Source organism: Lutjanus erythropterus, chromosome 3 (genome assembly GCF_056507025.1).
Source record: "Lutjanus erythropterus isolate fLutEry1 chromosome 3, fLutEry1.hap2, whole genome shotgun sequence".
Lineage (NCBI taxonomy): Eukaryota > Metazoa > Chordata > Actinopteri > Lutjaniformes > Lutjanidae > Lutjanus > Lutjanus erythropterus.
In genome coordinates, this window is record NC_139319.1 from 47,642,162 (window position 1) to 47,703,109 (window position 60,948).

The 60,948-nt window shown below is 38.1% G+C and overlaps 2 protein-coding genes across 12 annotated transcripts; one reads left to right on the forward strand and one right to left on the reverse strand.

Annotated features, from left to right (window-relative positions):
* Positions 1 to 10,701: 10,701 nt before the first annotated feature.
* LOC146330942 (dynamin-2-like) lies at positions 10,702 to 47,887 on the forward strand. 11 transcript variants are annotated; one of them, XM_084711101.1, is made up of 21 exons: positions 10,702 to 11,140; positions 19,988 to 20,061; positions 21,414 to 21,563; positions 21,663 to 21,866; positions 22,934 to 23,032; positions 23,273 to 23,433; positions 23,554 to 23,696; positions 23,787 to 23,922; positions 25,437 to 25,504; positions 28,024 to 28,162; positions 30,838 to 30,924; positions 31,070 to 31,140; positions 32,478 to 32,532; positions 32,796 to 32,807; positions 35,787 to 35,897; positions 37,136 to 37,245; positions 37,431 to 37,542; positions 38,438 to 38,605; positions 38,715 to 38,941; positions 42,568 to 42,816; positions 43,038 to 43,965. In XM_084711101.1, the coding sequence occupies exons 1-21, from the start codon at positions 10,980 to 10,982 to the stop codon at positions 43,105 to 43,107; spliced, it is 2,607 nt and encodes an 868-aa protein (XP_084567227.1). In that variant the 5' UTR covers positions 10,702 to 10,979; the 3' UTR covers positions 43,108 to 43,965. The 11 variants fall into 11 exon arrangements, with proteins under 11 accessions (XP_084567227.1, XP_084567243.1, XP_084567204.1 ...); XM_084711117.1 differs by having other exon boundaries at positions 43,041 to 43,965; XM_084711078.1 differs by lacking the exon at positions 32,796 to 32,807 and adding an exon at positions 35,539 to 35,565.
* A 1,304-nt stretch (positions 47,888 to 49,191) lies between these two features.
* tmed1b (transmembrane p24 trafficking protein 1b) lies at positions 49,192 to 58,329 on the reverse strand. The gene is made up of 5 exons (XM_084711160.1): positions 58,047 to 58,329; positions 55,715 to 55,812; positions 55,406 to 55,595; positions 51,434 to 51,601; positions 49,192 to 51,279 (listed from the first exon to the last, which is right to left on the reverse strand). The coding sequence occupies exons 1-5, from the start codon at positions 58,296 to 58,298 to the stop codon at positions 51,229 to 51,231; spliced, it is 759 nt and encodes a 252-aa protein (XP_084567286.1). The 5' UTR covers positions 58,299 to 58,329; the 3' UTR covers positions 49,192 to 51,228.
* Positions 58,330 to 60,948: the final 2,619 nt, after the last annotated feature.

Here is a 60,948-nt window from a genome sequence, read left to right on the forward strand (position 1 = left end):
TTAAGAAATCTATTCACCTTAGTATGTTACTAGACTATTTCTATAATTGTTTGTCCTGTGCAATCACCTGTTGACTTTACACTTAATATAGCAGTGCCCGCTCAGTTTTCAAGATAATTTAATCTTTATTTAAAGCCTACAGGTAAATCTCATAATATACTTTATGACTGGCCACTTTGTCACTTGACATCTTACTGATTAAAAGTGAGACCATTCATGAGACCATTAATGAGTGATTTATGTCAGGTGTCACGTAATGTGTATGTGGGTGTTAGGAATGCTTATGTTATATCTTTACAAATGAAGTGTCACTGACTTGTTTTCATGAGGTAATGATATGTTGGAAAACTGTGAAGTGAAGAGGTACGTTAAGAGAAGTTACCTGGGGTCTCCAGTGCTGCTCAAAAACTATACCAGAGCTGGAATTCTGGTCACCAAAGGAGGTAAGTCCATCACACACTCAGCAGGACCAGGATGTCCCTGACTATCTGCATGTGCATATAGCTGTATGGTATAGGTCTGCAATTCAGTCATTCTGTTGTTTCAAATCCAGTGTAGACTATATAACAGTCTTGGATTCTCAAAACACAAAATGTAGAACTCTATATTACATTATCTGTCAAGTTTTACATTATCATTTAAAAAAAAAAAAAAAAAAAGACCCACCTGAAAATGTAATAAATCTCCAATAATGTAATAAGGTATTACATTATCAGTAAAAATGTTATTACAATATCAGTCAGAATATTTTATTACATTATTGGTCAAGTTATCGCATTATTGGGTTTTATTACATTTTTGATTGAGTTAAGTGCAAATTTTATTACATTTTCAGGCATTATTACATTTTCAGTAAATTATTACATTATTGGGTGCTACACTCCATTCATTCTCAATTAAGAGCTTCTTGAGAAGTGGGACAAAGACTGTATTTTTTTTTTTTTTAACTCCTCAATTATGCTGGGAAAATATATTTTAAAAGACCAGACTCTTGGCTATTAAACCTTACAATGGACCAACCTCTGAGTGATAACATTTTTAAATTAAATGTAGATGTTAGGTGGAAAACCTGTTGATAAAAAGTTGACAAAATGTTGTTGTTGTTTTCATTTCACAGAATAGTGAGCAGCCATTTTGTTTTTTAAAGTTGCTCAGAATTCTCTTGCTAATTAAAATACATATTTCAAACCATAGTTCTTATTTAGCTTTAGCATCTTATAGCAACATTATTGAATGAATTTGTCAAAAGAAAAGAAAAGAAAAGAAAAGAAAAGAAAAAAAAAGCTTACCAGTGTTTGAGCAGAGGTGAGACAGAGGTCCTTAGGGTATAGCTAAAACTTTTTATGCCTAATTGAAAATCTGTAAAAATCTGACCAAGTTGATGGAAATCTGAGACACAAATGGCCAACATTTTAAAAAAAAAGATTTAAAAACAAAGATGATTATAACAGCATATTTTACACTTTTGTTATCAGTCGTTATTGTTTTAGATTTTGAAGGTTAGCACAATTTTTAAATTGATTGAAGCTGTGAATTCTTGTCTGGGACAATGGTGGGTTTTTTTGCACAGAGCAAGTTTAGAAATTTAAAAAATTTAAAAGCAAAATTTAAGCAAACCAAAACATTTCAGAGTTTTCAGAGAAACACATTTTTTTCTACACCTGAGCAGCACTCCATGTGTGTGTTGTGACTGATGAATTACATGTATTTCGTATATATAAATTGCAATTAGTGTGTTGGTATTAATAATTTTTAATCTTTATTGGTTGAAAATGATTTGTTCCAATTCTCAACAAAGGATAGTTTTATTCTTCTTGTCTTGAATTCTCTTTTCATTGACAAAATGGTGGCTGGTCTATCAAAGAAATTCATGAGTCATAATATGTTTTCTTTCATAACAGATTGTTTACTTGCACATAGTATTAACTGGATGAAATTTGAATGCAGATTAAAAATATCTTGTTTCCATTTATTCAAATGTTCTCGTCCCCAGTGTGTTGTGCTGCAGAGGGATCATCAGAGCAGAGGGCTGAACACAATGCAGAGGTGTGTTTGTTTGTGATTTTCTGTGTTGATCTGTTTGCATATGAGAATGACAGCTGCATCAGTAACATCGGTCCCATCATTGCTCTGCAGGGAAACAATGGAGATTCCCATTATGAAGAGATCCAAGTGGGGAACAAGCAGGCTAGTGCTTTTCCATCCATTAGCGCCACCATCAACTCTCCCGCAGACCAGCTCCACTATGCCAGCGTCAATTTCCAGAAGGATTCTGTCGGTGTGTCAACAGATGGGAAGGCACCTCCTGACACAACTAAAAATGGCTCCTCGACCTGTGAGTACTCCTCCATTGGTAGTGCGCAGGTTGCCTCCCATCCTCCAGCAGCAGGGCAGCCTCTCTACTCTACACTCACAAAACCAGGGGGACCATGAGATAGACCACGGAATCCCAACCTGGGGATCACAACCCCCACTAGGAGTCGCCAGAGCTTCACAGAAGGCCTGCCCCACAAAACAAAAATGCATTAACTACATATTTAACTAACTATTATTTAGTTAAAACCAAAATCTGACTTGTTGACACGTGTTTTGCCATAGAACATTTCTATGAACTTTTTTATGAAGAAAACAGCATGGTAAATGTACAGCCAAATCCTGCTAAAGTTAGCGACAGATAGCCACAACTAGCCTTGACTAAAGGCCCCTGACTGTAACATAAAATAACAAATAAAGAGATAAATATATCAAATTAACATCTTAGAAATTGTTTGTCATCCCACATAAATAAGGCAGAAGCTAAATCCAGCCATGTTAGTCTTGCTAAAAAGCTAACTAGCCTGATGTCTGCTTAGCCAAGTAGCAGTAACTGCCAGACAAATTTTTTACTTTTGTAAATTTTGTGTAGTCACTCTATTAAGGTGTAAATTAATTCAAGTTAATGATTATTATCATTTTAAAAATAGAAGCTGAAAAGCTGAAAAAGCAAGTTTTGTTTGTTGATACTTTGGTCATATTTCCTTAGGTTTCCATTTTCATAAATTAATTGGGGATAAAGTAATAGTCTTTCTGTTACAACTTACCAGTCAGCTTGACAACCCTTTTTTCTCATCTTCGACTTTTCCGGAGTTACTGCTCTCTGCCTTTGTAGAGCAGTATATCTCAGCATTTCATTCATTTCTGTGCAGAAAACTATGTAAAATGGTTATTTTGAAAGTTAGATTATTATTTAAGGTATGAAGTTAAAAAAAATCTTACAGGATAGGGCACGATGAAGACCTGAACACAAGATATAGTCACAGAGTTCTCGCTCTTTGCTAAACAGCCTTGCATGAGGAAAGTATGTGTTTGAGACAACCAAAGGACTGATAGAACAACGGCTAAACGTCAGGACGACAAAACACTTAATTTGTGAAAAAAGGAGCCTAAACGTACCAATTAAAGACCCTTCGTTACATGCCTGTCAAGCTTTCCATTCTTGTATCGTACCGGGAGTACAGTGTGAAAGTGGGAGTAACAAGATGATAACTAGTAATGCAAAAGGAGGTCTTGTATTCCATACAGACATGAATAAAGCAAATGATGACTCTCATTTGCAGATTTCACAAGTATTGTTGGCTAATGTAAGCTAAAGCTAATACTTGGATTACCTGAGTCTGTCGAGGAGTTATTGTACAGTTTGTTGGTTGTTCTGTACTGCTACTGTTGTTTGGTTGAATGTGAAATGAAATATACATAAAATATGTCACTTAGTCAGGGGTGGTCAGTTTACTCAATAGAAAAAGGTTCCCTTAAGGAAAAACGTTGTGAACTAGTGAACAGACCTGTTGATGCTAGCTGTGCAGCCTGAGGGCAACATTGTGTAAAGGATTTGCATTTGTCCTGTTTACATACTGTTCATTCACCAAGAATACAGAAAAAGAAATTAACAACTTTTGTGAGTGATGGATACTTTGACACAATGAGTTTGCTAAGTAGCTAGATAGCATCTATTATAGCTGTGTCGCTAATAACGTGACATACAGATGTGAATAAAAAGAAAACAAAATCCAGGAAGTCGTGCAACCAACCATGGAAAAAACTAAAGCACTCCATCTTCTGATGAAATAATATTACAGATGTGTTCTTCGAGCACAGGCAAACAAACAGACCAGCACAAACCTTGTCTAAGTTTTCATCAGGGTCTGACAAACATCTCACCAATATGAATTAAATACCAGCTGTGGGTGGTTTACAAGTACATAGCCCACAGGGTGTTAGAATAATGTCTTGGGCCTCATAAAGATACATAACCCCTGCCAAAAATGTGACAATTATAACTGTGGTTAACATTTTATTGTAGACTTTTATGTACATATGTATAAAGCCTTGCCTATTTTTTCTCTACATTATTATTTCTTCATTAAAAGATTATTTAATTCATTAATGGTACATGCAGTTGATTTCATAAATTTTGGGGCATAGAGGTGTATTTGTGGAACATTAGTGTTTGTAAGTATTTGTCGGGTTTTTCTCATAATTTGATATATCCTTCAGTTCACCGTTATAGTTGTCATGGTTTGGGTGTTGTAAATGTATGTGTTTGGCTATGAATCAGTATGTCACCATGGCCATATTTGCCAACCTTGAGACCTCAAAAATAGCGAGGATTTGAAACCAAAAAGAGACGTTGTTTCTAGCATTTTGGTAACTTTTATAGAATGAAAATAACAAAATAAGAGCACTGCAACAGCAATTTTATAAATTGACCTGGCTGATTTTACAAAATGGATGCCCTTTTCCTTTAGAAACAGGAATTATTTTGCTTTGGTGTAACTGTATTATTGCCTGTGTAAAAACAGTTGACTTTTGGTGTTATAGGCCTTATACGGTGTACAGTGCCAGAAATAGGTTGTGATAATGAAATAGAAAAATAGGTGTGAAAAATTTCCCAAGAGTAGAAGAATTGTGATGCAGGGAGAAAATAGGGAGAGGGTTTAATTCTGGCATTTAATTCAGTCTAATAATGTGTTTGTCAAACCCTGATGAAGACTTGGACTCGATATGTGCAGGTCTGTTTGGTTTCCTGTGCTACAACAATAAATTTGTAGTATTATTTTCCATTTTTTTCCATGAGTGACTTAATATCAATTAAGATGTCCTGGATCTTGTTGTCTTATTGTACTTATCTCCTACCTCACTAAAGAGCGCCTGTCTGATCAGCCACCTGGCCATGCAGCAATGTCTTCTCCCATTATGAACTATACATGTATGAATATTGATGTAAATGTGCTCTGAAGATGATGATTAAAATCTTGTTTGAGAGTAATTTCGTCTTTCACTTGGATTTATTTTGGATTAGTCTCCTGAGCAAAGGACAACAATGAGAAAAAGGAACAACAAGGAAACCCGGGCAGAGGACAGGGTCTGTGCAGATACAGCCACCACCACTACCAGTTTTTGTCTAGTAAGCGTTGTTACATCTTATTAGTGTACTGTAAACTAAGGTGTGAATTCTTAACTCTTAGATGCAAAAGTGGGTCAAACTGACCTACTGGATTCATGCTGAAGTTCATCAGCGCCAACGTTACTGTTGATTAGTGCCAATTTGGCAGTAAGAAATATTTTGAAAATAATATAAAAGTGCTATTTTTAATGCCAATATTTATGTACATCAGAGACAATTTATTTTGCCTTGTATAGAAGTAACATAATAATAATAGTATAATAATAAATAGTCATGAGCCAAGCAGTTATTTGATACCTTATACTAACTGCTGGATTTGTCTGTAAACCTCCAGTTGCTCCATCAGAGCAAATGGGAAGATACTGAGGTTATCCTACATTTCATAGGCACACAACCACATTTTAAAAATTCAATTATTAGTTATAATCAAACTACTGTTTTAAGCCTTCCTGTGAATGTTTTTTTTTATAATGACAAAATATTCACCTCTTTCATGTTCTATTAGAGCTCATGAGTGATGAACAGTCCTGTATTCAGGATATTAAATGCAGCACATCTAGCATGAGAGACAACACTCCTTGATCTTGTTTTATTCTACAGCGCCCTCTTCTGGTTGAACTGGTGATCAGACAGTGATTGACTGTAACTGTAATGAACTCTCTAGCTCATAAACATATTCAACATCCACTGACCTTCTCTGATACAGTGAAGACCAGTGTTGTCTCTCATACTGTACTCTGTTTATGAGGCTAAAAAGGTTATGATTTTGGAAGCATCCGAATATAAAGACTGGATTCTGTCCCCTATAACTTACAATGAAAATGCATTTAGAAGGCATCATATGCACAGGAGGCTCACTGTTATGAGTAGTTTCATGTATGAACTACTTTCTTTCTGCAGTAAAATCTACTGGAACAATGTTTTTTCAACTAGAAAGAAAATGGATGGGATTGGGCACTTTGAGCACCACAAGTCAAATGCCATCTAGAGAAAGCAGACATCTCTACAACCATCCCAGAAGAGTCCAAACAGACACACTCAGTTTCTCAGGTAAGCTCTCAGGTTTGGTGACGTGTCTGGCTGTAAGTTAGTAAACTGATGGAGTGAGATAGTTTAAAGAGTACATTAACATTTGTGGCTCTGTCATGAAGCACGATCCTATTAGCTGAAAACTTCTACATTACAGGTTACAGTAGAGGACAGTGTCATGGTGAGATTTAAAGTTGGTTCACAGCAGACAGTTGCAGTAGTAGTAACACATCAGATTATTTTCAGTACAATTATGTAAATCTATAATTTGTAAATTCAATAAATTATTATTTTGTATTATTCAATCTGATAGAGTATCTGTTTCAGTCAATTTATGTGGTACAAATACTTACTGGATGCAGTGTGTAGGTCTGTGTGCACATAAATGGAAACAAAAGGCAATTTCCTTAAAATAAAGTTAGTTAAAGTTCTTATACTTGAGGAATCCCTTAGGGTTAGTTAAAGTAACTCACAAAAGATATTAGCAACCAAAGTGAGGAAAAAACTTTGCCTGATTTCACAGCAGCTTTTCTAAAAAATTACAATGCATGTTGCAGATATATTTTTTGCAATGAAATTGAGGGACCAAGTGAAAATAGCAAAAGAAAGATGGGATTTTCTTTTAGTAGAATTCATTAAAAATCAAAGGCAACTTGTTCTTGGGAGATCCAAATCACACTCTGTTCTGAGTGTTTAGTGACGGCCACAGGCCTTAGGTTTGCATATGCAAACACATATCTCCAGCCTAAGGCTTTCACAGCAGTCAGAATGCAACAAATTTCCACTTCAGTGACCATGGTTATGCTTCATACTAGACAGCAGTATTTCCAGTTGTTAGCTAGCTTGGCTAACACACTCAATTAGCCTGTGCTAGCTAGTGTCTTCAAAATGGACAACAAAGAGAAATGACAAAGAAAAAGACAGCTAAACTAGACAGAAGATGAGAATTTTCTCCTCTAAAGATATCAAAAGAATGATCATATAAATCATATAAAGAGTTTCCTTTACAACATCCCACATAAATCCTTTAATGCAGCTATTATTTCCCTAAGCATTATTAAGTGGAAATTTTAGGGAATCTTAGCCTAATTAATTTTATGCAACTGGCCACTGTTTTTTTGTTTTTTTTGTTTTGTTTGGACAATATTTTTATTGTCTTTTTAACATTTTTCACACATACAAACACACATATTTAAAGAAAAAGAAATCAGTGAATAACAACAAAACTGACAAAATAAAACAAAACATACTGGATTTAAATTAAAAAGAAAGGAAGAAAAGGGAAAAGGACAAAATGAAGAATAATAACAACATAAATACACTCCACACACAACTATTTCATAGTAATTATGTATCCCAATGTCTCAGAAATTCCAATAAAGGTTCCCATATTTTTTCGAAAATTCTCCTGCCCTTCCTCTGGTTATGTAAGTCAGTTTTTCTAATACAACATACAGTGCCATCTCCCTCACCCACCCCAAGGTATATCCATTTTTCTCCAGGATAGAGCGATCATTCTCCTGGCCTGCAGGAGTCCAAAGTCTGTTAAAGTTGTTCATTGTGAACTAGTAACAAAGTTCTTTGGATATATGCTGAGCTCACACAATTTTGCCTCTTAAGGTACCTTCATTCCAACAATCTCAGATATGGTCTTAACAACTGTTTTCCAGTATTCTTGAAATTTTGAACACTCCCATACACAGTGGAACAGAGTCCCCTTTCCTTCTGAACATTTCACACAAGTGTCTGGGATGTCAGGGGACCAATGGTTCAACTTAACCGGGGTAATGTAAGTTCTCATTAGCCAATTGTATTGCAGTAATTTCATTCTCGCATTGATCGATTTCTTTCTCCATTTAAAAAAAATATTGCAGAATGTAACTGAGCAGAACAGTAGTACAATTTTAAGTTTGGAAGTCGTAGCCCCGTTCATAAGGCAGGTAAAGCAACCGAAGTCTCAGTCTGGATTTTTTATTATTCCATATGAATTTACTAAAAATGCTATTAAGTTTATCAAAGTACAATTTGGGTAGTGGTACAGGGAGTGATTGAAAGAGATATAAAAATTTAGGTAATATGTTCATTTTGATCACATTTATACGGCCAGTCATTGATATGAGCATTGCCATCCATTGATCTAATGTATCCTTCACTTCCCCCACAAGTGGGTCATAATTTGTTGGAATGATAGTTTCAGTTTTGGGGGTAATTTTGACACCAAGGTAGGTGAATTTATGACTGGCTGCAGTCTGTCTTCTCTATTCAAAAATAATACTGATTTTGAATTATTGATGCTGTAACCTGAAAACTGACCAAACAATTCAACAAAAAAATAATATTGGTGACAGAGAGCATCCCTGGCGAGTAGATCGTTCCAAGATTATTGGTCTAGAGACCACACCATTTGTTAAGACAGTGGCTGTTGGGTTTGTATATAGAATCTTAATCCATTTAAGAAAGTTATTTCCTAATCCAAATCTAGGCAAAACATTAAATAAGTATGGCCATTCTATTCTGTCAAAGGCCTGCAAGGAATCCAGCAATAATATTGCTGTATCTTTAGTGTCAGATTTTTCATGAATTATGTTAAGGACTCTTCTCATATTATAAGCCTTGACGGTTTTGCAGAAAACCATTCTGATCGTTATGAACTAAATGTGGGATATAAGGATCTAATCTTTTTGCTACGAGTATTTTTATATCAGATCCAAGTAAACTTATGTTTTGTAAATGTTTTGTAAAATTCAATTGGCAGACCATCAGGCCCTGGCACTTTTCCACTTATTAATGTTTTAAAATAGCCTGTGAAATCTCTCCAATTGTTAAACATCTAATTCCTTTTTTGCATCTTCTGTCAGTGTTGGGAATTGAAACTGATCAAGAAATGTGTCTCGTTCTTCAGAGGATTGGTGGCATTCAGATCTATATAAACATTGATAAAATTCTCTAAAACTGTTATTAATTTCTAATGGGTCTATTGTTAAGTTTCCTGAAGGAGTTCTGATACTGTTAACTGCTCTGTCAGATTGTATTTTTTTAATTCGCCATGCCAAAAGCTTCCCAGCTTTCTCCCCTTGGTCGTAATATGAGTGTTTCAACCATATCAAGCTTCTTGCAGCTTTGTCAGCAGATCATTTATTATATTTGGCACTCAGAAGTAGTAGATCTCTTTGTTTTGTTGTGTCATCCCTTTCATTAATATCTGTCTCTAAAGATTTAATTTGTTTTTCCAGGTTCTCTATTTCTTTTTTTTTTGTGGTTGCTTGGTTTTGGAACTTGTATAACTGATGATTTATCCTCTAATGTATGCCTTAAATGCTTCCCACCTATTGCTGGCGCTAATTTGATCTGTGTTTAGCTCAAAATAGTTATCTATTTTAGCTCCCACAAACTCAACAAAATCTTGGTTCTGTAACCACCATACTTGAAACTGCCAATTAGGGATATTATGAGTTCATTTCTCTATGTGAATACTTAATGAAATAGCAGTATGGCCACTTATTACTATGCAGTCATACCAGCAATATTTAACCTTTGATAAGAGGTCCCTTGAAATAAGAAAATAATCAATTCGAGAAGGAGACCTACATGTACTTGAATGACAGGAGTATTCTACTTTGTCAGGGTTCTGTTCTCTCCATACTTCAACCAAATGTATATCCACCATGAACTGTTTCAATAAGTTTCTAGTTTGTACCTTATAGGTATCGCAACCTGTAGAACAATCTAGTATTGGATTTAAAGTGCAATTAAAGTCTCCTCCAATTATATAAAAACCGCATAAGGTGGACATTTTGAGAAAGAAATTTTCCAAAAAAATTAGGATTATCCTCATTTGGACCATATATACTGACTAGAAGGAAAGGAGTAAGAGTAAGAGAAAGGATATTACCCTGATTAACAACATACCTATCAGCTGGATCTCGGATTGTTTTCATGGTTTGAAAAGGTATTGGCAGCTGGCCACTGTTGGTGAAAGGTAAATATTGGACGCAGCTGAAACACGTCTCGTTTTTTGCAGGTATAAGATAAAATGAACAAAAATAAGTGCTTTTAAAGCTATTATTATGGATTAAAAAAACAGACTTTTATCCCCCCCCCACTCCAAAGTGCAATTCCAAAAAACTGTGCTGTGAAAATGATGACATGCCTGTTTACATTGACAGACGTCCCAGCTGGCCAATGACAGAGAAGAGTGCCACTTGAGGCGGAGTCCTAATCTCCGGCGGAGGCTGGGTGTCGCCTGACCGGATGATGACAGAAGTTTTCGGTTTAATGTGGCTACTTTTTATCATGCAATCAGCCAGTGAATGACCCCGCCAGCGCTCCGACCGCAGTGAGGACTCTCGATTTTAAACTGCTTCGTACTTTACTGAAATAAACTCCTAAAGACTGCGACAGACTGCGGTGCCATCTAGGAAGTTTTGCTTCGCTGGAAGAGGGACCCTCAGGCTCTTGTTTGACCGGGCAGGAGAGCAGGGTAGAACCCGCTGGTCGAGGTGCCGCGATGGGAAACCGGGGAATGGAAGACCTTATTCCCCTCATCAACAAGCTCCAGGACGCCTTCAGCTCCATCGGCCAGACCTGTAACTTGGACCTGCCGCAGATAGCGGTGGTCGGTGGCCAGAGCGCAGGGAAGAGCTCCGTGTTGGAGAATTTCGTCGGGAGGTTTGTACCGTTTATGTACTCTTGGATTCTTCTGACATTGTGAACATGACTCACACTTTGTCGGCTGTACTTAGCGACTGTTGCAGTTCTATTATGACAAACTACGCCGAGCTTTTGCGTAAAAGTCGCCAACTAAGCATTTGGTTACGCGCTGAGTGTGTCAGTGCCTCCCAGTTTCTAACGTTTTTTCCTCTAACGGATTCTTTCCATTTTGGAGCTCGGCTATTCACGATCCATAATTACGCAGATTACGCAAGTAAACAGCTGTGAACAGAGAAAAACTGAGGGGGGTTGGATTAAAAGTGACTTTAGTACAGAGCTCTTCCTAAATCTACACGGTTAACAACCTCAGCTGGATCATGAAGACTGATCCGTGCAGTCACTGCTTCGTATTCTGTCAAACATTTACAGAAGCTGTTTCTCCTTGAGACTGCTGGGATTGTAAATACATCTTTATAGGCCTCATATCACACAGGTCAGGTCAATGTTTTACTTGACAGGTTTAATTATCAGAGAGTTACACTGTATGGTTGTCATACCAGAATTTTGAACTTTGACACAATAGAAGTATAAAAATATGATATTTGATAGTTTCAATATGATGGCAAAGAGAGGAAAAAGTCCAAAGTACTCAACCAGCCAAATTTCAAGCATTATATATTGTAACTACAATATTGTCTATACTATAAAATGTTTGTATTACATTGTTTTAAACGTGCCATTGAAAAAGTACGGATGTATTGATTATTTTGCCTAGGGAACAGTATCCCCAAAAAATCAACCCTCAGTATGCACCTATATGAAAACTTTTTTAATAGAACATGTTTGTTAGTGTTACTGGTAGCATGCCATGTGTATTTGATCCTTTTTCTTGTCTTTCTTCTTCTTCTTCAAATTTAATATATACATATTTCACTCTAGTTGTGCTTTTTATTTGTTGTTATTTATAATGATTGATGATACCAGTGCTAACCGCTGGTATCATCAATCGTACCGTGTCGCCCACAGAGTAGGCAGTGGTTGTAGCGCAGTGGTTAGCACTGACGCTTCACAGCAAGAAGGCTGGGGAGTTTGTGGTGGGGGCAGTACCTTTCTGTGCAGAGTTTGCATGTTCTCCTCATATCCGCGTGGATTCTCTCCAGGTATTCTGGCTTCCTCCCACAATCAAAAGACACACAACATAATAGGTTGATAACTCTAAATTGCCCGTCAGAGTGAATGTGAATGTGAGTGGTTGTCTGTCTCTATGTGTCAGCCCTGCAATGAACTGTCGACTTGTCCAGGGTGAACCCCAACTCTTGGGCTCCAATCCACCCAAATTCTTTGTACTCCCCAATATTAATATTGGATAAAATCCAGTATTGGCCCTAGTTTTGTAGTTATCAATTCTTAATGACTAGTAATAATAACTTTAGTTACAGTAGTTTCAATGTAAAGGTTTGTTGCAGTGATGCAGTGCAGTATATTGAATCGTAATCCCCGTATCGTGATACGAATCATATCGCCAAATTCTTGCCAACACAGCCTTACTCATATCTGTAGAATCTGATCAGTCCCTCTTGGATTGGTGACTCGTAAAATACTTAGTTTCATGGCTGCAGGAAATGAAAATGAAAAGAAATTGCTAGAGCAAGGGAAAACTGTAAATAAAATGTGATTTATTTTTTATAATTCATTAAAATCTATCATTAAAATCCTAAGGCTACTTGTTGTGGGAGCTAAGTAACCTTCCCATTTCAAAAATTGTAAAAATCTTGGAGCTCAAACTAAAAAATACTGAAGTGCAAAGAGAACTGATGAATGTCGATAACAATGCCAAACCTTGTGTTCTTTTCTGTGCTCGGGAAAACACAATACAAAAAGTAAATGGTAAAACATGGAGTCAGTTCATTGAGACGTGTGATTGGTGGAGCTTGTGGGAAGCTATGATGATTGGCCAAATTTGTGGAAAAGTTGAAGTAAAAAAAAAATTGCAAGGTTGCGCAGAATTAATGGGGAGTGGTTGAATTTCCGTTAATTGTTGCGATTGCAACATCAGAACTTACTGCAGGGACTGAATGATTTGGAGGCCGAGGCGTCTCTGTACGGCTGCAGTGTTTCATTTATAATGGTGTGTTGTGACAAGCACTGTGTATAGTTTAAAATAATTATGATACTGGTACCATTACCAGTTCCCTTTAAGTGATACTGATTCCAATGGAGTACAACATTCGCAGGTTTTTGAAGGTACTTCCTTATGTAGAATACTTGTGGTGATTGGCTGTGAGCAAAACAAAAGGATTGAATGCAGGTATCATATGACTGGAGAAGTTTCAATACTACTTGCTACTGGGTTATTTCACTCAATTCAATACCCAGCCCTAGTTTTGACAAATTTTTAACTTTCTCAACAATAATTGCAGCTATTGTGGATGTTACAGCTGGTAGTACTGCGATTTTGATAATATTTGGATTGATTGTTCAGCCCTATTTTCAACAAGTAAAGAAGCCTTGAGCCTGTGCTGGCAGCGCATCTGTCTGCACTGCTGAATGTCTTTGTGAGGCTGATGAATGAGTTTGGAGGAATTTGAATGAGCAGTTGTGGACCCTTTTTGATGACAAATCGCCGCAGACCAACTGTTACATTAATGCCACATGTTAGAATGAGTGTGCTCATCTTATACCCGTGTAGGAAACAGTCATTTTGTTTTGCAGTGAAAAGACAAGCTTTGGGAGAAAATCTAATCATGAGGAAAGGGGAAAAAGACTCGGCTGTGCTGCTGCCGTGAAGGCCTGATCTTCTGAAATATCCGTAGCAACTTTGTGATTTTATCTCCACGCGAAGGTGGCCAGAGAAGGGAAGGCTTTACTCTTCTACATGTTGGAATGATTTCACTTGTTGTTCAAGAGATAGGGAATGTTGATTAGGCAGCCACGTCTCCTTTTTTTCCTGTTGCCTTTTGTCTCTGAGTCCCAAGCAGTGGCTGGGGGAGACAGTAGGGGCATTGATGTGTTTGTGCTGGGGTCATCAGTGATGTCACCAGCTGCACTGTCATGTGTATATGACACACTGGGTACCAGATACTCACAGAAGGCTACTTAGCTGTTTTCATGTTTCTTAATTAGCCCACTGACACGCAGAGGTGTACCGACAGCTTGTGAGATCAGGTTATTTATTTAGTTTTAGTTAGTTTAGAGCTTTAGTCAGTTAGACCAGCAACTAACATACATTTTAATCATTAGTCAATCTGCACTTAATCATCTAGACCAGTGGTTCTCAACCTAGGGGTAGGGACCCCTCCAATGGAGTTCAAGACTAATCTCAGGGGTCACAAGATGCTTAATGGGATAGAAAAGAAAAAAATGCAGCATTTTTCATCTTTGCAAATGTCAGTCTTTGGATATTTCTATAATCTTTTGTTGAAGTATTGCATGGATTTATTTATTTTGTTTTATTTATCCTTTATGTCACCAGAAATGTCCCATTGAGATACAGTGTCTATTTTGCCAGGGAGTTCTGGTCAAGATGGGGAGCAAAAATAAAATAGAAGTACAATGTTGACCACCATCAAATAGATTCAGAAATCAGGTCAGGTGCGAAAGAGAATCATCTTCAGTTTCTAACAATTATTTAAGAATAAAAATTTTTTAGGGGGAAATCACCCTTTTGTGTTCATATGTAAGCAAGGGCCAGAAGCCAGAAATATTGGAAATTGTGTCACAACTAATGGATGTTTCATTATCGATTAATCATTATTGTTTTTTTGTGCATTTATTAATTGATTAATCGTTTAGTATATGAAAAGTAAACGGAAAAATGACAACATGAAAAAAATGTCCTTCATTGAATCAGAAATCTGATGTGTACAGAACTTTTGTTCATATAAAATCATTTTTCTTTTCAACCTAAAGTGCTTCTGCTTTTCTTTTTTAATTAAATAAAATACAAGAAGCCAGCCATGACTTAAGCATGTGCAAAAAATTGTCATGAATTGTTGAATGAATGTTTGAATTATGTATGTACTAATGCAAAACAAAACAATGCAGTCGTCAATCGTGGCCATTTTATGAAATAATATGAAAATAATAATATAAAATAATTAACATGTAATATCTAGTCTGTCCATCTAGTAGTAGTTGTTGTAGCATGATTACTCGAGACTGAAATGGAACTTAAGTCTGGAAAGTTTGTGTAGTGGCATCCTGTTGTATTAATGTTAGTAACTGTTATTTTTGTCCTGGTTTATTGGTGAGTACATTTCTTCACTCTGGCTGTATCGTACCATAATAATTTCAAATGCATATACCATATATTACATGCTAATGCAGAGTAGAAGTGAAAAGTGCTATTTGACTCTCAGTTTGCACTGCTCGGGTCATGTTTACGTATAAAAAAACACATGGCGAGGTGGAATTTAGATCAGAATGCAGATTGGTGTTGTGAGTCCGATACATAATGAATGCCATGTTCATATCAGGCCTTGATACTGATACTGGTTTCTAGTTGGGGACCACTGATTTAGACTATATTGTGGAAAAGATAAGAAGAACAGCCCATCACAAGTTACCTTAAGTCTAAACTGAAATCCAACCAACAGCCCAAAGCCCAACAGTATTCACTCTACAATTATACACCAAAAAAGGGAGCAAACCCTCCCATTTGATGAGCTGTAACCAGCGAATGTTTGGTTGAGATAAATGTCTCAGTGATTTAATTGATTAACTGTCTTGCTGGTTGTTGTATTATTCATGTCGTGCTTTCATAAGTGACAGGAAGAGATGAGGAAAGAGGATGGGAATCACTGTTGTGCAACATCCTGACTGCTCAGTCAGCAGTGGACAACAGGCACAGGGTGTATGAGTATGCATGTGTTCAAGTGTGTGCTTTTCTGTTTCTGTGTGTGTGTCTATATGGCCTACTTACCTTATACTGAAACTCACTTCATGCTGCTGTTCTTACAGAGAGACAAATGGGCAGATAGACAGACTAACATACTCATAGCCTGGAGAGATGTGTAGCCAGTGACCTGGACATGATTACAATTCTATTGAACGGAGTTTCCGTCCAGATGAATGTGGACGTGATGAGACGGGGAAACAGAGTCATGTTTCTCTCTCTGTGCACTATTTATAATGAATAGGATTGTAAGTCAATCTTTGCCTTGTATCAATAATTCAAACATGTACATGTGCAGGCACTAGGGTTCAATTTAAGAGCTTGCATTCTTATTTTGGTAGAAGCTGACACTCATTCAGTATTTTGCCATCAGATTGTTTGAAGACAAAATGCTGATGTGCTTATTTTCTTCTGGATCATATTAGAGCCTCCCCGATAAATCAGTCTGATATGGGCCTATCACAGATGTATCGGTGTATATGTTAAACAATATGCACTGAAATGAAAACTTTTTTTTACAGAACATATAATCCAGAAAGAGATGGGGTGATTTAGATGTAGCACAAAAGGGAACACTGGACAAGAGGAGCTCCCAGCAGGTACTGAGAAGCTCTGCGTCTTTTGTAACAGATTGCCTGTACCTGACAGACAGTATTTTACAGTACTGTACTGTTTCACAGATACTGAACAGTACTAATGTGTGTTTAGCTGTTTGTTTTCATTAATTCATTAATTTTCTGTAACCGCTTATTCCGTAAGGGTCGCGGGCTGCTGGAGTCTATCCCAGCTGACATTGCGCGAGAGGCGGGGTTCACCCTGGACAAGTCGCCAGTTCATCGCAGGGCTGACACATAGACAGACAACCACTCACACTCACATTCACACCTACGGGCAATTTAGAATCACCAATTAACCTAGCATGCATGTCTTTGGACTGAGGACCTTCTTGCTGTGAGGCGGCAGTGCTAACCACTGCACCACCGTGCTGTTTGTTTTATTGGGTGTGAATGCTGAAAGCATTCAAACCCTTTGTTCTTCTACTACCAGAATTCTTAATTTTTATTATTTTTCCGCCGTGTTTTCGTCATCATGTAACTTCAGCATACTTCAACCGATTCAAACCATTCAAATTTAAATTTATTCAGATTTATTCTGACACAATTGGAAACCTCTTCAATTTTCCATAACATTCATATTTTCCGAAATATTCAACATTAAAATTCCGATCCCTATTAAATCCCATTCACCAAAAACTTTGTAATGTATCTACCACAAACTTCAACTGATTCAAACCATTTCAAGTCACAACGTTCATCTGAATTTTTTCCGGAGCCGTATGAGTTTTCTAAGCCTTAACATTCATATTTTCCGAGATATTCCAGGTTTTTTCCGAACAGTTTTCCCATTGAAAATGAATTACGGAATCTTCAAAAATCTCAGTTTCACCTTTTTTCAAACGGTAACTAGTGATTCATACTTTCAGCTAGAAACTCCAAACTGGAAAATATTCAACATTTTGCTGACTTTCTAAGTTTGTTTCAACTTTTTAATCCCATTCAAACTTTAAAAATTATTCACCGTTTTCTGAAACTTGGTTATAATGGAAGTCAATGAGAAAATCCTTCAAACTCACCCGACTTCACCCTGTTGCCATGAATTCATACATTCACGTACAAACTCCATTCCAACTCTCAAACGCTTACAATGCCGTGGACTTTCAGTCACTAATTCAGATTTTCAATATCTCTTTTAGTTTTTCCACACCAGCAGTTTAAAAAACATGAAATTTTCATCTCTTCTCAGACTTCATAATGGGTGTGTATTGCGTGCGGTCGTTAGAGCTAGAGCGGGTGAGTGGCTAGAGTGGAGAGCGGCTGCAAAATCATCCAGAAATTTTCTCTTCAACTCGCCGCTACAGCCACATTGTTCGCTCCACATACACAAATTTTACATGATTTTGTAGGAAAAGCTGTGCCGGTCGCAGAGGTGTGACCGCCGAAGCGAAACAGTTTGGGCTGAGTGGGGTCTAAAAGGGCAACAAGTGCAACTGGCCGCCCCATTCGCTCCCATGTTAAGCGAGAGCCAACATTTCTGGAAGAAAGCAGATGATTCCAGTTTTTTCCATCGTCTTACTGGCCTCATTTTTCACACCACAGAAATAAAATTTGCACCTTCACGTTCGGCATCTCGTCCTCTCGCTCACTGTATGCGGTTTTTAGCTCTAGCAATTATGGTTGTTTGTTAAACAGCTGGAGTTTGAGTGGTACTTTTGCCTTTGTTTGGAGTATTTAAAATTGAATGTGCCGTTGCTTGCAGACGATTGGCTGATTAACAACAGCAGTTAGGCTGAAATTGACCAATCGCCTGTGTGTTACAGAACATCCAAATTTGAATACGGACCTGAGTTCTTAAAACCTCATGCAGAGACAATTACACCTGAAGCAGTTCAAGGTTTGAAATAACTAATAGTTTTAAAAGACTGTCTATCAATCTCTGTCTGTTGCTCTGCATGCCTGCCTGTGTCTGTCTGTCTAGAATTTAATGTGCTGTTGCTCACAGGTGATTGGCTGATTTAACCAACAGCAGTTAGGGCCTCTCAGTATAACACCTGAAGCAGGTCAAGGTGTTTGAAATGAACTGTTTAAAAAGACTGTCTGTCTGTGTCTCTCTGTTGCTCTGCCTGTCTGTCTGTGTCTTTCTGTGTGCACCTTGGACATTTTAGACTGTAGTCTTTTTTTAACTGTTAATTAATTTAAAGTTTGAGTTGTTTCTTCAGATTTATTTCTTTCAGCTTTCTAACAAACATTCAAATTTTCTACATAATTCTAACATTATTGTATTTTCATATCAGCTATTCAGTGTGGCATCAGCTTTCTAACAAAAATTCAAATATTCTACCTAACTCAAATATCATTACATTAAAAAGGCAGCTATTCAGCGTGGCTTTGACTTTTTAACTAATATTTAAATATTCTACATAATTCAAATATTGATTTATTGTCAGCGCAGCTATTCAGAGTGGTTTCAGTGTTTCAATAAAAATTCAAATATTATACTAAATTCAAATATTAATTTATTTTCATGGCAGGTATTCAGTGTGCCATGAGCCTTTCCTCAAACATTCAAACATATCACATAATTCAAACCTTCTTATATCATTCAGGCAGCTATTCAGTGTGGCGTCAGCCTTTCTACATACATTCAAACATTCAAATCATTCAAAACTTTATTGTATTCAAGGCAGCATTGCAGTTTGGCTTCAGCTTGAGGCATTCACACCCGCAATTTCTTCAGAAATTGCTTTTCCAGTTAGTATTTATTCTTTATTTTCTCACTGTAAAAATACAGAATATAATATTCTTTAAAAGAATTATTTGTTTTTTAAAAACAGTTTCTCAGTTTCTCTTTGTCTTATTAGTGATAGATAATCAGTCAGTTGATTCTCTGCCATTTTAAGGTAATTGGCATCAGCAAAACGAAAAATCTCTGCAGACACATCTGCAATAGAGCCAGACTGATATATTGGTAAGCCAATATTATTAGCCTGATATTGGCCTGGCACAGCTATCTTGGTCTGTATATCAGTAGTGCCGTACGTGATGTCCGAAAGTTTTTTTTACATGATGCACATTGCCTTTGTATTTTTTGTTTAGACAGCAGTTTAGTTATTCTTGAATTCTCCTGAATTGTTTTACTCCCTTATATCAGTATCAGTTGTGCTCTAATCTGTAGGCAGCCTTGTCAATGTGGCTGCTGTGAAACGATGTTAGCGCTCCACCTTTGTGAGTTTTTGGGAAAGTGGTGGTGTTTTGACATCAGTCTTATATATTTGCCATCAACCCTGATCTCTAAATATTGCCAGCAGCATTGGCCATATAAATTGAACTGAATTGAATTTGATTTTACATATCATTGCCTTTGTCTCTCAGTGTGTGCATTAAACTTCATCTCTGTCTCTCTCTCTCTCTCAGGGACTTTTTGCCCAGAGGATCTGGCATCGTCACCCGTCGTCCTCTCATCCTCCAGCTGGTTAACAGTAAAGCAGGCAAGTAGTATAGATGAGAATGGGAAACAGTTTGTGCTCTTAAATTCAGGCTTTCCAAGATACAGAATCAGGTGTGTGTAGCCAAAACGAACAGTTCAATCTATGGCTGGGCAATACATCGATGTTATATTGATATCATTACATGAGACCATCTTAGATTTTGAAAGTCATTACATTGTTATATGGCATAAGTGTTGTCTTTTCCTAGTTTTAAAGGCTGTGTTGCAGTAATGTAATTTTCTTAATTTAACAGACTGTTCTAGCCATTCTCGTTTCTTTTTCCTCACTTAGTCATTATGTCCACAGTACTGATGATTTTTATCATTTTTTTATTCAGAAATCTCTGTGGTTAATATTTTGTAAAAGCACCAATCATGCCTGCAATCTAATCTCAATATCTATACTGAGGTATTTGGCAAAAAAAAATCACGTTGGATTTTTTTGTCCATGGTAAATGTTTGCACTATTAGATATATACAGTTATTGTATCATAAAAGTATTGATGCATTATTGATAAGCCTATTGCCCAAACCTCTGATCTGATCTTATACAAAGTTAATAGAAATTTGTCAAAAAAAAAAAAAAAAATGGATTTACTCCGTGTTCCAAAGGTAACAAAATATGAACTCATACACTTCCCAAAATGCACTTGAAATCCACATTATTGACAGCTTATTCAACATGTTTTATGCATATACATCCCTCAAAGTTCCTGCATACATCACACCAGCACATAGGGATACTTACAGGTACTCATGACCACGCCCCTTTGAACCTGAGCATTCACCATATCTTATTAAACTGAAGTTGATCAGTCAGCCACTATGCTCCATCATTCGTCCTCCTTCCAAGTGGATCAGCGAGCTGACAGTGGCCAGACACAGCTAATACTGAATTATTAAGTGTGTCTGTAAAAAACAAAACCTGTCAGTAGACAACTGTTGATCTAAACCACACTGAGATTTAGACGACAGTCTGATGCTGCTGTTATGACTGAACTCTCATACTGAAGCTAATTTTAGCTCGCCATCAGCAGTAACAACTCACTGCTCTCTGGAGGCTCACACTTCCTTTACTTTCCAGGAGGGATGGGTTTTGTACGTTTATTTACTTTACAACCTGCTACATAGCAGCTTTTCTGCATTTTCCTCTCTCTCCAGTTATATGAATCCATTAGTTTTCCCACCAGAAGGGGGTGTTGCCTTGCTGATTCAGGCTGGATGACATATTGCCAGTCTGATGTATTGCCCCTCTTTGTGCCATCTTCTCCCTTCTGTCTTCTATCATGCCGTAAGCGTCTCTAATATTCATTGTCCTCTCTCTTGTCCTATTCTCTAATTTTATCCATATAGAATATGCAGAGTTCCTGCACTGTAAAGGACGTAAGTTTGTGGACTTTGAAGAGGTCCGTCTGGAGATTGAAGCAGAGACTGACCGGCTCACCGGATCCAACAAGGGCATCTCCCCCATCCCCATCAACCTCCGTGTCTACTCCCCTAATGGTAACACATGCACGTACAACCTCTTCTTGTCTTCTAGCTAAAAGTTCTCAGCCTCTGTCTGACTTGCGTCTTCCTTCCCACTTTCCTCTCTTTCTTCAGTGCTGAACCTGACCCTGATCGATCTGCCCGGGATGACCAAAGTGGCTGTGGGAGACCAGCCCCATGATATCGAGCACCAGATCAAAGACATGCTGATGCAGTTCATCACCAAGGAGAGCTGTCTGATCCTGGCCGTCACCCCGGGCAACACTGACCTGGCCAACTCCGACGCCCTTAAGGTCGCCAAGGAGGTGGACCCTCAAGGTGAGCATGCTAATCTGTATGTTTTTTGCTACCTCTTCTCTGGATGTTTCTCTACATGTAAGCATTTCTTGGTCTAATTATGGACAAGGCTACGTACTCTTTGGTGTACCCTGCAGCCATTATCACTCTTCTTCTTTCTATTAATCTTAGCGCAGGAGTCTGCTCATCACAGTAATTAACAGTTACATTATTAATAGACTTCCTGGCAGCATAGCTGTACTGAATGAAATTAGTTATAAGATATAATTATCTCTACCTCCTTCATTCAATCCAGCAGATGTTATTAACCCTTTAATGGGTGTTTAGATAGTTCAGCAGTTTTACCAAATTATCACGTAACACTTTGCAAACAGAAAGTTCATTACGTTTGCTGTAAGTTAGTTTGTTTGTATTCATGATCTGACTTCTGATCTGAGTAGATTGCTGGAATGCACCTCTTGTTAGCCATGCTAGCAGCATTTGGTCCATCTCAGAGTGAATTTAGCATGCTTGCATGCTGATGTTAGCATTTATATTAGCATGAATGATATTAGTTATTTATATTAATGTGCCTCAGCACAGCCTCAGAGCTACTAGAAAGGTTGTACAAATACACTCTTTAACTGTGTGCTGCATGGAAGAAGACTGAGTTTATGTTTAGTGCTAATTAGCACTAATTAATTAATTAGCATGATAACAGACTAAAGTAAGATGCTAAATGGTGGTGAACATAGTAAACATTATATGTGCTAGGCATTAGCAATTAGCATCATCATTGTGAGCGTGTTTGCATGTTGATGTTAGCATTTATACTAGCATAAATGAAGTTAGCTATTTATGTTAACGTGCTGGTACAAGTACAGCCTTTACAGAACTGCTGGACACACACTTCTTTATATTTTTTTAAGCAGTGTGTGCTGTATTTAAGATTGTAACAGATGTTTTTAACAGACACTCAAGACACTATTGCATCGTGGGTTACTAAAATTTAACTGGCTAAATAATGTAATGAAATTATCTCTGTAAATGTGAAAACTCTTGTTCCACATGTAAATTGTAGAACATGATCATGACACATTTGTCTTCAGGCCTGCGGACCATTGGTGTGATCACAAAACTGGACCTGATGGATGAGGGGACAGATGCACGAGACATCCTGGAGAACAAACTGCTGCCGCTCCGCAGAGGTTAAACCACACACACACACGCACACTCACACAAATGTAGTGCAGTCAGAAAGCATTGGGACAGTTGGTTCTGTACTCCTTGGAATTAAAAAAAAAATCTCATGAATGTTACTGTAATGCATTATAAACTTCAGTGTTGGTTAGAGCAGTCAGCTTTTTTTGAAACACATTTGGATTTGGGTGCATAGTCAAAAGCGTTCTAAAAAATTCTTTGGCTGCTTTGTTTGTATTCTTCTTCAGGGTACATTGGGGTGGTGAACCGCAGTCAAAAGGACATCGATGGGAAGAAAGACATCCGTGCTGCTCTGGCTGCTGAGAGGAAGTTCTTCCTGTCCCACCCTGCATACAGACACATTGCAGAACGCTTGGGTACACCACACCTGCAGAAGGCACTCAATCAGGTGAGACACATACATGCACATCTGTTTTATGTAAATCTTAACTAATTTCCTGAGATCGAAATATTCTCTCTGGTATGTTTTCATACAAACTGTCTAACGTAACCCTTTACTTTACTCCAGCAACTTACCAACCACATCCGTGACACGTTGCCAGGGTTACGCAGTAAGCTACAAAGCCAGCTGTTGTCACTGGAGAAGGAGGTGGAGGAGTACAAGAATTTCCGGCCCGACGACCCTACACGCAAAACCAAGGCGCTGCTCCAGTCAGTGCATGCACACAGATGCAGACACACACAAATATTAATTGATTCAAGCAGTTAATCCCTGTCCTGTATATTATGTCCACTCTGCAGGATGGTGCAGCAGTTTGGCGTGGACTTTGAGAAGTGCATTGAAGGGTCTGGAGACCAGGTGGACACCTCCAACTTGTCTGGTGGAGCAAAGATCAACCGCATCTTTCATGAGCGCTTTCCCTTCGAGCTGGTGAAGGTGACTGATGTGTATTTTCATCATGATTATTGTCATGATATTTTTTTCTTGGAATTGCTCTATTATTTTCCTGATGACAGAAAAAGCTATTTGTGCCAAAGCGTTGGGCCTCACAGAGACCTGTACAGAAACTTTCAAACCCACACCCGCAAAGGTGAGAGCCAGAACCGACCAGTTACCCACAATTATCTGCACCTGCCTGAAATAGAAGCCCAGCAACCCAACCCCCACCCATGATTTAACACACTTATAGTTACTCGTCAATCACTTTTGATCTCAGCTGGTTTTCAGTGCCTGTGGTCCTGTAGCTGTCACTGCGTTTCCATAGTGACAATGAGCCCAGCTTGTGGCTATGAAAAGCTAATGCTGTTTGATAGTTACTCTTTGAATGCACCAAAATCCTCCCAAATGTCCGATTTCACCTTCAATTGTCCACAATTTGGTGGTATTAGCAAATAGAAAAGTTAAAAATACTGCGTAATCATTTTAATTTCTGACTTCTCCAAGGAAAAGAAAACATTGTTCTCATTAGCTGCCTGCCTTACCTTGTGAGGCAGCTGGATTGACGAGATGATGTGAGAATCTTGCCAGGCTTCAAGCTATCCATTTGTGTCTGCACCAAAAGTGGTGCAGTCAATCAGTGTCCTGGAAGAGACTACTTGTAGCTGTGGACGTAGTTTTAGGTGTGACGACAGTGAGAAATTTCCATGGAAGCTACGTGTCTTGAACAAACAATGGTGGCTCCTGAAGACGTTAGTGCAGATACTGTGATAGTGTTAGTTATATCAGAACTGGAAAGTATTTCCCCATTAACAGAGGAGCAATTGGCTTAACTTGTTTTAGATCTGATGGTTCATCCAGTCACCTTTCAAGTGATTTTTGAAAGTACCTGCCCTTTTCTAAAGGGTTTCCATGGACAACTTCCCAGATGTTTCTGTGCAACAAACCATCAGGTTACTCTCCGCCCGCATTAAGTTTATTTTTACCCTTTCCTGCACCTGCAGATTTATATGAATATATTCTCACGCAAAGTTTTTTGGGGTCAGCCACTGGTTACCGGCAGGTACCAACCCAGGGCAGGACTCTAGGGCCTCATCCAAGAACATTTTCGGATTTTTAAGTTTCTTTTGCTTTTTTTCGTACATGTGCTTGCACGAATGTGCCACATCAAATTCATCAAACACTCCTAACTTCAGATAATTGTGTAAATGACCCATGTAAACATGATGAATGCTACATGTGCATATTTCATGTTCAGGAGAATTGTAAATTAGCACTCCAGATTGAAGTCCTGTTTTGGGGGATTTTATAAAGGAACATCTATAATCTTAACACTGTCAGCAGTGGAATTAAAGGCTATGCCTCATAAGCTCTCATGAATCCAGTACTAAGAAATGGCACACAAATGCACAGGCTGTACATCTTTTCTGGCTTCATGTTTGTATGTGTTATAGTGTGAGCTTGAGCTTTCATTTTGCATAGAAGAAATCAAATCTCTCTGTGCTGTGTCTTAGATGGAGTTTGATGAGAAGGAGCTGAGGAAAGAGATCAGTTATGCCATCAAGAACATCCATGGAGTCAGGCAAGTTGAGAAGGCCTGCAAACACTACCTCACGTGTAGCAGCTTACCTGTCTGCCAGCCTTTTCCCTATTTGTTTGTGTCCATTCAGCTTTAGAAAGTCCTGCAGTCTTTTCTGTCTTCAGGTTTCGGTGTTTTACACGTCCCTGTTAAGATTGCTAGCTCTTCTGTTTGTCTTTGTTTTCTTTTATCTTGGACATCTGTGTTTTTGTTTAGTCTCCCTCCAGTCTGCCTTCCACTCTAGTTTTTCTTCCGAGTACTCCTCATTTGGTCTTCCTCTGTGTCTGTCTGTTCATGTCCTCCTTCATCTGTGTGCCTGTCTCACACTCTTCCCATGTTTCTGTCTGTCGACCCGCCCCTTTCCTGCTCCATGTCTCCATGTCTGTCTTGTCTGTATGTCCTTCAGGACAGGCCTGTTCACCCCAGACCTGGCGTTTGAGGCCATAGTGAAAAAGCAGATCATTAAGCTGAAAGAGCCCTGTCTGAAATGCATCGACCTGGTCATCCAGGAGCTCATCAACACAGTCAGACAGTGCACTAACAAGGTATCACTGCATGGTCTCCCGCCCGGCTGCCACACCTGTACATACACTCCACAGAGACCAGCCAACTTTAGAGCTGCCACGGGCCATTTTATAAAGCAGTCGTTCCAGTTTTTCTAATTTTTCCTCTAGTTGCCATGCGCTCTTTTGACATAATTTCATCATCTTGGATTGAAAAATAAAGTGGACAAATTCAAAGGAATGCTTCAGTTTTTACAATCCTGCTTTGAAGTTCATTTGTATGAACATCAGTGGATATATTTGAAGGTCCTGGCTGTGCTGCAGTGCACTGGAGTGGTGTCTCTGAGAGGCTGTGTGCTCAGAAACAGACGGGCTGCTACATGTTCCTGTACAGGTTCATTACAAAACAAGCTGCAGGCTTGGTTTTTATACTACAGCTGTAAACAACAGGGACTCCCTAAGAACTTGGAATTTAACCTGGATGGGTGTGGTTTTGCAGCACATAGCAGTTAGTGTTGTTACAATACAATACAATACAATATCCTGAAAAATATGGATAGTCTATACCATTTTTGATACCACACAGAAAAATTGACTCAACATTGAGGGCCTAAAATCTTAGAATGAAAAGACATGTATCAAAAGGCTTCAACGTGACAATGGATAAACTGTGAAAAAGAATATTGAAAGACTTTTAAATATTCATTAGTGATGGTTATTGATATTTCTATGTTTTGTACTGGTAGCAGTGCATGCTGTGGGGAACTTTGTGATTGCCTCTGCCTGCACACACATACAATATGAGATCAGTTTGTTTAATGCATGTCAGGTATAAAGTCATACAGAATATACTGTATGTACATGGAAATTGTTGCAAGATAGTAACTTACATTGATATCAGAATACAGACCATCTGAGTAGATTTTTGTTGTTGGATGCAGTTTAGTCCATCTAAATGTCAATTTGAAGGCAAAGATTAACAAATTACTTTTTAGGTTAAGTTTTTTGCTAGTTTATTTAAAAAGTAAGGCACTGCCAACGGGCAAGTTTTTAGGGAGTCCCATAAACAACATTAAGAATCTACAGCCATGCTAGATGCTCTGTGATGCTGCACTAAATCGCAGTGGAGCTTTGAGCTTAATGCTAACACCAGCATGCTAACATTCTCAAAATGAATACGCTAACATGCTGATGTTTAGCAGGTATGTTAACTTTGTTCACCACCTTAGTTTAGTGTGTTAGCATGCTAACATTTGCTAAATAGCAACTACTAAACACAAAGTATTAGATAAGTTGAAATTTTGACCAGCTGGTGACGCTAGAGGGAATATTTTGGTCTGGACCACTCTCATATATAGAGGTGGACAACATGACAGCTCTATAAAAGTGAAGCCAAAACATCTTTATCACCCTCTGGTGGCTGGCTGCAGTACAGGTCATGAATCCTGCCCCCTCCATCATAGGAAATAGGACATGGGCCAGTTCTGTTGGCAGGAACTCAAATGCAACTGTGGCTCCAACCCTGATCACTATCACGCAGACTCTGGCTCCAAATGACATCACCAAAACAAGATGGCAGCGCTCGTATCTATTTTGGCTTCATTCTAATACAGCGGGAAATAGAGACACATCAACCATCTTTATTTTTGTCAATGGTGTGGACCAAGGTGGTGGACAGACAGACTACAGCTTTTTGGCCATGCTAGCAGCAGGGCTTTATTAATAAATGTCAGACTCTTAACATGAACAGGAAGCTGAAATTGCAGTGAACTCTTAAGAACCTGCAGCTTGTTTCTGTTGTGTACATGAAGTAGAACTAACTAAATCAATGTTTTTTTTTCTTTCTCATATTCCTTGATCTTCATCATTCTTTTCCTTTCTGAAACTTTATTTTTTTCACCCAAACTATTCCATCCCAACCTGGGCTTCTCTCGTCCTCATCATGACCCATGCTACACTACCTCCTCCTCCTCTTTCACCTGGCATTAAACCTCCAACTCCCATGATGCCTCACCACAGGACAGGCCTGTTCACCCCAGACATGGCGTTTGAGGCCATAGTGAAAAAGCAGGTCATTAAGCTGAAAGACCCATGTCTGAAATGTGTCGACCTCGTTGTCACCGAGCTTGTCGCCCTGATCAGGAAGTGCACTGAAAAGGTAAACAGGACCAGTGGAGAGACGGATTAACAAACAGAGAGAGGACTGATAGGGGAGAAAGTGAAGGGTAAAAAGGCATATGCGAGCAAAGAGTGATAGAGAGCAGTCAAAGAAAGAAAATGACAAAAATCATGCAAAATCACCAAAATATAATGAACTAACTTGTCACTGTCTAGAGCTGTTGATCGTTCCCCCTCACCGCTGCTTCACTCAGCAAATGTCCCGCCCACCTCACCCCGCGGTTTCCCACTTTAATGACAGATCTGAAGAAGCCCTTTCACATTCTGATCTTGGACCCTCACCAGCCCACTCACCCCATCAGCACTGCAAGTGGTGATTTAAATAACAGCCCCTCACCCTGCCTCACTTATCAAATCAGATGTGCACTCACACTAAGAAATTTGCCAGCTTACAAATGTCTGTTATTACTCTGTCTTATTGAGGAAGGTTTTTAATGTAGTTTTTGTCTATAATAAACCCTTTTCAACACCATTGATAACAATAATGCACTCCCCCCCCAGCCAGACTCCACCAGATCCTACCTAATCTTCTTCTGTCTCTTGACTTAAACCTGATCTTTTTTCCTCATTCTTTTCTGATTTGCTGAGACTCATTATCAGCTTGAGATAATGTCAGCTATTGTTGACTTTTTATTAACTGTTTTGTAGGGATGTCCCGATCTGATCACATGATCAGAAATCGGGGCCGATCACATGATTTTCAAATGATGATTGGAATCGGGTGGAAATTATCGGATTTAACCTTACAAAACATCAAGCATGGCCACGTTCACGTTTTCAATTCATCCTGAGGTGGAGATTGTCAGATGGAAAGACAATGGCTTAGTTTAATTTTAATAAGTTCCACAACATCAATATTCATTGTTGCACAGATGGAAACAACACCGTAAACATCACAATTTATGGCAGGTGGGGAATTCAGACAACGTAATAGTAGTGAGCTGGTAGTTAGTAGGCTAACACAGGGCAAACGTGTCACCTCAGGACAGCGAAAATGTCTGCAGTTTGGAGGTATTTTAAACTGGACAGCGAAGGCAGTGCAACAGACACTTGTAATGTGTGCAAATTGGGCATTTCACGTGGTGGAAATGTGGATGTGTTCTCTTTTTTTCTTATTATTATTAATGCATTGCTGAAGTGTCGGATCAGGACTCGGTATCGGCAGATACTCAAAATCAAACTCGGACTCGGGGGGCAAAAAAATGTGATCAGGACATCCCTACTGTTTTGTTACAACTTAGCTGCTGTCACTACTAGAGCCGTGTCATTCTCAATTGCGCCTCCTAAAATTAGTGCTTTGTTCTTACGTCATACTTCCAAGTAGCAAGTTAGATCCATATATTAATTAGGCTGAAATCCTATTTAATATACAATCTATTTTTGATGCGAGTTGTTTTCTCCTACCACAATTTGTAATTTGACAATAACAAGTGAGGAAGGGTCTTACACAGTCAGTTGATCACTTATTTATAATTGTCAGTTGTCTGCCAATGTAAAGCTAAGTACGTTATCCCAAAAATAAAAGCCCACTGTTCTGAAAATATACACTGGAGTTTGAGTTCAGTGACTGCCTGTCTTCTGCCTGCCAGACCCCTTTAACATATTTCTCAAATTAAATGTTAGATTATTAATGATTTCACACGACTCAAAAACATTTACCCATTCAGAGAACAACTGATGCAAAGAGACATCAGGAAAAAGTAACTTTCACTGGTATTTTGAGAATTATAAATAACTATAAATATATAAATGTATATAAATATAATGTAAATATATAAATGTCTGTTAATGAGTCGTAAGAAATCATTAATAATCTTGTAAAAGGAGTAGATGTTTATAACAGTTAAATTGAGCAAAGTGTTTGGCAGGCAGTGAGACAGGCAGCCACTGAACTCAAACTCCAGAGTGTGTATTTTCAGAGCTGTGGGATTTTTTCAGGATAATTGGCTTAACTTTATCATAGACAATTGACAGAACAGTTGATTAATTTGGGCTTGTCGTCACTTGTTATTATGATGAATGATGTTCATTCTGCACTCCTGCGGAGCTTATACAGGCTCCCTGTCTCTGCCATGTCTGGAGAGGGCGGGGTGGGGGGAAACAACTTGCTTCGACCAGAGATTGTATATTAAACAGGATTACGACCTATTTAACCTACAGTCTAGGACTCCAAATTACTATTTGGACTGCAGTAGTTCTTTTTGAAAGCACAATGGCTACATATTGCTCCTTTAAGAAAGAGGATCAGATATACCGAGAATGCACCAATAAAACTAACAAAAAGTTTTCAGATCAGCACGTATTGGATAGCATATGCACTGATACTGACATTGGATGATATCGTTGTGATAGGCCAATATCAGCCATTAATATCGCCTGAACGAGATATGTGTCTGGTTCTCTTCCTAACATCTGTAGCTGACAAGAAATCTCAAGCTGATGTGGAAGTCATCAATGCATGCCTCCTGAGTTTTTATGTGCCAAATGTCTTGCCTCATATTTGTGTTTATACTTGATATTTACCGTCAATGTTTGAGTGTAGCATACACAGTGTTTACAGTGTTGTGTAAGCCTACACAGGTGTGTGTGTGTCCTGTAATCACGGTGCCTGCAGCAGTGTACGTGTGTGTGTTTCCCGTGTGTGCGTGTCTACAGCTGGGATCGTACCCTCGACTGAGAGAAGAGACTGAGAGAATCGTCACCACCTACATCAGAGAGAGAGACAGCAAGACTAAAGACCAGGTGTGTGTGTGCGTGCGTGCGTGCGTGCGTGCGTGCGTGCGTGCGTGTGTGTGTGTGATAGAGAGACATAAATGCAGCTTACCTGCCTACATGTATACGGTTTCACTTCTTTCCATCCTGACATGTGTCATGTTTTGCCTCTCAGGTGCTGCTGTTGATTGACATTGAGCTGTCCTACATCAACACTAACCATGAGGACTTCATTGGATTTGCCAAGTAATACACAACTTCAGATGCTTTTTAATGACTTTCATTGGAGGAGGAGCAGAAAAGTCACATTTTCTAAAGATAAAGCAATTAGTAGATTCAAGGTCCGGTGTGTAAGATTTAGAGGGATTATGTAAGGGACACTGTACAGTGAACAGGTCATTTTTGCAAAATAAACCCAGACAGGATGGTGCAGGCCCCCGATGCAAAACGAAGTGGAGGGGTCTTGAATCACTGTGAAGGGTGTTACCTTTTAAAGGTATGGTTCAGCTCTTTTTAGGCTTGTGCTGTTGAATGATAAAATTTCCCACAAGCATATCTTCTCAAAAATAGGGACACTGGTTATTTAATTGTTTTTATTTGTTAGCCTACAAATCACACCAGGTTTTCTAACAATATTGCAACAATTACTTTTTGCAACTACTATTCTGCAGATTACAGATACAAAAAAGACAAAGACAATTACTTATATTTTACACTGTAATTAATAGTGATTTTACTTTACAGAAAATGAATGAAATTAATCCTCATCATATTGGACAATAAATTGACTGTCTTTTGGTTTTACACTTTTGATCAGATAAAATAATCACCATTTGTAGGCTTGAATGCAGATCTTTGGGGGGACAGACAGGACTTATTGATTTATTTGATAGAAATAGACCCCACATGCTTAATTATTCACATATAAACAGAGGTTTTGTTTACGCCCTCCATCTATGCTGCTCAGTGGTATGAACCACATATGTCACTCTCCTGTTGTTTGAAAACTAACTGTAATACTGGGCCAGTCAATGCAAACGGATTTGCTGCTTTTCTTCTTGAATCCAACTCCACTTGTGGAATAATGCGCACATAAACACAGCACTTTATACCAATATATAATCCTCAGTGGTATGGACTGCATACTTTCTCCTGTGTGGTAAAAAGAAATGCTGTAGTGCTGGGCCAAGTGGTGTCCTTCTGTGGCAAACACTGCAAAACAGGTGAGATAGAGGTTACCAAATTAACAAGTGAATGACGTGTGCAGACTGTGCCTGTAGATCAAAGTGAATCAAAAGAAAGTCTTAGTGGTGGTGAGGGCAAGGTTTTTATTGGGAAAAAAAAACACTTAAATATATATTCCAGAAAACACCTGCTTTTTGAATGGAGTGTGGTTCAATAGCCCGTCCATTTGAAAGGCTACCAGGAGCTTTGGATATTTTACATTAATGATTCACGTAAATTGAGCTACCCTATAATAATGAATATTGTAAACTTCATAAAGTATAAGTTAAATTAATACTGTATCTTAGACCAGAGTTTATGTTATTGTCTATTGTCTTTATGTTATCTCTGTCCTGCAGTGCCCAACAAAGGACTGCTGCTAACGCCACCAAGAAGAGAGTCATGCCCAATCAGGTAACTCACCTGTTTACATACACCATACACTGTACCCCCCTAGAAAGCCCTCACACCACTTTAGCATCATCAGCAGCTGCTTTTTCCTGCTGTTCTTTTTTTTAATTTCTTGTTCTTTCTGTCATTGACTCAGCCCGTCTCTCCTGTCATTGTTGCCCTTCGTTGCTTCACATTTACATACTCTTGTCTGTGCCCCTCTTGTCTTTTCTCTTTATTTCCCTTTCCTCTGTCTTCTCTTCTCTTCCTCCTTTTGTACTGCCCAGGGAGAGATTCTTGTAAGTACCGTACCCCCCCTGCACCTCCACTCCATTCACTTCCTCTTTGGGTGGGTGGGGGAGTCAACGGTCATTCAGACCATGTCAAGAAGATTTGTGCTCCTTGATGAAGAACAGGGAAGTGAAAGAGTTACACTTGTGTATGTATCATGACAACTGGATTCCATGTACAGAAATTGCAGCTATTCATTCCAATTTACCCTTTGCGAAGCCCCGCCCTCCTTAGTTACTGTTGCTACACCTCAAGCTTTCCACTGTGGCAGATTTACTTCAGAATTGGGAGCAATTGATGAATCAGAATCAGAATTGCTTTTTTTGCCAAATGTACAAAGTACACAGGGATTTGACTTGGTGATACAGCTCAATGGAACAAAAACAGACAAAAAGTTTAAAAGCCTTAAAAGGTTAAATAGTTAAATACAACAATTTTGTACAGATAAGGTCACAAGGTCTTCAATTCCACAAAGAAGTAAATAAGAGCGACTTCACATTTCTTGCTGACCACCGTGGATTTTGTCAACTAAAATGACTGTCGCTAGCAGAAGTGTAGCTAGCTAATGCTAATGCTTAAACTCCTTGAGTCAGCTGAGAAGCTCCAGCTGACTTTTTAAAGTTTTCATCAGACACATTTCAAAATGACAACCCTTTTAAACAGTCTGAAATGGCTGCAATATAACATAAATGCTAAAAGAGGCTAAAGCTAGCTTATATCCCAGCAAACACTGGCAATACAATTTGTTTATCTATACGATGGACAACAGAAATACACTCATTAATGTAGGAAAAGGAAGCACTGGGATTAGATTAAGTACATCAAGGCTTGAGATGGTCACACAAGATGGCACCGGTGTCCACACAACCAACACTGAACAGACTGAATCCCAAGGTGCCTCAGCCTGAGCTGTCTATTGCAATAGTAGCCTGCTGGTGAGAATATTAGACTCATCACCAAACATGCCAAGTTAACATTACAGCAGCTCTCACTGTACATGATAGCAGGTAGCCTTCTGCTAGATAGTAGCGACAGATTAAAATAGCAAGCTGAACGTCTAAAGTGTGGCTGTATTTTACTCGAAACGATCGGCTAGGATATCCAACAAACAGTTGTGTGTACCCAAATCTATTTGGTTATGCCGCCATCCAGCTGACATCCTCCTCCTTAAACCCCCCCACATAACAATTCCCAGTGTAACCTGGGAATAAGACACAAGTTTGTCAAATGCAGTGACATCTAACACAGGTTTGTCTGGAGGTAATGTTACTGCAGGTAGTAAGCTAACAAGAGTTAGTTGCACATGCTAACGTTTGCAGTTTACGTTGGAGCAGATAAAGACAAAGTCTAATCCATTCCTCACACGTGTGCTTATTTTTACTGTTTTTGAAAGACTCCAAAAAAGACACTGTTTAAACTCATGAGAACCCGAGTATTGCTCGTCTTAGAGCCCCATGCACACCGCTTCAACCTGTAGAGAAATACAAAGTTTGACAGGCCTCCATTGCCTAGTTACACTTACTCTATGATTGGATGGTTGCTATTCGAGGGAGGGGCTTAGTGAAGGGTCAATTGTCTAAGTTTCTCACCCAGCAAAAAGGCCCAAATAGTTATTTCCTGTTTTGATCTTGTCTTGTTTGGTCCACTATACATCTCTTTCCCATTGGTTTTACACTAGAATGATGTCACACACAAAAATACTCCTTAAGGCTCCAAGAAAGTTTAACAAATATACGTTCGACACAAAGAGTAATAATCAACTTTTTCTGTAGATTGAGTTGTCTTGTTAACATATTTTTTATGATCAGAGCCCTTCCTGGACATTTATTCACTGGTGCTCAAGAGAGGACTGACAATATTTAGAATATTGTATGGCAGTTATAATAATGATTATATATTTCATTCAAAATCTAAGTTATTCAACCTCAATCAACTTCTTGTCTGACTCATGCCATCATCACCAGTCTGTCAGTTAGTACCTTTATGTGCACAATAAGCTCTAGTCTGTATATTCAGAATGAGAAATGGAGCAAAATGTTTTGACTTTAGTATGGGTGAGGGCTGGGTGGATTTAATTACCAAACAGTACTAATGATACAAAATCTTAAATTGAGTATCGGTATGACTGGAAATAGGATTGATTAAAAAAGAAGAAAATAATCACTCGTTCAAACTTCTCTGTATTTGTCATTAAAAAGTGTCTTGTGTTTAAACATGCACGTGATAGTAGTGAAGTAATTAACAGAGAATAGAAAAAAGAAATGCCTCATGTTTGCCAATTCTTTGGTGGTAAGTATAATATGTGTAAAAGGTAAAAAAACAGAATGCAGTGTTTTGCAAATTCTTTTTGACTTGATGATGCTTTATGTCCAAATATAAACTCATCATCACCTTTTCTTTTCATAATAGTCAGTAAGCATCTGGGAACCGAGGACATTGAAGTTTTGAAAGTGAAATTCTTTGTCATTCTTGTTTGATGTACGATTCCAGGTGCTCAACAGTCTGGGGTCTCTGTCGTATTTTGCACCACACATTTATTATAATGGTGATCTGTGAAAGAAAAAGGCTGAAGGGGGATCTTTTGTTGTGGCACCACTGCTTGCCACTGGGACAAACTGTCTGCACGACTGACTCTCCAGCTCTTGAATACATTCATGGTTACACCACCAGGACCAGAGTATTGCATATGTCTGCTTATTATCCCTTTGTGTCTGTTCCCTTTGTCTTCTTGTCCGTCAGTCTGGCAGAGAGTGGGATGGAGAGAAGGTGACTTTTGATTGGAGGCTGGTGTATTTTCACGTCATACTGTGTGGATTGGTCTGACTAAACTGCTCTTTTTTTTTAAATGAAGAATACTGTTGCACTTGCATGACTCTTGTGCTGTATTTTGAAGCCAGTTTTCTGGCATTGTATTTGCTTGCTGAAGATGCATGTTACCCCTCTTGCGGGGTGTGTCGTTAAATCAACTGTTGGACTCTCATGTGCAGGTGATCCGCAGAGGCTGGCTCACTATCAACATCAGTATCATGAAGGGAGGATCCAAAGACTACTGGTTCGTCCTGACTGCCGAGTCTCTCTCCTGGTACAAAGATGAGGAGGTAAGATAGGACAGTAAACACACAAAAATGTGTAGTTTACTCTTCTTTCTCTTGTTCTTTCTTCAAAGGGATAGAGAATATAATTAGGTCATAAGCAATTACTGAGTTATTACTATAAGGCATCATGAAAACCGTAGTCATGATATCTCTCAGGATAGTAAAATATTACTTGTTGTACCAAGAGAAAAGGTGCATTTCCCAAGTGCTCTGGCCTTGTGCAGCCGCGTTTCTAGTTGAAAATCTCTTGATCTTTTCAGAAAGGCGCTGGTGTCATCACTGTCACTTTTTTTAAGGCAACCATTCATATATTAGAAGGGGACTCATCACCCTGGTAACCGAGAAAGGGGAGCAGAGTTTATCTTTCTTTTTTTCTGATGTGCGCCAGAGCACCAAGACTTAACTCATGTCTGGGCAGGAGAGCAGAGAGAAAGGCAGCTTTAAAAGTCTTTCTTTATTCAGCTTTAAGTACTTTTGTAGCATTTAACTGAATCTCTGTGGTTTGTAGTTTAGGTTTTCTCCTGCGTTTCTGTTTGTACTTTCAGGTATCTGCTTTAATTTACTGTTCATGTTGCTTTGAAATTATCAAAATGAAATATATCCTGATTTTTCTGCTTCATAATAAAAACTTCTAGATAAGATAGGTTCTAAAACATTGGGTTAACCAGTATTTTACAGCCCCTCAACTCAAGAGAATGTATCAAGGCACACCTTCAAGCGAGTACTGCCCATTATATCACATTTGACAGCATCTAAACAACCTTTTAAAGTACAGTTTAAAAATGTAAATGACAGTTGTCAGGGCATAAAACCAATGATCTGTTGATTTTTACAAATCAAGAATCAATATAATATCATAGTGGTGTTTGACACTGAGCGGACGTGCGCCCAGTGTTTCAGAGCGGAGAAAACATTTTTTTAATGGTTTTGAGCCCTAATTTTAGTTACAAAACGTTTCTAATTATTCAAATTTTGCTGGGTGGTTAATAACACATTTCTGTGGTGTGACAAACTCAGAAGACACATTTAGTGTTGCTTTACACAGACTTTAAAATTGAAAGTAATATTGATTGTGGATTTGGAGAATCCCTACAAATAAATGTCGAAAACCAAAGAGGTGATAGTAACAATGGTATTATCACAGGAAAACCTAATAGCAGCAATTTTTTTGTCTTGATCCCTAATTTGTTACAGTCTACCTTTGTTTGTATTGATCATTGCTTCACTGGGTATTTTATCAGGAGAAAGAGAAGAAGTACATGCTGCCTCTGGACAACCTGAAGCTGAGAGATGTGGAGAAGGGCTTCATGTCCAGCAAACACGTCTTTGCCATCTTCAATACTGAACAGAGGTTTGGCTGCTACTAGATGATCTTCTAAAACAGTCATATATCTAGTGTTCATCTGGTCACCATTCATCTCTGGGTAATGTGTGTGTGTGTGTGTGTGTGTGTGTGTGTGTGTGTGTGTGTGTGTGTGTGTGTGTGTGTGTGTGTGTGTGTGTGTGTGTGTGCGTATGCACGTGTGTGTCTTACAGGAATGTGTATAAAGACCTGCGTCAGATTGAGCTGGCATGCGACACTCAGGAGGATGTTGACAGCTGGAAAGCTTCGTTCCTCAGAGCCGGTGTTTACCCAGAGAAGGACCAGGTACACAGGAGTGTGTTCATCTGTTAAATACTGTAGGCGGTTTTCTAATGGTGTTGACAAAGGATTCAAGCATTTCTTTGAATGTGGCCGAGGGATATTTAAAGATAAACACTGTGACACCAAAGAATTTTCTCAGGCTTGTGCATATATTTGTGTAAGAAAAGAATGTGAATTAAGTTTCAAACTCCATTTTACATTACAGTTTTTTTCTTTAAATGTAATGTATTTATTTATTCATAATATATATTTTTTATATTTTATATTTATTAGATTATTTTATATTTGTCATTATAATAATATAATATAATATTTAATAATGCATACATTTTTATATCTTTTTTATGTAAATTGATATTCAGATTGTTAGCCATTGTTTGCCTTTTATACCAGTATATTCAGATCATATACTATAAAATGTACATCCAGCATTTTCAAAAGGGTTGAAGTTTCCAATTGAATTCACACTGAAGAGTGCAACCAGAAAAATCTGATATCCATGATCAATACTGGTGTCAAGTGGACAGAAGGCTCAAACCAAGAAAAATAGATGTGTCTTGTACTCTATTTGCATCAGTGTGGACAGGAGCTTAGAGCTGTGTCCCAGTTAAAAATAAGGCAGCAGCAATTAGTTAGTTGATCAGTTAGTAGATCAGTAAGTTAAAATGAAAGGAAATTATATAATAGGTCATGATTTTTGGAAAGATTATAATAAGAGAACATAATAATCAATTATTGTCAAATGCATTAAAACTTAAGTATCAAGTCTGTTTTAAGTTTGTGCATGCAGCAACCCTTCGCTCAGAGAAATAGAAAATATATTTTTAGGGCCTTTAAAGATTAACATCTCTACATCTCTGTCCGTCTGTCTGTCTTTTTCTGTCCTGGTCTCCTCCAGCCTGAGAGCGAAGACGCGATGAATCCAAGCGACACCGTGTCCATGGACCCACAGCTGGAACGGCAGGTGGAGACCATCCGCAACCTTGTGGACTCGTACATCGGCATCGTCAACAAGTCCATCAGAGACCTCATGCCCAAGACCATCATGCACCTCATGATCAACAGTGTATGTTTCTTTTTTTCATTAGTCAACTTCACACATCTGGAGCAGTTTGCTAAATGGAAAAAAAAAAGTTAGCTGTGTTAATGTCTCCTCTTTGCTCTCCCCTCTCTAGGCGAAGGATTTCATCCACTCTGAGCTGCTGGCCTACTTGTACTCGGCCGGCGACCAGGGCAGTCTGATGGAGGAGTCAGCGGAGCAGGCTCAGAGGAGAGACGAGATGCTGAGGATGTATCATGCTCTGAAAGAGGCCCTGGTCCTCATTGGAGACATCAGCACTACCACTGTTTCTACACCAGTGCCTCCACCTGTAGACGACGCCTGGATTGCCAAGGACCCAAGGTAGCAAACGTGAATTAATACAAATATATATGTCAGCTCATCTGTGTGTATGTCCCCTGATAAGGAACAAGAAATGTCAGTTCATGATGCTAAACCAGATCTAGGGTAATTTACAGTGTCAACATTACATAGTTTGTCCACCAGGGGGCACCAACATGTTAATTTTTCAGCTTTGTACAGTGAAACCAATACCATAGATACACACATACACACGCATAAAGAGTATATTTCACTCTCACTACATACATAACATAAATTGCAGATTTGAATTAATTTAAATGATATATGCCACAATAAAAAATGAATGAATTAAAATAGTATTTGTTGAATTATGAAGCATTTTGAAAATAAATGAACAAACATTTTTATTTCTCATTATTTAAATGAATGAATCTTAAAACTTTCAGAGTGCCACCCACTGGAGGTAACTATTTGAGAATCACTGTCACAGAGGGATTAATAAAGTTCTTTTTCTTTATGAACTACTTCTAATAGTAGTGATATCATAATTATAATAAACTTCCAAATGTATGACATCAACCTAAACAATTTACCAAACATAAACATTTGATTAATTGGATCTTACAAGTCTTGATCAGATCTTTACTAATGATCCACAGTGACCTTTTTCATGTTAACACTGATGACACAATTTAAAGGGACAGTTCACCTCAAAATCAAGAATACATGTTTTCCTCCTGGCCTGTTGTGCTATTTATCCATCGAGATTGTTTTGGTGTGTAAATGGGGCTGTATGACACACATATGTTTGAAAAAAATTCAAACCAGGGTCTCTTTCAAAAAATCATGCCCTGTTACTGATAATCCACAGACCTTGTTGTGAGCAGTTTCATAGAGGAACTATTTTTCTTTCTATGAGAAAGAAAGTAATTCTGCTAGATTCTAAAGTAGTTTCAGTAGATTCTACTGCAGAAAGAAATTAGTTCCCACATGAAACCACTCACAACAAGGTCTGTGGATTATCTTGAGCAACTGGGCCATGGTTTCTGGAAAGATAAATTGCAGTTGAGTTTTATGTGTTGTATGCTTTTTTGGCGCTTTGAATACCAGGTTTTAGAGGATTAGTGCCATGTAGTTCCATTATACTGGAGTGAAGACAGACATCTCCAAAACTCTGCAGCTCACACCGAAACAGTATAGATCCTAGATTCTCAAACACTGGTCTCTGTAGTAGTAATTACTTATAACTGTATAATACTATCATAGATACTGCAAAATTACAAATGTGAATTAAGAAAGAGATCATTGACATGTCATTTAAATATTAGTTATCTTTCCTGTGGTTTTGTTTCAGTATCATCCTTCTACATTAGTCACAATCACACACACATACGTTATCCAATTACAGGATAAACTGTGATGGCGATAAAGTAAGCAGAGGTAAAATATAGAGACTGAAAATGCTTCAAAAGCACTGCAAGTGTGGCTCCAAATGGGAACTATTATCAAGCAAATTGCAGAGCAGAAGGAGAATATTTTGAGCAGCCGTGTCGAAAATGAAAATGAAATGAACAGTGAACTGAGGAGAAGTTAGTGGCTACTGAAGAAGCAAAAGTGAAGTTTTCACAGCTCCTGCTAGCACCAAAAGGTACAAAACAGTAATGAGATAGAACTCAAGTTACCTCACATTTGGATTAAATTGAAGTTGAACTTATTAGGAATAAACCTGATTCCTCTGTGAAAGCTGAAAGGCTGCTGTATTTTTACATTGGCCATAATGGTGGTATTTGTAGAGCTGTATATATTCTGAGGTGGTACACAGTATAAAACAGGGGTATTCAACTAAAATTCAAAGATGTCCAGTTAGAGAAAATTTCCTAAAGCAAAGGTCCAGAACATCAGAATGTCTAACTTGTGTTATGAGAGTGATATATACTGAAGTAGTGTCATAGTTGTATCAACGTCTACATCAGGGGTGTCAAACTCATTTTGGTTCAGGGGTCACATACAGACCAATTTGATCTCAAGTGGGCCGAACCAGTAAAATTAAAGCATAATCTATCAATTATTCTGGTGATTAATTGAGTAATCAGATAAGAAATATTGCGTGTTCTGCATTTTTTTTCTATTACATTACTTTTGCTTTATTTAAGAACAATGGTAATATACAAAAGAGAAGATAAATGAACAACTATAAATTACTAAAGTAAAAATACTCAGTAAAGTAACTTTACTTTTACTGTAGATTTACTTTTACTTTACTTTCTACTTTTTTTTCAAGTACAAAGGTAAAAGTAAAGGTAGTAATGTCTGCAGAAACCATAAACAGAAGAGTGAACTAACTCTTTTAACTGAAACAGTCACCAGAATGTTTTGTTCACATGTTAAAATCACAACATTTTTCTTCTGGAGCAGGACAGACGCTCCCAGACCCCCAGAGGACAGGGGACTGGTTTACCAACATGTCACCTTTTTCTCCTCTTATGAGTTTGCACGTCTGTATTTAGTCATCAAAAATAACGACAAGAATACCATTAAAGTTACAACAACAGCAATAAAAATGTTGATTTTTCAAAAAAGGAAACAATAACATGCAAAATATTTAAATTGTAATTAAGTAAAAACACTAATACCACAATGTAAAAATACCTAAGTAAAGAATGTGAGTATTTTTCCATCACAGCAGGTCAGTGATCAGTGTTTCAGTGACTCTCTGTGGATCAGTGAATAGTGTTTTATTTATGGCGGCCCGCCACATTAAAAACATCGACACCACGACATGATTTTCTATTTTTGGAGCTGCGCACCTTTTTCGCTCGTGTCTAGAAGGTAACTTTTTATTTGCATAACTCTCGCAAGATTTGTGTTCGTTATTTCAACTAAAATAATCAAACTCACGCGATCTTGGGTCTAGGGTTCCCTTCTAGACACGCCCCTCTCTGTCTCTCTGTCAAACTACAGACAGCAGACTGTCTGTAAACAGCACGATGTTAAACTCTGCAGTGTTTTACACAAAGACTTTATTTGTGTGGACATCCAGGTTTGGTTTGTCACCAATTTTGTCATTTTTATTTTTTAATCAGTCCGAGATGACGACGGTATCAGTGATTGATTAGTGATCAGTCTGTCCTCCTCTCCTTCCTCACCTGTTCACTCTGCTGTGAGAAGATCTCAAAGTTTCTCACAGAGAAACACAGACTCTCCTGTTTTACGTATAGGCCTCCTTATACAGTTGTTTAATTTTATAAGTGCATCTGGTTGGTGTCGATGTCATTAACCATCATGTTAGTTTCTGTTATAATAAACTCCGTCATTAACAACAGTCTCCTCCACACGCAGCTTGTCTACAGTTGGTCTGTGTGTTTCCTGATCAGATATCTCAGTGCTGGAAAGACTAGAAAAGTTGCGCCAGTTAAAATAGAAGCGTCCTGTTAAAATTTAAAATCTCTTAATAATTTATTGGTTATAGGTCCGGCTCTGTATAGGACAGCGTGTGGGTCCGGACTCGGACCGTAGTCTGCCAGTTAGGGACCCCTGGTATAAATGTTTGAAAAACACTGGATAAATAACCCTAGGGGCCAGAGGAAAAATATGGATTTTTGACAAGTGGACTGTCTCTGTAAAACTCTTTACTCAATAGCAGCCTGCCTGTCTCTCTTTCTCAGTCCTCCTCCGGCATCCCGGCCCGCCTCGGCAACAGCGCCCCCTCCCAGCCGACCCCCGGCGGTGAGAGGGCCCACCCCTGGTCCCCCGCCCCCACTCAACCCCTCTCCGGCATTCGGAGCACCGCCTGTGCCGTCTCGGCCCGGCCCGGGCCAAACGGCCTACGTGGGCGATCCCAATTCCAGCGCTGTGCCTCTCGTCCCTTCCAGGCCGGCTCGTGTGCCTCCTGCGCTGCCACCCGGGATTCCCAGGTAAAGTCACACACACACACACAAACACAATCTGATGCCTTTTGTAGCTTTTGGTGGAAGTTGCGGGGACAGCTGGGACTGCTGGTGATGGGTTGGACTGTATGTTCTTGCTTTCGGTGGTTTGGGAATCATTGGTGCATGACTCTCTGATGATATTTTTCCTTGCATGTTTCTTCTCTCCCTCCCCCAATACCCCCCTCCCCTCCTCTCTCTTCCTGCAGCAGAAGACCCCCGGCTGCTCCCAACCGACCCACTGTCATACGTCCTTCAGAGCCTTCCCTGCTTGACTAGAAACACACACACACACACACACACACACACACACACACACACACACACACACACACACACACACACACACATAAAAACAACTTTCTTTTTGTTTACACTTTTATATTTCCCTTGAGCAGAGATAGTTCATTCTTTTTTCCATGTATATTCCTATAACTACAAAGTCTGTCCTACTGTAACTGGTAATCTGATGCTGTCTCCATCTGTGCATTTCAGAAGCATTATGTATGTAATTATGACTTTATGTGTAGGTAGCTTTTTTAACAAAGTATATGATGAAATATTCTGCATTCAGTATTAGAAAAAAAAGAAGGGATACATTTGATGATTTTATTGACTTTAAAGGTTGTGAACCAGCATGTCATCTTGAATTTCACTTGTTTCATTTGAAATGAAACGTGTCTTAAAACAATATATGATTCATAACTTTTATATAATGGTAAGAAAACACTTTTAGAAGTAATTGTTTTGTGAGTTGTATACTTGCTAATGTGTCGTCAGTAATCTTACACACTAAGCACCTCATTAAAGCTACTACAAGGAGCTTTTAACTGGTTATGAAACACTCTCCGTTTGTTACTGATGCCTCTATATGACTGATGCAAGTTAACAAGATCATCCGCAAGAACACAGGGACAGTTCACCCCAAAATTAAACATGCATATTTTCTCCTGGCCTCTAGTGCTGTTTATCCATCTACCAGTGTCACTTTCCAAAAATCATGGTACAGTTACTCAAGAAAATCCATAGACTTAATTTATTTTTGTTGTTCTTTTGACAAAAACACAACAAGCAGATCGAGGGACAACCAACAGGGTCATCACATGCAGTGAAACGCCTCAGACCATGTCAAATTAATTAATTAATTAATTAAAACAAAATGAATATGGGTTACATTGCAGTGTCCAAATCTGTGGGTCCTTTGTGTCCATGTTTGCCCTTTGACATCCTAGAAGTCTTTATGACTTTTTTTCTTGAGGACGGAGACGTCTCCCATTCATTTATAACTTCAGTCCATTCTGTTGGTGCACAAGGAAAGTACAGAATAAAATTAGGCAGATTTCAGCTTGCTTTTTACTAGCATGTCTCAGACAAGAAGTCAATGGTCCCATTGTATAAATTTCTTGAACTGTTTCTATCCACTTAGGGATTGTAGGACACTCTTTACTCAGCCATTTTCTGCATATTAGTTTTTACTACCTGCCAGTAGTATTTGTAATAAGTATCTATTCGAGAACTACTTTCTTTCTAATAGAAAGAAAATAGTTCCTACAAGAACCTGCTCACAACAGGGCCGGTAGATTGTCTTGAGTAACTGGGTCATGATTTTTGTTTCTTTTTGAGTTTTTTAAATGTATTTTTTGGTGCTTTCAGGGACAGAAGACAGGTGTCATTTAGACCCATTATATTGAAAAGAAGGCAGACATTTCCAAAACTCTGCAACTACACCAAAAAAATCCAGATGATAAACAGCACCACAGGCCATTAGGACAAATATGTATAATTGATATTGAGGTGAACTGTCCCTTTAATGGCTGCCACCAGGTCGGATTCTCCTTGAAATCAGATGAAGCGAGCCTGTGTTAACATTTTCACAGCTATGTTACAGTCAATAAAAATAAGCAGGAGGAGAATTTTATTGAGATCATTTTATATTTTACGTTATGAAGGTGGAAACACTACCACTTTTGTCCACAGGGGGCTCCAAAATCAACACAATATGAAAGCTCCTTGTAGTAGCTTTAAGTAAGCAGCACTTTTTGATGAAGTCTTATTTTTGTCTTCGTCATTGGTATATTTTAATGTTCAGTCAGGCTTGAATTAGATTATTAAAATTAGACTGACCAATGTAATTTGTATGCTTCAGTATTTTGGCTAATGACTTTATTACAAGTATTTTTTCAAGTGTAGGATTGCTGAGATAAGAGTGACCTCCCAGCACTGCTCATCCTTGGTGAAATGCTCGAGTGCCTTGAGCAAAAATGATTTTGTAATGACTTATTATCAATTAAAAAGCCATAATGAAAAACAGTGATCATAGAAGAAGGGCCTCACTTTCAGAAGGTGTGTAAATGTGATGGACTGAATAAAAGAGTAGAAGAAGGTGTGGCGGCCGCTGCTTGTTCTTGCTGTTGGACACTTCTCCATTTCTCCTCTCACATTCTCATGCACCACCAAGCCTTTCTTTGCTTCTGTTTTCATCTCTTGTCTCATTTGTTGTTCGGTCTTCCATGTTTTCATGCACACAGTAAACATGTAGTATTTGTGTGTGTGTGTGTGTGTGTGTGTGTGTGTGTGAGACTCTGTGAGTGTGCAGCTCAGTGAGTCCAGGTCAGGACCCTCTGACTTGCAATGGTAGTCAAATGGAGACCGCCATGCAGAACAAGAACGTTTCACTTATCTGTGTGCAGTCTGGCATGTCCTCCCTACCTTCCTTTCCTTACTGTATGATGGAGCTGTCAGTTACTATGGCAACCGTGGTTGCCAGTGGCAACACACAGTACAGATACTGTTAATTCATTGCTTTGGGGCTGTTCATAGAGCCAGGCAGGAATGAATAAAGGTTTGCAATCCCACTCCTCCGTTTTTCTGTAGCAGAGGTTCTCAAGGACGCTTTACAAGACAGAAAATAAACCAGGACCCCCTTCAAAAAAACTGACATAGGCTCTTTTTTGACACTTCTCCTTAGTTCTGAAACAACAGCACATGAGAAGGGTATAACTAAGATATTAGAGATGTTTTACCTGGTATGCTTAAAGGGAACATGAACAACATGGTAGATTTATTTCCTACAGTCGTATATTTAAATTTCACCTGCACAGAAAAAAATATTTTGTCTGTTAACAATAAAGTCACTGATGTTCCCTTTGGCTGGGTTTCAGTAGGGACTTTCTCCCTTTTGATCTTTGAACCAGTTTCCTCCATAATTTTGACCGCACCTGATGAATCAGTTCCATTATCCAGATTATTAATACCCATATTTAAATATCTGTTCCTTAATGGGTCTATTCATTAATCACTATACAACGAGCTGAACTCTTTAAAACATTTTTTACAATGTTTTCAAAACTACCAGCCTAAGTTTGATTAACACTGGCAATCATTTCAAGTTATTGTTTAATTGTAAATCCTGAAATGCACACACATAACTCTATAATGTAATAATAGGGCCTGGTATGATTTAAAAATTACAATAACAGTGCCCATATCACCTTACTGACACATGTAGAGCACTTGCAATATCTTTTTTACATGGTGTAACTGTCCATCCTGTAAAGTTTTGTCCATGCTTGATGAGGTGCTCTGTCATGTCGCTCATGATCCCCGTTTTTGCCAGAAATAATCCTTTTGCATTTATGTTTATGAGACACCACAGACGTGCAGTATGGTCTTTTTTTCTAGCTCTGGATACAAAAACTCTTACAGAAAAAAACAGGAATTTCCCGTGTTTTCATGTCGCCACATGTGATCACATGTACAACACATGGTACCGCATGTGGCATGTGTTTCACTAGGAAACACACATATTACAACATGAAAGTGTTCCAAAACCACACGTTTCCCATGCACAGAGCATGTTTAATATATATAATAATTTTAATTTAATAATATTTTCTAAGAATAATACTTTTAAAATGTAATTATTATTATTTGAACATACATGTTTTTTTCTTTTATTTTATGTCAGTTTAAGTGAATGAATCTGATTACTTTTAACGGACGTCCATTTGAGAACCCCTGTTCTAAAGATCTTGTCCCTCTCTGTTGTGTCTGTCTACTGTGTGAGTTACTGATCTTTTACTGATCAGAACCTGATTGGAAATGTTCTCATCTCACACAGGCGACCTCCACAAGTCCCCACTCGTCCTAACCACTGGTGAAGGAAATTCAGATGTTGAGCACTCCGACTTGGTCTCACTTGTACTTGGCATAAGAAGTCCAGGCGTACCAAAGAGTTTCTGTAACTGTACATGTCTGAAGCAGCTGACGCTTTTGTGACATTTATGAAGGGTGAAGATACAGAAATATTTGGTGTAATTTATGACATATGGTTGTGGACTAAAACTGACAAAGTGTGTGCTGGTCTGTCCTCTGGTTGGCCTGGTCCACAATATAAAGATGATCTTAGTGCAAATAAATGAAATAAGCCAAACATAATGATAGCCTCTCTACATACAGGTATGCTACAAATCTTACCTGTTTTTCTCTTTGCCTGCCAGTACTCTTGAAATACTTTGTCTCAAAATTGCTCACTTGAAGTGTCTGTCAAACGGATGGATGAGTAAACGTAAGAAAAGTCTGTGTCTGCCAAATTAAAACATCAGGAAACTATTCAGTAAAAAAGCCTAGTTCACACATTCATGACAGTTAATTGTGATGTCTTCATTCAAGACTAATGATTAAAGTAACTGACACTTTTTATTATATTTCCAAACACTGTATAATGTGCATAACATAAATGTGTGCACTTAACAGGAAGTATAAACTTAAATTTAACTTATAAACTTTTCTCTGGTAGTCACATATGACCAAGCAGAAATGCGTCAATGTAGTTTCAACAAATTCAATGTTTTTCAGACACTTACCAACAAGTGCAGTTAATTCATGCTGATTCCTTAAGTATTTGATAAAATATGACTTGGTATTTAACATTTATACCAACTTCAGCTTAATGTCTGATAATGTCAAAGCTAACTTCGTAAATGTGCATAAAGTTTTCTTAAGATCAGACATTAAGGGGAGCTACATCAGCAGAAATAAAGTGTCTATGCATGTTTGGTGTCAGACTCCTGATTGGTTCCTCAGGAAAATGTTGCACATTGACAATCAGGGTTATGTAAATGTAATCAAAAATATACAAAAATATGTATAAAAATATCAAATGATCATTGGATCATGAAACACTATTTTTGAAGGGGTGTGCATAAGAATGTCATTACACTACCATTACTATGTCATAACACCTAAACATAATGACATATTTATGACAAGTCCAGAATGTACCACTTGTACCACCACTGGAGGTAAAGGAAAATATTCATTACGCACCTATAATGCCTTCATAATAAAATATTATAACATTAAGCTAAACAGTTTCTTTAGGTCTGATCAAGTCAAAGCTGTTTTTGTAAATGCAAAGTTTTTATGGTCAGACATTAGGGGGAGCTAAATCAGCAGAAATAAAAAAGTCTGTCTATATGTGTTTGCTGTCAGCCTCCTGACTGGTTCCTCTCTGTGGCTCAGCGGAAAACACTGCACAATGACAAGCGGGGTTGTGTAAAGATGATCTAAAATATACAAAAATGTGTCTAAAAACATGGATCATGGGCAAAAGCAGTGCCAAACGACAGTCATCTGATTATGAAACAACTTTTAACAGCACCAAAATCTCTCATGATTGACATGCACAAGAAGTAAAGAACTGGTTAATATTTTATTTGAAGAGGTATGCATAAGACTAAACATGTCACATAACCATGTCACAACACCTGTCATGAACATGATGGAGTCTTTATGACTGTTGTCATTAAGTGTCATTTGGTCAATCATGTAATTTTACTGCAAAGTTGACTTTGTTTGAGATGTCTGTTTTACGACAACTTGACATTAACCAAGACAAAATGTCTTTGTTATGACAACTTGACATTACATTGTTACAGTGACATTTGTTGACACCTTGACATTAACCAAGACAAAATGTCTTTGTTATGACAACTTGACATTACATTGTTACAGTGACATTTGTTGACACCTTGACATTAACCAAGACAAAATGTCTTTGTTATGACAACTTGACATTACATTGTTACAGTGACATTGTCATGACACCTTGACATTAACCAAGACAAAATGTCTTTGTTATGACAACTTGACATTACATTATTACAGTGACATTGTCATGACACCTTGACATTAACCAAGCCAAAAATGTCTGTTATAACAAAGTTAGTTGAGGTCAATGAGGTCAATTATACTGACACTGTTATAAAAGAATTTAACAGTGTAATAAAACATAATGACATCCTCATGACAAGTCAAAACTGAACCACTTTAATGGTGGTCAAGGAAATCTATTCATGATAGTTATAAGGGTCTCATGATGACCAGTTTCAAAACCAACCACATATGACAGTTTAATGTCATGTTAAAACACAAAGCTAAAAAGTCTGATAATGTCAAGTTCACATGAAAAAGACATTGTAATGACAACTTGCCATTTAACCATACAAAATGACCCATCAGACATCTCAAACAATGTCAACTTTGCTTTAAAAATGACATAATTGACAGAATGACAACAGCCATAAACATTCATTAAGACTCCTTCATGTTCATGACAGGTATTATGACATAGCTATGAGAGTAACATGACAGTCTTATGAACACCCCTTCAAATAAAGCTGAACCGAAAACTGCCTTTGAGACAAACCTTTGCCATGGTATTTTTGCTTCATTACAGTGTTGAGTCTATTGAGCTTCATTTAACTTCTGATTAAACTGAGCTGGAATTAATCGCAGCACGTTTTAACAGAAGTTTGATGAATATGGGAGGGATATCACAGAACACATTTAAAAAGATTATTCATCTGTCAATGTGTTGCCAGTTTTTATTCTACAAAGACATCTCACATCAAACCTGTGTAAAAAATTTATTTATTAATTAATATCAGTGACTCCCAGGAAAATCTGATTTTTAATTATTCTATAGCATATGTAATGAAAGTCTGTTCTTAGTAAAAAAAAAAAAAAATACAAAACAAAATAACTGAAAGCAAATACTCAGTGGCTGTCTGAGCAGAATCAAAATGTCACAATCTGTTGACACAAACATACATTTGAAAAAAAAAGCAAGTTTGATCATCTAGAACAGTGATTCTCAACCTTCTGAGCCGTAACCCCCCTGAAAAATAAGGTTGGTGATCGCAAATTCCACGTACGCCTGAGAAACAAATGCACTCTACAAAATCTATTCTAAGGGTAATTATATCACTAGTACAGATGATGCAACGTAAAAGCCATTCCCCAGTTTACAACATGGCCCTCATTTCCCATCATGCCTTGTGCTTGACTGAGTAGTATATTAAGTTTACTAATTTATGTTACAAAATGCAAATGCTACGTTTTGTTTATGTCTGTCTGTTCGGGACATGTTGGTTTATGTTGGCAGTTATCATTTTGGTGCTGCATTTCATTCCCTGCTGCTTGCCACAATACGTTATTTTGTTTTCGTCACAGCCCTCTGGTGACCCCCAGAAATGATCTTGCGACCCCCTTTGGGGTCCTGATCCCCAGGTTGAGAACCACTGACCTAGATGTCAGATCAGAAACATACAAACACATCTTTAACAGTCGCTAAATTCACACTGGCATGTACATTATTGGCAATCGCACTGGAAATCATCTTTCCTTCTTACTCTACATTCTTATTTGTCAACACGTCAGCATGGACTTGAACTGGCACATGGAAAGAAATCAGTAACATCTCAATGAACCTATCAAGTAGTCTGTAACTGAGGAAACAACAAGTCAGATGGACAAATCACCAACATTATTATGAAAAGATTTTATAATGTGAGGAAGAACGAGTACACCAACAGCACTATTGCACATTGTTATCCCTTGTAAACCAGCAGACCAGGAGTTTTGTGGATCAGCTTCTGAGGTGTGTCATATAACTGAACTTCAACTTTTAGAGGGGTTCATTTTACCCTTAACAAAAAATCCCCCAAACCTCTCACCAGTTTCAGGACAGCAGTTATACTACAACATGTATTGTTCTCTCTATGTCATTAGCGCCTTTCACAATATATTTCCTCATTGGTTTGTGGCAAGATTTGGTATTCAAGGCACTAAATGAAATGATTAACTTTAACTTCCTCAGTCTGTTCCTCATCTGGTTACCCTTCATGATCTAATAATATCTAATTATTGCTCACAAACTGATCTGATCTCAACATTTTAGGAGTAAAAAAGATCCAATGAACTTGATGCTGAATGCTGGTACTGATGCAGGCAAAATGAAAAAGGATGTAGCATAATCTGAGCGGGTAACTATCTGAACATCTTGTATTGAATTGTTCTTCTTCCCAGACTGCCTCTTGTCATAGCAAAATATCACTCCTATGTGCAGACTCTCCGCTTATCGTCAAACAGTTTACGGACAGTGTAGACCTGGAGACGGAGAAATAAACACAGATATCAAACTGTGTGACAGACTGGAATATGAACTCTGTCCTTACTGAAACTTGTAAAACCTCAGAAATGTGCTTACACCAAACTTTTAGCACTTTTATTGTGCAGTGTGGTGTGTCAGTGCTCCATTTACCTGGGTAAGAGCCACACACAGCATCACCAGCACACTGGCACAGGACCAGAACGAGACCCTCCACAGGTTGTCTTCAAGGAGGTTTCGGTCCCGCGCCTCAAAGGCCCGCAACACTGTCTGCATCTGCCGGCTGCGTTCCAGGCGTCTGTGCAGGGACTCCATGGACTCCTGGGGACAGCATGAGAGAAAGTTTCAGCAGTGATGGAGGGACTCAGAATCTTTAATACCACACTGTAATAACACTCTGTTACAAGTTAAAGTCTTGCCTATTTAAAGCTACTACAAGGAACTTATATATTGTGTTGATTTTATACAAACACCATAAAATTTGATCTGTGTTTTAAGTCCAAGATGACATCCTCAAACGTTTTTCTTTTGTCAACAATCCAGAGATATTCATTTTGTACAAACGCCATAACCACAAAAGAAAAAAAAAAGTCAAAAATAACATTAACGTAATAAAAAGATCCTTCTACATGTTTTCAACTGGCAAATGTACTGTAACTTTGGCTGGAAAAATGTAAACACAAGCTTTTTTCATCAGATTTGAAGGAATCTCACAGATGGTTTCTGCAGAATTCAATGGAGGTCATTTCATAACTAGTTAAAAACACCTTGCAATAGCTTTAAGTCAAAGTATGTAAGTATAAACAGGAAAAAGTACATAAAGCACTAAAGGTAAAAACACTACAATTACAGAAAAATCTGTGACCGTTTCAATACTGTATATATTGTACCATTAAATTATTATTAGTCACACATGGGATTGCAGCAGTATACCAGTAAAAAAAAAATGTTATTTTAAAAAATTGCAACACTTTTAAATAATCAGCATTAATAATAATTACTGTTAACATTAAACATTTATAAATGCATGCATAGCATTATACAACATATAAAAAAAACGTTTTAATAAGCAATCATCAATTTTTATAAACATCAGTTGCAAATTTGGCCATCTAAATTGAAATATTACTGATGCAGTACACCAGTCACTTAAAAAGTGGTCCAGGGACCAGTGGTCATTGCCACTCCGCCTCAAGGTCCATGAAAAGTTTTCAGATTCATTCATATAAATGAGGATATTGAAAGAAAAAGAATGTTTATTTTGTTTATTCATTCATCAACAAAAGACTTCATAATTAAAAATGGTCTGTTCACAATATATTGTTGAAATTTCTTGCAGGATAAAAAACATAACATAACAATGCCAATATTATAAATACATATTATGATAATAGCAATGTTATGATGGGGTTAGTTCCAGAAAGTGGAGCAACTTTCTGAAGTGTGGAAGTGGTTTGGTTACAAAAGATCAGATGGATAATAAACCACAGTAATATGCAAGAAGTGCAAGAGCAAACTGGTTTCAGTATTTCCTTCTAGAAATGTAGTGTGGTGGTAAAAAAAAATTCATGAAAAGAAAGGACTCAAATTAAGTAAAAGTACTTCAAATTTGTACTTATGGACAGTGCTTGAGTAAATTAAATTTTTAAATTCCACCACTGAGTTTTAGGGATTTCTCCTACCCTACAATTATAATCCATCAGTAACAATAATTGGGGAAGTAACTGATAAAATTACTTGTTAAATTTTAGTGAAATGAAGGTCACCATGGTAGCATCATCGAACTTGTTTGCTTATTATCCCTTATTAAATCATATTCATTCAGTTTGAGAACCACTGCATTTAAACGTTCTCTGTATCTGAATATGGTGGTAATGCTTGATGTTGATGGATAATTGCTTCAACATGCCCCTCACATCAACAGAATTTAGCAAACATGTTTTCTGTGCTGGTTTTGATTTTGTGTGAAACTATAATATTGCGCCATACAGCCATCACTGCAGTTTGGCTTGGTTTAGTTTGTCTGATCCGCTGACTTGCTCATGTTTACAGCCTGAGTTACCAGTTAAGAATAGGCACATACTAGTTCAAGGTTGTCTGACGTTATTCTAGATTTTCCATATTGTCAGCAGATCCCCTTAAAAAAACAAAAACAAAAAGCCAAGAGTGCGTTGGTCTTTCAAAACTTTACCACTTCCCCAACCTGAATGTGGCTCTCAGCCTCAACTGAAGACAAAAGAAAATGGCCCAAAATAATTTTATAAAGCATATGCACAGCATATTTTTTAACAAATCTTCCCAAGAAAGGATTCAGTATTATTTTTACTGGGGACTATTTTCAGCGTGTATGTTCATCATGAACATACATACATACAACAGGAACATGTCAGACAGTGCAACAGTGTGGCTCACTGATGTCTTTTTTTTATAGTTTCTGGACAACAATGGAGGTCTTTGTGTAGCTTAAGTCTGATATCCCATATTCCTCGTTGCCAATCTGCATTAGTTGGTTCAGTTGATTGTTGTTTTTGGTCTCATCATGGGATCTATTGACTATAGGAACTAGAGATTTATAATAATAAGTAGGAGTAGCAGAAAAAATAAATTCTTGTGATTAATTAACACAATTCCTTTTTTTCACAATTTTCTGAATTGATTTTTGGATTCTAATTATTTACAGAAATAATTAGTACCTAGTCCCTTAGCTAGATGCTAACATATAATCGGATTTCCCACTGACGTGCTAACGGAAATTAGAATTGCAATAATAGTAATATTAACATAATAAATGGAACATTCACATGCTTCACATAGAACGATGTGTGCCCATACTTTTGGGAATGTATTTCATCTGATCTTTGAAAACAAACCAATAGGTGCTGATTTTACATTGCTAGGTGAATCTGCTGCTCTGGTTTCAACACTGACCAAATACAAACATAACAATTTCATGTCACATTTGGGGGCCAATCTGAACTGGTTAATAATTAAGCATTAATTGACTTTTATTCTGTTCATTTGTGCCACATGAATTAAAGTTTCACATAACTAATCGCCACTAGAATTCTTTTAACAACTTTTCAACTTGTATTCAGTTGAATACTTCACAAAGACAACATATTTGATATTCAAACTGGTAAACTTTCTTTTTGTTATTATACACTCATTCTGAATTTGATGCCTCCAACATGTTTCAAAAAAAAAGTGGGGACAGGAGCAACAAAATACTGAGATAGTTAAGGCTAAAAATCACCTGTTTCATGCAACACCTGAAAACTGTTGTCAGTAAACAGTTGCTGCATCTACAAATAAGACTCTACCATGCAAAGCAAGAGTCATATATCAACAACATCCAAAAACACTGCAGACTTCTCTGAGCCTGAGCTCATCTGAGATGGAACAGCGTGCTATGGCTTGACGGGTCCACATTTCAGATTTTTTTCAGAAATCAGTCAAACTTCAACTTAAAAAAACAGCATGTGTGATGGTGTGGGGGTGTGTTAGTGCTCCAAGGGTAGCTTCCATATCTGTGAAGGCCCTATTAATGCTGAAAGGTACATACAGGTTTTGAAGCAACATATGCTGCTATTCAGATGATGCATTTTTCAAGGACATCCCTGCTTACTTCAACAAGAAAATGCCAAAGCACATTCTGCACGTTACAACAGCTCAACAGCTTTGTAGTTACTGAGTTCAGGTACTGGACTGACCTGACTGCGGTCCAGACCTGTCTGTCATTGAAAATGTGTGGCGCATTATGAAGAACAAAATACGACAACAGAGACATTGAGCCATTGAGCACCTGAAGTTGTATACCAAGCAAGAAAGACAAAACTTCAATAATTGGTGTCCATGATGCTGTTAAAAGAAAAGGTGATGTAGCACAGTGGTGAACTTCCCCCTGTCCCGACTTTTTTGGAAAAACTCGCAGGAATCAAATTCAAATTTCACAATAACGGTAATCAGTTTGAACATTAAATATCTTGTCTTCATACTGTATTCAATCAAATATAGATCGAAAGGTTTTGCCAATTATTGCAATTCTATTTTTATTTACAATTTACACAACATCCTATTTTTTTTAATTGGGGTAGTAATTTCTAAACCAGAAAACAAGCATCTCACCCTGATGTCCTCCAGCTTGTACTCCAGAAGGCTTCCTTCAGGCTCCTCTAATCCCACCCACTCCTCATCGCCACCCACATCTCCCCCTTGACCCTCGATGATGATCTCAAAGAACACCATCTTCTCTGAGAAGCGACTGAAACTGTTGTCAAAGCAGATTTCATAGTCCCCCTCCTGCGTCGGCTCCACCCTGGAATAACAGGAGGCAAAGTGAAAGATTAACAGAGAGGTCCAGCACTGTTGGTGTCAGTACAATGAAATGAAGTGAAATATGATCAAGGATTCAGGCCAGTGTGAGATAGCACTTACACGTGGACTCCGTCAGAGCGGCGGGATTCGATGATGAGTCGGACGCCTTCTGGAGAGAGGATGGTGAAGTCTACATCCATGCCGGCACCTGCAATCACCTGGTACACAAAAAAACACACACTGAGCAACACATGATATTCTAAAGTCAACCATTTTCATTCTTTTGTCTTGAAGAAGGTTTTCTGTCAATTTACCTTCATTAGATAGGGATGTGGAGAGAGACAGGTTCTCTAAAACATACTTATTGTATTATATTGAATTTCTACCATATTCTACCAATAAACTCTAAACACTAAGCCACTAGAACAGTCAAACATTTTCAAGTGAGATTACTTGTGCCTCTAATGAGAGAACTGGTTGTCGTCTCATGGACTGAGACTCTCCCACTAAACAAACACACTGCTGGCTAGTGGCACTTCAGGTGGTTCTCCATATTATATTTATGGTGTTGCACAGTTTGAACAGGATGAGAGCTGAAATGATTAGTCCAACAATCATCAACAAGTTTGGCAATTGATTAATCATTTAACTAATTTTACAGACAAAAACACCTAGATTTCACTAGTTCCAGTGTCATCAGTGTAAATATTTACCCATTTTCCTCCGTGACAGCAAAGTGAATATCTCGGTTTTGGTCAAACAAGCATTCTGAAAACATCTTGAGCACTGTGACATTGCAATTGTTGTTTTTCACTATTTTAAGCAATTTTACAGACCAAATGATTAATGCAGAAAATACAGGGTGCCTACCCATTTTCCATTTCAAAACTCCTTACTTCTCTAGACACAAATTTCCAAACCTCTTGGTTGATTTTTCAGACCATATTTGACATCAATCTTTGTCTTCCCATTTAGAATCCTTAGCCAACCATGCTTTATATTTGGAAATGTCAAGAAAGCCCTCAGAAAACTTGCATTTACCCATTGTGGCCCTTCTGCCATATGCAGAAAGTTGAACATGAGAGCCAGAACATGGCCACCAGGGTGGTCCAGGGGGCATGCCATTCCTCTTTTCTTTTTCCATACTTACTAAAACCTGGAAATCACTAAAATCAAATTCCATACTGTGTAGAAACAATGAAAATACCCAGACTAACAGATGGGTCTAATGGAAATAATAGTAATAGTTGCAGCACTAAGACAGAAAATCTTTCCAGAAATCATGACCTGGAAAGAGACATTGCTATTGAGTTATTCAAATGTTTGTTTTTTAGAATGATTTGATTTTGAGGTGGACTGTCCCTTTAACTGCAGCTGTTCAAGCCAACTCAAAATGTTAGATAAACCCTGACAAGTGTCCTATAAATCAAGACTATGAACTGATTGTAAGTAGACCTGCAACGCTTAATTGATAATTAAATTCACAATTTTCAAACTTTGATTATCTATTTTTTTACTGAAAAATAATAGCAAAATTCTCTTATTTCAGCGTCTTAAATGTGATTACTGGTTTACTGGTTTCTTCACTTCTTTATGACAAAAGAATAAATTTGGGTTGGGGACAAAACAAGACATTTGAGAATGTTATCTGGGGCTTTGATGAACATTTTTCAGTATTTTCTGACATTTTATGGAACAAACATCTAATCAATTGAGTGAGAAAATGATGGACAGATTAATCGATAATGAAAATAATCATCAGTTGTAGCTAGCCCTAGTTGTGAGCTTCTACTTTTGACACTTTAATAGCTCAAACTAGTGTCTTAACTAGTAATGTCAAATAACAGACATGCTATGTAGGTTTTGTGCTTCCTGGGTCCCTCTGTTCATCAGGACAGTGTTTCATTAATAACTTGTCTGCTGAGTCTTCCAGGATCTGAAACTTTCAGACATAAGTTACGTGCACGGCCAGTCATCTACACACTGACTGACTCATTCAGATGGTGAGTAACCTGTGGTGTATTATCTCGTTTCCTGAGTAGTATTTTTGCTATCTCTGATCTTTCTGAGCAAAGCACCTCGCATCTCTTTCGGGAAGCACTGTGTTTTAGCGCAATTTGCACAGAATGGGTAGATACATGGTTTAGCTTGACGTTAAGGATTTGTTCCAGCGTATCGTACGTTTGTGGAAAAAGTAAGCTATTGTCTCTCTCTCTGTTATCTCTTGCTACAAGGTGTTAATGGAGGAATGTGAGCTGTCATTAGCTTACAGCTGCAGACAAACGCTCAGAGTATAACGAGCATGTCAGCTAGCTTACGGAGCAACGGTTAGTAACGGTTAGCCAACAACATCGTATTCCTGTACCGTTGGTGTAAGTCTCGACCTGATAGCATGTAGCGTTATATGTGAACACAGAGAGTGCTTCTGTGTGTCGACCACACACACAGTTACCTGATACTCGACCTCCATCGTACCATTCTTCACTGCTGTTTGAAAGAAACACTCGGACCTTCCTGCTGGCAGCAGAAACGTGAATTCGCTGTCGAGGCTTTGTCCGAAACAGCTCACACACCCCAGACACCACGCGAACACCACAGCGAGGACGAGCAGGTGTCCTCTGACCCGCTCTGTCCTCCGAAAAGGGTCCATGGTGCAGATATTTCCAAACTCAGGGCTATCTAAGTTCAGCCATCTCCTTTGCATCCCTCTTCCGCAGCACAACTTTGCGATGTCGTGATTGGACGGAGGCCCCAGACCGAGGGCAATGCTGCGGACCAATCAGAAGAGGAAGAGTAGCAATCCCTCGCCAATCGCTGCAGAGTTCAGGTTTTCACTCAGCACCATCCTGACTACCGTGCAACCTATGTCCTGCTCACTATTGTAGTAGACGTATTTTTATGAATATGTTTGAAAATAATGAATGATGTGAAAACAGTGATGTTTTAAAGGTACAGTTCACAAAAAGATACATATTTTTAGTAGTGCTGTTTATGCATCTATAGGCCTACTGTTTTGGTGTGAGTTTAATGGGACTAAATGGCACAAGTCCTGTGTTGCTCCAAGCACAATAAATAAAAAATATTTTGTTCTCTTTTAAATTCATAAAAATACATTTCAAAATTTGCAAGAAAATTTGCAAGATTGTTGAATTCCTCTTTAGATGAAGTTGTGTGTGGGCAGTGTGTGGGCATCCTGTAGTGTTGGTGTAGTATACTGTCTCCAAGGTAAAAAACCCAAACAAAAGAACAACAACAAACAAACAAAACACACAGGAATGAGATAATATAAGTATCTTGATACTAATTCTCGAAAGAGCAATAATAATATCAGAATATAATAACAATAATATCAGTGATAATACATCCTTCCATGGATCCAACATTTTAACTTGAAAATACATACACAGGTAGAAAAAGATATAGTTATCACTGATAATATCAATAATAAAATGGGCAATACTGTATTATCAACAGCAGCAGTAATTATATGAATATAAAAGTGTTAAAATAATGTTAATTCTGAATTAATAACTGGGCCAACACATGTTCTGTTGGCACAGCTACCACTGATGACCTTAATTATTTCTGCGAATATATCAGATTTAGCAAGTTGGGGTAGTAACATTTTACATTAAAGTTATAAATAGTTGTCTTTTACAGAGAATTCAATTTTAATAGTCTTATAGATTAAGTGAAAGCCATCTAGCCACTAGCAGGTTGCTAATAGTGGAGTTATTACTTGGGACTTCCCCTTTTCAGTTATCACAATCAAGTTAAAATGTTTTACTTACTTGTTAAGCTTAACTGTTTGAAACAGGAAAAAATATACTTGTTAGACTTACCAAAGGATGTAAACAGTTAATTAGAAAAATGCTAATTGTTGTGTTTTGTGTCAGACTTGTGTTGTTGCTACACCGTCATTATCACACTCTATTTAGTATAGATCAATTAGCTCGTTTTTACAGCAGGGCAGCTGCAGCTACAAGTAATAAACTTAATGATGGGTTGGTTTTATTTAGGCGTCAGCTGGCAAGCATTGACAGTAACAGTAAATTTTATCAATGCTTACTAAGTGGCAAACCTAAAGCCAGCCCAGTCATCCCTCATTTTCATAGCTTTGAAAAGGTTCCTGTCAGAAAATGTGTTGAAAAAGTGTTGAGTTTGTACAATTTCTTCTTTTTTTGTTGTTGGTGGTAAAGGGATAGTTCACCCCAAAATGCAATACAAAATTATATATTCCTTTTCCCTGGCCTGAAATACTATTTATCCAGGACAAAATTATTAGCCCACCTGAAATTTAAAGGTTTTTTTCCAAGTGCTTTTTTAACAGAGCAAGGAATTTTCAACATAGCATTTCTGAACATCCTAGTTTTCTTTGGAAAGCATAAATTATTTCTATTTGCACACAATAACAGAATTGTTTCAGGAAAAAAAAATAATTATCAGGGTCAGAATTATTAGCCCTCTTAAGAACTGACTATTTTGCTGAGTCACAGCACAAACCACTGTTGTGCAATGATGTGCTTTAACTTTGTAATGCTCAAAGCTTGTAAAATCAAGTTAAAACTTAGGGTTATCTTCCCATGTACACACAGTATAAAAACTTCAGTAAGGGGCTGTCACTTGAGAAAGCATCATGCCAAAAACAAAAGAAATCAGTTTAGACTTGAGAAAAAGAATTGTTGATGCTCACAAAGCAGGAGAAGGATGTACAAAGTTATCAAAGTATTTCCAAGTGTCAAGAACTGGAGTGAGAAGTTTCATCAAGAAATCCAAAGAGAGCCACACAGTAGAGAACAAGCTTGGCAGAGGTAGGAAGATTTCAAAGACTCTGGAAAGAAAACTAGTGAGAGATGTGTCTAAAGACCCCAGAACAACTGCCAAGACACTAGTGAATGACTTAGCCAAGTCAGGAATTGTAGTCTGAAAGAAGACAATCACTAGAGCCCTGCACAGGAATGGACTGAGAGGTTGCAGAGCGAGAAAAACTCCACTTCTGCAGAAGAGACACCTTCAAGCCAGACTGAAGTGTGCTGAGGACAACCTGGAGAAAGATTATGCATACTGGAAGCATGTCCTTTGGTCAGATGAGACAAAACTAAAGCTCTTTGGCCATAGAGACGTTGCTTATGTTTGGAGAAAGAAGGGAGAGGCGTAAAACCCAAAAAACACCGCCCCCACAGTGAAACACAGTGGTGGGAGTATTACACTGTGGGGATGCTTCAGTGCATCTGGAACTGGGAATCTCATCAAGGTGGAAGGAATCATGAAGAAAGAACAATATGTGAAGATTTTGAAAAAAAACCTCAAGCAGTCAGCAGCAAAACTGGGTCTAGGTCGTCACTTTGTCTTCC

Bases quoted from the DNA above. Each gene is read 5' to 3' on its own strand.
- LOC146330942 (XM_084711078.1), top strand. From the start codon at position 10,980: ATGGGAAACCGGGGAATGGAAGACCTTATTCCCCTCATCAACAAGCTC. The intron at 21,867-22,933 runs GTGAGCATGCTA...ATTTGTCTTCAG, and splicing joins CAAGGAGGTGGACCCTCAAG to GCCTGCGGACCATTGGTGTG. The intron at 30,925-31,069 runs GTGTGTGTGTGC...TTTGCCTCTCAG, and splicing joins ACAGCAAGACTAAAGACCAG to GTGCTGCTGTTGATTGACAT.
- tmed1b (XM_084711160.1), bottom strand. From the start codon at position 58,298: ATGCAAAGGAGATGGCTGAACTTAGATAGCCCTGAGTTTGGAAATATC. The intron at 55,813-58,046 runs GTAACTGTGTGT...TTTGTGTACCAG, and splicing joins CGATGGAGGTCGAGTATCAG to GTGATTGCAGGTGCCGGCAT. The intron at 51,280-51,433 runs GTAAATGGAGCA...CTCCGTCTCCAG, and splicing joins TGTGTGTGGCTCTTACCCAG to GTCTACACTGTCCGTAAACT.